Source organism: Bidens hawaiensis, unplaced genomic scaffold (genome assembly GCF_021521415.1).
Source record: "Bidens hawaiensis isolate Kalapana, Puna unplaced genomic scaffold, B.hawaiensis_p1.1 tig00007410_1, whole genome shotgun sequence".
NCBI classification, from domain to species: domain Eukaryota; kingdom Viridiplantae; phylum Streptophyta; class Magnoliopsida; order Asterales; family Asteraceae; genus Bidens; species Bidens hawaiensis.
Window position 1 is genome coordinate 87,318 of NW_027491514.1, and position 72,089 is coordinate 159,406.

The window sequence follows — 72,089 nt, forward strand, 5'->3', positions numbered from 1 at the left end:
TGATTTTCTCATCAAAAATGTAGATTCCAGATGCGAGACGCTTGTTTGAGTCCATAAATGGACTTATTCACAGGGCGGGCCCAAGTGCATTGTTGGGCCAAGCAAGGGCTTGAGGCCCTATAAATATAAAGGCCTCCAATTTTTCAAAAAAAAATAAATAAATTAATATATGTGGTTTTTGAAATCAGCCGGGCAATTTTGAAAGGGCAGGAGCGAACATTTTTGAACTTAATTCAATAACTAAATTTAAATACATTGACTTTTGAGGTTGGTAATTACTTCTATCCCTATATAATATGTTATTTGTCAATTTTAACACCAAAATTTGCCATAGTTAGTAATTACTACCCAATTTATAATCTTTGAGCTTGTATTTGTTTCTTAGAAACTTAATTAAACATTACACATTAGAACCATTAGTTGAATACTTAATTAATATTACTAACAACTTAATGCAAATTTGAAAGCAATAAAAATGTGTAAACATTGTTCACACACACAAGATATGTATTTGTTAGAACTATAGCTTTTTTGAGACTTTTGATCATGTGTGTGTGTGGGGGGGGGGGGTGTTGAGTTTTCTTTTCTAATCTCAATAGGGGTTATCGACATTAGTAGCCGGTAATAGCCCCAAGAGGAATTGCCACCGTCTAGCCAACCTCACCCAATTAATCACCACTAATAATGTCGATAACCCCTCTTGTGATTATAATGAAAACTAAACACCCCCTCCCCCACATGTGATCAAAAGTCTCAAAAAAAGCCCTAGTTTTATAAAAAAAAATGTTAACTCGCTTGGCGGTCTCTATGCGACTGACCCCCTTGTAGGGACTACTCGGAGTACTCGGGGAGTACTCGGACATGATAAATATAACATAAATTAATTATTAGATATCATATATATGTTAAGATAAGCAAAATTCACGTCAAAATAAGCATAATTTATATGAAAAAAAAAGTAATTCAAAAAATTCATGTTTTGTTGTTATTTTTTATTTTTTATTAAAAATAAATAAAAAAATTAAAAAATTGTAGCCGAGTTGACCTTGGAGGCCGAGTAATCCCAAGTACTCCAACTTTTGACCAGTTGGACCTTGGCGAGTAATAGTGTCCGAGTTGGGAAAAGGCGGCAAGGTTGATGTTCGGGGACCTTGGAATCGCCGATTCCAAGGCCTTGGAATCCGACTTTTTTTAAAAAACACCACGCATACCTTTAAAGAAAAGTAACGCTAACAACTATAAACGTGTTAGTTTATAGTTGTCATTCTTTTACCAAGCTAAATGAGGAGATTTTATACATTAAATACATTTTTGAAAAAGCCTCTAACTTGATAGTTAGCTTGAGGCCTCCTAAAACCTTGGGCCGCCACTGCTTATTCAGTTTGCACACCCTATTAATTGACAAAACCTTCAGGCTGAACCATATAGACATATTCTGAAAGGTGCCAATTAAGAAAAGCTGTTTTGACATCCATTTGCCATATCGCGTAGTCATAATACGCGGCTTTGGCAAGTATTATCCTTATTGACTTAGTAATAGAAACGGGCGAGAAAGTTTCATCATAGTCAACTCCTTAAGTTTAAGTAAAACCTTTTGCTACTAGCCGTGATTTATAGGTCTGTACATTTCCATGCATGTTGGTTTTCTTTTGAAAATCCACTTGCTCCCTACTGCCCGACCATCAGGGGAATGATATAGTGCTCCCACTAGCCTTTCTGTAAACACAAGACTCATCTTCATTTTTGATAAAACCAAACTCTTTGATTTTCTCATCAAAAATGTAGATTCCAGCTGAGAGACGCTTGCTTGAGTCCATAAATGGACTTATTCACAGGGCGGGCCCAAGTGCATTGTTGGGCCAAGCAAGGGCTTGAGGCCCTATAAATATAAAGGCCTCCAATTTTTCAAAAAAAAATAAATAAATTAATATATGTGGTTTTTGAAATCAGCCGGGCAATTTTGAAAGGGCAGGGGCGAACATTTTTGAACTGAATTCAATAACTAAATTTAAATAAATTGACTTTTGAGGTTGGTAATTACTTCTATCCCTATTTAATATGTTATTTGTCAATTTTAACACCAAAATTTGCCATAGTTAGTAATTACTACCCAATTTATAATCTTTGAGCTTGTATTTGTTTCTTAGAAACTTAGTTAAACATTACACATTAGAACCATTAGTTGAATACTTAAATATTATTACTAACAACTTAATGCCAATTTGAAAGCAATAAAAATGTGTAAACATTGTTCACACACACAAGATATGTATTTGTTAGAACTATAGCTTTTTTGAGACTTTTGATCATGTGTGTGGGGGGGGGGGGGTGTTGAGTTTTCTTTTCTAATCTCAATAGGGGTTATCGACATTAGTAGCCGGTAATAGCCCCAAGAGGAATTGCCACCGTCTAGCCAACCTCACCCACTTAATCACCACTACTAATGTCGATAACCCCTCTTGTGATTATAATGAAAACTAAACACCCCCTCCCCCACATGTGATCAAAAGTCTCAAAAAAAGCCCAAGTTTAATAAAAAAAAATGTTAACTCGCTTGGCGGTCTCTATGCGACCGACCCCCTTGTAGGGAGTACTCGGAGTACTCGGGGAGTACTCGGACATGATAAATATAACATAAATTAATTATTAGATATCATATATATGTTAAGATAAGCAAAATTCACGTCAAAATAAGCATAATTTATATGAAAAAAAAGTAATTCAAAAAATTCATGTTTTGTTGTTATTTTTTATTTTTTATTAAAAATAAATAAAAAAATTAAAAAATTGTAGCCGAGTTGACCTTGGAGGCCGAGTAATCCCAAGTACTCCAACTTTTGACCGAGTTGGACCTTGGCGAGTAATAGTGTCCGAGTTGGGAAAAGGCGGCAAGGTTGATGTTCGGGGACCTTGGAATCGCCGATTCCAAGGCCTTGGAATCCGACTTTTTTTAAAAAACACCACGCATACCTTTAAAGAAAAGTAACGCTAACAACTATAAACGTGTTAGTTTATAGCTGTCATTCTTTTACCAAGCTAAATGAGGACATTTTATACATTAAATACATTTTTGAAAAAGCCTCTAACTTGATAGTTAGCTTGAGGCCTCCTAAAACCTTGGGCCGCCACTGCTTATTCAGTTTGCACACCCTATTAGGATATTTGAGATTGACAAAACCTTCAGGCTGAACCATATAGACTTATTCTGAAAGGTGCCAATTAAGAAAAGCTGTTTTGACATCCATTTGCCATATCGCGTAGTCATAATACGCGGCTTTGGCAAGTATTATCCTTATTGACTTAGTAATAGAAACGGGCGAGAAAGTTTCATCATAGTCAACTCCTTGAGTTTAAGTAAAACCTTTTGCTACTAGCCGTGATTTATAGGTCTGTACATTTCCATGCATGTTGGTTTTCTTTTGAAAATCCACTTGCTCCCTACTGCCCGACCATCAGGGGAATGATATAGTACTCCCATTAGCCTATCTGTAAACACAAGGCTCATCTTCATTTTTGATAAAACCAAACTCTTTGATTTTCTCATCAAAAATGTAGATTCCAGCTGCGAGACGCTTGCTTGAGTCCATAAATGGACTTATTCACAGGGCCGGCCCAAGTGCATTGTTGGGCCAAGCAAGGGCTTGAGGCCCTATAAATATAAAGGCCTCCAATTTTTCAAAAAAAAATAAATAAATTAATATATGTGGTTTTTGAAATCAGCCGGGCAATTTTGAAAGGGCAGGGGCGAACATTTTTGAACTGAATTCAATAACTAAATTTAAATAAATTGACTTTTTAGGTTGGTAATTACTTCTATCCCTATTTAATATGTTATTTGTCAATTTTAACACCAAAATTTGCCATAGTTAGTAATTACTACCCAATTTATAATCTTTGAGCTTGTATTTGTTTCTTAGAAACTTAGTTAAACATTACACATTAGAACCATTAGTTGAATACTTAAATATTATTACTAACAACTTAATGCCAATTTGAAAGCAATAAAAATGTGTAAACATTGTTCGCACACACAAGATATGTATTTGTTAGAACTATAGCTTTTTTGAGACTTTTGATCATGTGTGTGTGGGGGGGGTGTTGAGTTTTCTTTTCTAATCTCAATAGGGGTTATCGACATTAGTAGCCGGTAATAGCCCCAAGAGGAATTGCCACCGTCTAGCCAACCTCACCCACTTAATCACCACTACTAATGTCGATAACCCCTCTTGTGATTATAATGAAAACTAAACACCCCCTCCCCCACATGTGATCAAAAGTCTCAAAAAAAGCCCTAGTTTTATAAAAAAAATGTTAACTCGCTTGGCGGTCTCTATGCGACCGACCCCTTGTAGGGAGTACTCGGAGTACTCGGGGAGTACTCGGACACGATAAATATAACATAAATTAATTATTAGATATCATATATATGTTAAGATAAGCAAAATTCACGTCAAAATAAGCATAATTTATATGAAAAAAAAAGTAATTCAAAAAATTCATGTTTTGTTGTTATTTTTTATTTTTTATTAAAAATAAATAAAAAATTTAAAAATTGTAGCCGAGTTGACCTTGGAGGCCGAGTAATCCCAAGTACTCCGACTTTTGACCGAGTTGGACCTTGGCGAGTAATAGTGTCCGAGTTGGGAAAAGGCGGCAAGGTTGATGTTCGAGGACCTTGGAATCGCCTTGGAATCCGACTTTTTTTAAAAAACACCACGCATACCTTTAAAGAAAAGTAACGCTAACAACTATAAACGTGTTAGTTTATAGTTGTCATTCTTTTACCAAGCTAAATGAGGAGATTTTATACATTAAATACATTTTTGAAAAAGCCTCTAACTTGATAGTTAGCTTGAGGCCTCCTAAAACCTTGGGCCGCCACTGCTTATTCAGTTTGCACACCCTATTAGGATATTTGAGATTGACAAAACCTTCAGGCTGAACCATATAGACTTATTCTGAAATGTGCCAATTAAGAAAAGTTGTTTTGACATCCATTTGCCATATCGCGTAGTCATAATACGCGGCTTTGGCAAGTATTATCCTTATTGACTTAGTAATAGAAACGGGCGAGAAAGTTTCATCATAGTCAACTCCTTGAGTTTAAGTAAAACCTTTTGCTACTAGCCGTGATTTATAGGTCTGTACATTTCCATGCATGTTGGTTTTCTTTTGAAAATCCACTTGCTCCCTACTGCCCGACCATCAGGGGAATGATATAGTACTCCCATTAGCCTATCTGTAAACACAAGGCTCATCTTCATTTTTGATAAAACCAAACTCTTTGATTTTCTCATCAAAAATGTAGATTCCAGCTGCGAGACGCTTGCTTGAGTCCATAAATGGACTTATTCACAGGGCCGGCCCAAGTGCATTGTTGGGCCAAGCAAGGGCTTGAGGCCCTATAAATATAAAGGCCTCCAATTTTTCAAAAAAAAATAAATAAATTAATATATGTGGTTTTTGAAATCAGCCGGGCAATTTTGAAAGGGCAGGGGCGAACATTTTTGAACTGAATTCAATAACTAAATTTAAATAAATTGACTTTTTAGGTTGGTAATTACTTCTATCCCTATTTAATATGTTATTTGTCAATTTTAACACCAAAATTTGCCATAGTTAGTAATTACTACCCAATTTATAATCTTTGAGCTTGTATTTGTTTCTTAGAAACTTAGTTAAACATTACACATTAGAACCATTAGTTGAATACTTAAATATTATTACTAACAACTTAATGCCAATTTGAAAGCAATAAAAATGTGTAAACATTGTTCGCACACACAAGATATGTATTTGTTAGAACTATAGCTTTTTTGAGACTTTTGATCATGTGTGTGTGGGGGGGGTGTTGAGTTTTCTTTTCTAATCTCAATAGGGGTTATCGACATTAGTAGCCGGTAATAGCCCCAAGAGGAATTGCCACCGTCTAGCCAACCTCACCCACTTAATCACCACTACTAATGTCGATAACCCCTCTTGTGATTATAATGAAAACTAAACACCCCCTCCCCCACATGTGATCAAAAGTCTCAAAAAAAGCCCTAGTTTTATAAAAAAAATGTTAACTCGCTTGGCGGTCTCTATGCGACCGACCCCTTGTAGGGAGTACTCGGAGTACTCGGGGAGTACTCGGACACGATAAATATAACATAAATTAATTATTAGATATCATATATATGTTAAGATAAGCAAAATTCACGTCAAAATAAGCATAATTTATATGAAAAAAAAAGTAATTCAAAAAATTCATGTTTTGTTGTTATTTTTTATTTTTTATTAAAAATAAATAAAAAATTTAAAAATTGTAGCCGAGTTGACCTTGGAGGCCGAGTAATCCCAAGTACTCCGACTTTTGACCGAGTTGGACCTTGGCGAGTAATAGTGTCCGAGTTGGGAAAAGGCGGCAAGGTTGATGTTCGAGGACCTTGGAATCGCCTTGGAATCCGACTTTTTTTAAAAAACACCACGCATACCTTTAAAGAAAAGTAACGCTAACAACTATAAACGTGTTAGTTTATAGTTGTCATTCTTTTACCAAGCTAAATGAGGAGATTTTATACATTAAATACATTTTTGAAAAAGCCTCTAACTTGATAGTTAGCTTGAGGCCTCCTAAAACCTTGGGCCGCCACTGCTTATTCATTTGCACACCCTATTAGGATATTTGGGATTGACAAAACCTTCAGGCTGAACCATATAGACATATTCTGAAAGGTGCCAATTAAGAAAAGCTGTTTTGACATCCATTTGCCATATCGCGTAGTCATAATACGCGGCTTTGCCAAGTATTATCCTTATTGACTTAGTAATAAAAACGGGCGAGAAAGTTTCATCATAGTCAACTCCTTGAGTTTAAGTAAAACCTTTCGCTACTAGCCGTGCTTAATAGGTCTGTACATTTCCATGCATGTTGGTTTTCTTTTGAAAATCCACTTGCTCCATACTGCCCGACCATCAGGGGAATGATATAGTGCTCCCACTAGCCTTTCTGTAAACACAAGGCTCATCTTCATTTTTGATAAAACCAAACTCTTTGATTTTCTCATCAAAAATGTAGATTCCAGCTGCGAGACGCTTGTTTGAGTCCATAAATGGACTTATTCACAGGGCCGGCCCAATTGCATTGTTGGGCCAAGCAAGGGCTTGAGGCCCTATAAATATAAAGGCCTCCAATTTTTCAAAAAAAAATAAATAAATTAATATATGTGGTTTTTGAAATCAGCCGGGCAATTTTGAAAGGGCAGGGGCGAACATTTTTGAACTGAATTCAATAACTAAATTTAAATAAATTGACTTTTGAGGTTGGTAATTACTTCTATCCCTATTTAATATGTTATTTGTCAATTTTAACACCAAAATTTGCCATAGTTAGTAATTACTACCCAATTTATAATCTTTGAGCTTGTATTTGTTTCTTAGAAACTTAGTTAAACATTACACATTAGAACCATTAGTTGAATACTTAAATATTATTACTAACAACTTAATGCCAATTTGAAAGCAATAAAAATGTGTAAACATTGTTCACACACACAAGATATGTATTTGTTAGAACTATAGCTTTTTTGAGACTTTTGATCATGTGTGTGGGGGGGGGGGGTGTTGAGTTTTCTTTTCTAATCTCAATAGGGGTTATCGACATTAGTAGCCGGTAATAGCCCCAAGAGGAATTGCCACCGTCTAGCCAACCTCACCCACTTAATCACCACTACTAATGTCGATAACCCCTCTTGTGATTATAATGAAAACTAAACACCCCCTCCCCCACATGTGATCAAAAGTCTCAAAAAAAGCCCTAGTTTTATAAAAAAAAATGTTAACTCGCTTGGCGGTCTCTATGCGACCGACCCCCTTGTAGGGAGTACTCGGAGTACTCGGGGAGTACTCGGACATGATAAATATAACATAAATTAATTATTAGATATCATATATTTGTTAAGATAAGCAAAATTCACGTCAAAATAAGCATAATTTATATGAAAAAAAAGTAATTCAAAAATTTCATGTTTTGTTGTTATTTTTTATTTTTTATTAAAAATAAATAAAAAAATTAAAAAATTGTAGCCGAGTTGACCTTGGAGGCCGAGTAATCCCAAGTACTCCAACTTTTGACCGAGTTGGACCTTGGCGAGTAATAGTGTCCGAGTTGGGAAAAGGCGGCAAGGTTGATGTTCGGGGACCTTGGAATCGCCGATTCCAAGGCCTTGGAATCCGACTTTTTTTAAAAAACACCACGCATACCTTTAAAGAAAAGTAACGCTAACAACTATAAACGTGTTAGTTTATAGTTGTCATTCTTTTACCAAGCTAAATGAGGAGATTTTATACATTAAATACATTTTTGAAAAAGCCTCTAACTTGATAGTTAGCTTGAGGCCTCCTAAAACCTTGGGCCGCCACTGCTTATTCATTTGCACACCCTATTAGGATATTTGGGATTGACAAAACCTTCAGGCTGAACCATATAGACATATTCTGAAAGGTGCCAATTAAGAAAAGCTGTTTTGACATCCATTTGCCATATCGCGTAGTCATAATACGCGGCTTTGCCAAGTATTATCCTTATTGACTTAGTAATAAAAACGGGCGAGAAAGTTTCATCATAGTCAACTCCTTGAGTTTAAGTAAAACCTTTCGCTACTAGCCGTGCTTAATAGGCCTGTACATTTCCATGCATGTTGGTTTTCTTTTGAAAATCCACTTGCTCCATACTGCCCGACCATCAGGGGAATGATATAGTGCTCCCACTAGCCTTTCTGTAAACACAAGGCTCATCTTCATTTTTGATAAAACCAAACTCTTTGATTTTCTCATCAAAAATGTAGATTCCAGCTGCGAGACGCTTGTTTGAGTCCATAAATGGACTTATTCACAGGGCCGGCCCAATTGCATTGTTGGGCCAAGCAAGGGCTTGAGGCCCTATAAATATAAAGGCCTCCAATTTTTCAAAAAAAAATAAATAAATTAATATATGTGGTTTTTGAAATCAGCCGGGCAATTTTGAAAGGGCAGGGGCGAACATTTTTGAACTGAATTCAATAACTAAATTTAAATAAATTGACTTTTGAGGTTGGTAATTACTTCTATCCCTATTTAATATGTTATTTGTCAATTTTAACACCAAAATTTGCCATAGTTAGTAATTACTACCCAATTTATAATCTTTGAGCTTGTATTTGTTTCTTAGAAACTTAGTTAAACATTACACATTAGAACCATTAGTTGAATACTTAAATATTATTACTAACAACTTAATGCCAATTTGAAAGCAATAAAAATGTGTAAACATTGTTCACACACACAAGATATGTATTTGTTAGAACTATAGCTTTTTTGAGACTTTTGATCATGTGTGTGTGGGGGGGGGGGGTGTTGAGTTTTCTTTTCTAATCTCGATAGGGGTTATCGACATTAGTAGCCGGTAATAGCCCCAAGAGGAATTGCCACCGTCTAGCCAACCTCACCCACTTAATCACCACTACTAATGTCGATAACCCCTCTTGTGATTATAATGAAAACTAAACACCCCCTCCCCCACATGTGATCAAAAGTCTCAAAAAAAGCCCTAGTTTTATAAAAAAAAATGTTAACTCGCTTGGCGGTCTCTATGCGACCGACCCCCTTGTAGGGAGTACTCGGAGTACTCGGGGAGTACTCGGACATGATAAATATAACATAAATTAATTATTAGATATCATATATTTGTTAAGATAAGCAAAATTCACGTCAAAATAAGCATAATTTATATGAAAAAAAAGTAATTCAAAAAATTCATGTTTTGTTGTTATTTTTTATTTTTTATTAAAAATAAATAAAAAAATTAAAAAATTGTAACCGAGTTGACCTTGGAGGCCGAGTAATCCCAAGTACTCCAACTTTTGACCGAGTTGGACCTTGGCGAGTAATAGTGTCCGAGTTGGGAAAAGGCGGCAAGGTTGATGTTCGGGGACCTTGGAATCGCCGATTCCAAGGCCTTGGAATCCGACTTTTTTTAAAAAACACCACGCATACCTTTAAAGAAAAGTAACGCTAACAACTATAAACGTGTTAGTTTATAGTTGTCATTCTTTTACCAAGCTAAATGAGGAGATTTTATACATTAAATACATTTTTGAAAAAGCCACTAACTTGATAGTTAGCTTGAGGCCTCCTAAAACCTTGGGCCGCCACTGCTTATTCAGTTTGCACACCCTATTAGGATATTTGAGATTGACAAAACCTTCAGGCTGAACCATATAGACATATTCTGAAAGGTGCCAATTAAGAAAAGTTGTTTTGACATCCATTTGCCATATCGCGTAGTCATAATACGCGGCTTTGGCAAGTATTATCCTTATTGACTTAGTAATAGAAACGGGCGAGAAAGTTTCATCATAGTCAACTCCTTGAGTTTAAGTAAAACCTTTTGCTACTAGCCGTGATTTATAGTTCTGTACATTTCCATGCATGTTGGTTTTCTTTTGAAAATCCACTTGCTCCCTACTGCCCGACCATCAGGGGAATGATATAGTGCTCCCATTAGCCTATCTGTAAACACAAGGCTCATCTTCATTTTTGATAAAACCAAACTCTTTGATTTTCTCATCAAAAATGTAGATTCCAGCTGCGAGACGCTTGCTTGAGTCCATAAATGGACTTATTCACAGGGCCGGCCCAAGTGCATTGTTGGGCCAAGCAAGGGCTTGAGGCCCTATAAATATAAAGGCCTCCAATTTTTCAAAAAAAAATAAATAAATTAATATATGTGGTTTTTGAAATCAGCCGGGCAATTTTGAAAGGGCAGGGGCGAACATTTTTGAACTGAATTCAATAACTAAATTTAAATAAATTGGCTTTTTAGGTTGGTAATTACTTCTATCCCTATTTAATATGTTATTTGTCAATTTTAACACCAAAATTTGCCATAGTTAGTAATTACTACCCAATTTATAATCTTTGAGCTTGTACTTGTTTCTTAGAAACTTAGTTAAACATTACACATTAGAACCATTAGTTGAATACTTAAATATTATTACTAACAACTTAATGCCAATTTGAAAGCAATAAAAATGTGTAAACATTGTTCACACACACAAGATATGTATTTGTTAGAACTATAGCTTTTTTGAGACTTTTGATCATGTGTGTGTGGGGGGGGTGTTGAGTTTTCTTTTCTAATCTCAATAGGGGTTATCGACATTAGTAGCCGGTAATAGCCCCAAGAGGAATTGCCACCGTCTAGCCAACCTCACCCACTTAATCACCACTACTAATGTCGATAACCCCTCTTGTGATTATAATGAAAACTAAACACCCCCTCCCCCACATGTGATCAAAAGTCTCAAAAAAAGCCCTAGTTTTATAAAAAAAATGTTAACTCGCTTGGCGGTCTCTATGCGACCGACCCCTTGTAGGGAGTACTCGGAGTACTCGGGGAGTACTCGGACACGATAAATATAACATAAATTAATTATTAGATATCATATATATGTTAAGATAAGCAAAATTCACGTCAAAATAAGCATAATTTATATGAAAAAAAAAGTAATTCAAAAAATTCATGTTTTGTTGTTATTTTTTATTTTTTATTAAAAATAAATAAAAAATTTAAAAATTGTAGCCGAGTTGACCTTGGAGGCCGAGTAATCCCAAGTACTCCGACTTTTGACCGAGTTGGACCTTGGCGAGTAATAGTGTCCGAGTTGGGAAAAGGCGGCAAGGTTGATGTTCGAGGACCTTGGAATCGCCTTGGAATCCGACTTTTTTTAAAAAACACCACGCATACCTTTAAAGAAAAGTAACGCTAACAACTATAAACGTGTTAGTTTATAGTTGTCATTCTTTTACCAAGCTAAATGAGGAGATTTTATACATTAAATACATTTTTGAAAAAGCCTCTAACTTGATAGTTAGCTTGAGGCCTCCTAAAACCTTGGGCCGCCACTGCTTATTCAGTTTGCACACCCTATTAGGATATTTGGGATTGACAAAACCTTCAGGCTGAACCATATAGACATATTCTGAAAGGTGCCAATTAAGAAAAGCTGTTTTGACATCCATTTGCCATATCGCGTAGTCATAATACGCGGCTTTGCCAAGTATTATCCTTATTGACTTAGTAATAAAAACGGGCGAGAAAGTTTCATCATAGTCAACTCCTTGAGTTTAAGTAAAACCTTTCGCTACTAGCCGTGCTTAATAGGTCTGTACATTTCCATGCATGTTGGTTTTCTTTTGAAAATCCACTTGCTCCCTACTGCCCGACCATCAGGGGAATGATATAGTGCTCCCACTAGCCTTTCTGTAAACACAAAGCTCATCTTCATTTTTGATAAAACCAAACTCTTTGATTTTCTCATCAAAAATGTAGATTCCAGCTGCGAGACGCTTGTTTGAGTCCATAAATGGACTTATTCACAGGGCCGGCCCAATTGCATTGTTGGGCCAAGCAAGGGCTTGAGGCCCTATAAATATAAAGGCCTCCAATTTTTCAAAAAAACATAAATAAATTAATATATGTGGTTTTTGAAATCAGCCGGGCAATTTTGAAAGGGCAGGGGCGAACATTTTTGAACTGAATTCAATAACTAAATTTAAATAAATTGACTTTTGAGGTTGGTAATTACTTCTATCCCTATTTAATATGTTATTTGTCAATTTTAACACCAAAATTTGTCATAGTTAGTAATTACTACCCAATTTATAATCTTTGAGCTTGTATTTGTTTCTTAGAAACTTAGTTAAACATTACACATTAGAACCATTAGTTGAATACTTAAATATTATTACTAACAACTTAATGCCAATTTGAAAGCAATAAAAATGTGTAAACATTGTTCACACACACAAGATATGTATTTGTTAGAACTATAGCTTTTTTGAGACTTTTGATCATGTGTGTGTGGGGGGGGGGGGTGTTGAGTTTTCTTTTCTAATCTCAATAGGGGTTATCGACATTAGTAGCCGGTAATAGCCCCAAGAGGAATTGCCACCGTCTAGCCAACCTCACCCACTTAATCACCACTACTAATGTCGATAACCCCTCTTGTGATTATAATGAAAACTAAACACCCCCTCCCCCACATGTGATCAAAAGTCTCAAAAAAAGCCCTAGTTTTATAAAAAAAAATGTTAACTCGCTTGGCGGTCTCTATGCGACCGACCCCCTTGTAGGGAGTACTCGGAGTACTCGGGGAGTACTCGGACATGATAAATATAACATAAATTAATTATTAGATATCATATATTTGTTAAGATAAGCAAAATTCACGTCAAAATAAGCATAATTTATATGAAAAAAAAGTAATTCAAAAAATTCATGTTTTGTTGTTATTTTTTATTTTTTATTAAAAATAAATAAAAAAATTAAAAAATTGTAGCCGAGTTGACCTTGGAGGCCGAGTAATCCCAAGTACTCCAACTTTTGACCGAGTTGGACCTTGGCGAGTAATAGTGTCCGAGTTGGGAAAAGGCGGCAAGGTTGATGTTCGGGGACCTTGGAATCGCCGATTCCAAGGCCTTGGAATCCGACTTTTTTTAAAAAACACCACGCATACCTTTAAAGAAAAGTAACGCTAACAACTATAAACGTGTTAGTTTATAGTTGTCATTCTTTTACCAAGCTAAATGAGGAGATTTTATACATTAAATACATTTTTGAAAAAGCCTCTAACTTGATAGTTAGCTTGAGGCCTCCTAAAACCTTGGGCCGCCACTGCTTATTCAGTTTGCACACCCTATTAGGATATTTGAGATTGACAAAACCTTCAGGCTGAACCATATAGACTTATTCTGAAATGTGCCAATTAAGAAAAGTTGTTTTGACATCCATTTGCCATATCGCGTAGTCATAATACGCGGCTTTGGCAAGTATTATCCTTATTGACTTAGTAATAGAAACGGGCGAGAAAGTTTCATCATAGTCAACTCCTTGAGTTTAAGTAAAACCTTTTGCTACTAGCCGTGATTTATAGGTCTGTACATTTCCATGCATGTTGGTTTTCTTTTGAAAATCCACTTGCTCCCTACTGCCCGACCATCAGGGGAATGATATAGTGCTCCCATTAGCCTATCTGTAAACACAAGGCTCATCTTCATTTTTGATAAAACCAAACTCTTTGATTTTCTCATCAAAAATGTAGATTCCAGCTGCGAGACGCTTGCTTGAGTCCATAAATGGACTTATTCACAGGGCCGGCCCAAGTGCATTGTTGGGCCAAGCAAGGGCTTGAGGCCCTATAAATATAAAGGCCTCCAATTTTTCAAAAAAAAATAAATAAATTAATATATGTGGTTTTTGAAATCAGCCGGGCAATTTTGAAAGGGCAGGGGCGAACATTTTTGAACTGAATTCAATAACTAAATTTAAATAAATTGACTTTTTAGGTTGGTAATTACTTCTATCCCTATTTAATATGTTATTTGTCAATTTTAACACCAAAATTTGCCATAGTTAGTAATTACTACCCAATTTATAATCTTTGAGCTTGTATTTGTTTCTTAGAAACTTAGTTAAACATTACACATTAGAACCATTAGTTGAATACTTAAATATTATTACTAACAACTTAATGCCAATTTGAAAGCAATAAAAATGTGTAAACATTGTTCACACACACAAGATATGTATTTGTTAGAACTATAGCTTTTTTGAGACTTTTGATCATGTGTGTGTGGGGGGGGGGGGTGTTGAGTTTTCATTTCTAATCTCAATAGGGGTTATCGACATTAGTAGCCGGTAATAGCCCCAAGAGGAATTGCCACCGTCTAGCCAACCTCACCCACTTAATCACCACTACTAATGTCGATAACCCCTCTTGTGATTATAATGAAAACTAAACACCCCCTCCCCCACATGTGATCAAAAGTCTCAAAAAAAGCCCTAGTTTTATAAAAAAAATGTTAACTCGCTTGGCGGTCTCTATGCGACCGACCCCCTTGTAGGGAGTACTCGGAGTACTCGGGGAGTACTCGGACACGATAAATATAACATAAATTAATTATTAGATATCATATATATGTTAAGATAAGCAAAATTCACGTCAAAATAAGCATAATTTATATGAAAAAGAAAGTAATTCAAAAAATTCATGTTTTGTTGTTATTTTTTATTTTTTATTAAAAATAAATAAAAAATTTTAAAATTGTAGCCGAGTTGACCTTGGAGGCCGAGTAATCCCAGGTACTCCGACTTTTGACCGAGTTGGACCTTGGCGAGTAATAGTGTCCGAGTTGGGAAAAGGCGGCAAGGTTGATGTTCGAGGACCTTGGAATCGCCTTGGAATCCGACTTTTTTTAAAAAACACCACGCATACCTTTAAAGAAAAGTAACGCTAACAACTATAAACGTGTTAGTTTATAGTTGTCATTCTTTTACCAAGCTAAATGAGGAGATTTTATACATTAAATACATTTTTGAAAAAGCCTCTAACTTGATAGTTAGCTTGAGGCCTCCTAAAACCTTGGGCCGCCACTGCTTATTCAGTTTGCACACCCTATTAGGATATTTGGGATTGACAAAACCTTCAGGCTGAACCATATAGACATATTCTGAAAGGTGCCAATTAAGAAAAGCTGTTTTGACATCCATTTGCCATATCGCGTAGTCATAATACGCGGCTTTGCCAAGTATTATCCTTATTGACTTAGTAATAAAAACGGGCGAGAAAGTTTCATCATAGTCAACTCCTTGAGTTTAAGTAAAACCTTTCGCTACTAGCCGTGCTTAATAGGTCTGTACATTTCCATGCATGTTGGTTTTCTTTTGAAAATCCACTTGCTCCCTACTGCCCGACCATCAGGGGAATGATATAGTGCTCCCACTAGCCTTTCTGTAAACACAAGGCTCATCTTCATTTTTGATAAAACCAAACTCTTTGATTTTCTCATCAAAAATGTAGATTCCAGCTGCGAGACGCTTGTTTGAGTCCATAAATGGACTTATTCACAGGGCCGGCCCAATTGCATTGTTGGGCCAAGCAAGGGCTTGAGGCCCTATAAATATAAAGGCCTCCAATTTTTCAAAAAAAAATAAATAAATTAATATATGTGGTTTTTGAAATCAGCCGGGCAATTTTGAAAGGGCAGGGGCGAACATTTTTGAACTGAATTCAATAACTAAATTTAAATAAATTGACTTTTGAGGTTGGTAATTACTTCTATCCCTATTTAATATGTTATTTGTCAATTTTAACACCAAAATTTGCCATAGTTAGTAATTACTACCCAATTTATAATCTTTGAGCTTGTATTTGTTTCTTAGAAACTTAGTTAAACATTACACATTAGAACCATTAGTTGAATACTTAAATATTATTACTAACAACTTAATGCCAATTTGAAAGCAATAAAAATGTGTAAACATTGTTCACACACACAAGATATGTATTTGTTAGAACTATAGCTTTTTTGAGACTTTTGATCATGTGTGTGTGGGGGGGGGGGGGTGTTGAGTTTTCTTTTCTAATCTCAATAGGGGTTATCGACATTAGTAGCCGGTAATAGCCCCAAGAGGAATTGCCACCGTCTAGCCAACCTCACCCAATTAATCACCACTACTAATGTCGATAACCCCTCTTGTGATTATAAGGAAAACTAAACACCCCCTCCCCCACATGTGATCAAAAGTCTCAAAAAAAGCCCTAGTTTTATAAAAAAAAATGTTAACTCGCTTGGCGGTCTCTATGCGACCGACCCCCTTGTAGGGAGTACTCGGAGTACTCGGGGAGTACTCGGACACGATAAATATAACATAAATTAATTATTAGATATCATATATATGTTAAGATAAGCAAAATTCACGTCAAAATAAGCATAATTTATATGAAAAAAAAAGTAATTCAAAAAATTCATGTTTTATTGTTATTTTTTATTTTTTATTAAAAATAAATAAAAAATTTAAAAATTGTAGCCGAGTTGACCTTGGAGGCCGAGTAATCCCAAGTACTCCAACTTTTGACCGAGTTGGACCTTGGCGAGTAATAGTGTCCGAGTTGTGAAAAGGCGGCAAGGTTGATGTTCGAGGACCTTGGAATCGCCTTGGAATCCGACTTTTTTTAAAAAACACCACGCATACCTTTAAAGAAAAGTAACGCTAACAACTATAAACGTGTTAGTTTATAGTTGTCATTCTTTTACCAAGCTAAATGAGGAGATTTTATAAATTAAATACATTTTTGAAAAAGCCTCTAACTTGATAGTTAGCTTGAGGTCTCCTAAAACCTTGGGCCGCCACTGCTTATTCAGTTTGCACACCCTATTAGGATATTTGGGATTGACAAAACCTTAAGGCTGAACCATATAGACATATTCTGAAAGGTGCCAATTAAGAAAAGCTGTTTTGACATCCATTTGCCATATCGCGTAGTCATAATACGCGGCTTTGCCAAGTATTATACTTATTGACTTAGTAATAGAAACGAGCGAGAAAGTTTCATCATAGTCAACTCCTTGAGTTGAAGTAAAACCTTTCGCTACTAGCCGTGCTTAATAGGTCTGTACATTTCCATGCATGTTGGTTTTCTTTTGAAAATCCACTTGCTCCCTACTGCCCGACCATCAAGGGAATGATATAGTGCTCCCACTAGCCTTTCTGTAAACACAAGGCTCATCTTCATTTTTGATAAAACCAAACTCTTTGATTTTCTCATCAAAAATGTAGATTCCAGCTGCGAGACGCTTGTTTGAGTCCATAAATGGACTTATTCACAGGGCCGGCCCGTTTGCATTGTTGGGCCAAGCAAGGGCTTGAGGCCCTATAAATATAAAGGCCTCCAATTTTTCAAAAAAAAATAAATAAATTAATATATGTGGTTTTTGAAATCAGCCGGGCAATTTTGAAAGGGCAGGAGCGAACATTTTTGAACTGAATTCAATAACTAAATTTAAATACATTGACTTTTGAGGTTGGTAATTACTTCTATCCCTATTTAATATGATATTTGTCAATTTTAACACCAAAATTTGCCATAGTTAGTAATTACTACCCAATTTATAATCTTTGAGCTTGTATTTGTTTCTTAGAAACTTAGTTAAACATTACACATTAGAACCATTAGTTGAATACTTAAATATTATTACTAACAACTTAATGCCAATTTGAAAGCAATAAAAATGTGTAAACATTGTTCACACACACAAGATATGTATTTGTTAGAACTATAGCTTTTTTGAGACTTTTGATTATGTGTGGGGGGGGGGGGGGGGTGTTGAGTTTTCTTTTCTAATTTCAATAGGGGTTATCGACATTAGTAGCCGGTAATAGCCCCAAGAGGAATTGCCACCGTCTAGCCTACCTCACCCACTTAATCACCACTACTAATGTCGATAACCCCTCTTGTGATTATAATGAAAACTAAACACCATCTCCCCCACATGTGATCAAAAGTCTCAAAAAAAGCCCTAGTTTTATAAAAAAAATGTTAACTCGCTTGGCGGTCTCTATGCGACCGACCCCCTTGTAGGGAGTACTCGGAGTACTCGGGGAGTACTCGGACATGATAAATATAACATAAATTAATTATTAGATATCATATATATGTTAAGATAAGCAAAATTCACGTCAAAATAAGCATAATTTATATGAAAAAAAAAGTAATTCAAAAAATTCATGTTTTGTTGTTATTTTTTATTTTTTATTAAAAATAAATTAAAAAATTAAAAAAAATTGAAAAAAAAAATTAAAAAATTGTAGCCGAGTTGACCTTGGAGGCCGAGTAATCCCAAGTACTCCAACTTTTGACCGAGTTGGACCTTGGCGAGTAATAGTGTCCGAGTTGGGAAAAAGGCGGCAAGGTTGATGTCCGAAGACCTTGGAATCGCCGATTCCAAGGCCTTGGAATCCGACTTTTTTTTAAAAAACACCACGCATACCTTTAAAGAAAAGTAACGCTAACAACTATAAACGTGTTAGTTTATAGTTGTCATTCTTTTACCAAGCTAAAGGAGGAGAATTTATACATAAATTTTTTTTTGAAAAAGCCTCTAACTTGATAGTTAGCTTGAGGCCTCCTAAAACCTTGGGCCGCCACTGCTTATTCAGTTTGCACACTCTATTAGGATATTTGGGATTGACAAAACCTTCAGGCTGAACCATATAGACATATTCTGAAAGGTGTCCATTAAGAAATGCGGTTTTGACATCCATTTGCCATATCGCGTAGTCATAATACGCAGCTATGGCAAGTATTATCCTTATTGACTTAGTAATAGCAACGGGCGAGAAGGTTTCATCATAGTCAACTCCTTGAGTTTAAGTAAAACCTTTCGCTACTAGCCGTGCTTTATAGGTCTATACATTTCCATGCATGTTGGTTTTTCTTTTGAATATCCACTTGCTCCCTACTGCCCGACCATCGGGGGTAGGTCAACCAAGTTCCAGACTTGATTGTCATACATAGATTGCATCTCGGCGTTCATGGCTTCTTGTCATTTCTCAGATTCCGGATCTAAGATAGCAGATGTGTAGTTAGCAGGTTCGTCATTTGACTCGGCTACTAATAGGACTTCAGGACCATCCAGATGCCATATGTATCTAGGATTTGGTATGGGAGTCCTACTACTTCTGTGAATGCTCGTGTTTATGTCTGATGTATCAGCAACAACACCTTGTTGATCAGACACTCCAACTTCCTCAGCGGTTGTTTGTGGTTCTCTAATTTCTTCAAGATCGACAATATCATTCCCAGTTCCTCGATCGAGAATTTCTTTCTCGAGGAAGTGGCCCTTCCTTTGATAGAAATCAAATTTGTATCAGGGTGGAAGAAATAATATCCGCTTTGGTTGTAGTATCCGACGAAAACAACTTTTACGTCACGGGGATCGAGTTTGTCATTGGAATCACTAGTGACATATGCATCGCATCCCCATACTCTAAGGAAAGACAAATTGGGTTTACGCCCATGCCATATCTCATATGGGGTTTTGTTTACCTTTTTAGTTTGAGCCAGATTAACAATGCGGGTGGTGGTCATAAGGGAAAAGCTCCAAAAGGAGTAAGGCAAGTTAGTTCTACACATCATCGATCGAACCATGTTTAGAAAAGTTCGATTTCTCCTCTCGCTCATGCCATTATGTTGGGGTGTGTCGGGTGGAATGAGCTGTGAAACAATTCCACGCGCTTTTAGCTGAGATACTCTCCTCCTCGATCTAATCGAAGAATTTTAATAGTTTTTCCAAGTTGGTTTTCCACTTCGTTTTGAAATTCTTTGAACTTTTCAAAAGTTTCATGCTTGTGTTTCATAAGATACACGTAAGCATATCGAGTATAATCGTCAATAAAAGAAACGAAGTATCTTTCATGGTTTCTGGACATAGTTCTGAAAGGGTCGCATACATCAGTATGTATTAGTCCTAACAGATCCCTTGCCCGTTCACTTTTATGAGTGAATGATTCCTTGGCGAGTTTGCCAGCTAAACAAGACTCACAGTCGTCAAAAGAGTCTAGTCCTGTGGATTCAAGAATCCCTTCGGATTGGAGTCTTTTAACTCGTGCCTTGATTATGTGGCCACGTCGGCAATGCCATAGAAACGTATCATTGATGCCAGATCTGATACGTTTAGAAAGATTAAATACATTATTGTTAATTTGAACATCAATCTCATAAATACCAATTCGAGGTTTAGCCTCAAAATAAAAGATATTATTCAAGTAAGCAGATATAGCAATACCATTAAAAGCGTACTTAAATCCTTGTTCAAAAAGTAAAGAAACAGAAATAATGTTCCTTGTAAAACCAAGTGCAAACAAACAGTTATTCAAAGTAACTACAAGGCCAGACGGACAAGCAAAATGATATGTGCCAGTTGCAAGAACATGGACTCTCTTCCCGTCACCAACGATGAGTTCCATGCTGCCTTGTTTCAGTTTCTTCCAGTTCTCAAGCTCCTGCAAAACATTAACGATGTGGTAACCACATCCAGTATCAAATACCCATGTGTTGCCAGAAACAGTGAAAAGTTCAATAACGTATATGGAAATACCTTTAGAGGAGCCTTCACTATTGGCCTTACTCTTTGCTAGCTCAGCTAGATACTCGGGGCGGTTACACATCCGATGCCCCATCTTGTTGCACTTGTAGCACTGGTGCTCTTCAGGAGGCGACGATGGTGCCTTTGCAACATTCCTGTTGGTGGCATGCTTGGCAGCAACAATAACCTTTTTCTTGCCTTTACCGTTATAACCCCGGATCTTGGGTTTAGGCTTTTTGACACCAGAAGATCGAATCATCAGAACTTGATTAGTTTTAGCAAGATTTTTCATCTCAGCCGTTTTGAGCATACCATGAAGCTCCGGCACTTTCTTCACCCAGGCATTCATGTTAAAACTTATTACGAACTAGTCGTAAGAGCTGGGGAGAGAGTTAGAGATGAAGTCCGCTGTCATTTCATCTGACAGGGGATAATCAAATTTCTTCAGTTGGTCAATGTACCCTTTCATCTTGACGACATGCGCACTAACAAGGGATCCTTGTTCCATTTTGCAGCTAATAAGCTGTTTCATGGTGTCATAGCGTTCTTGAAGGGCTTGTATCTGGAACATGCCCTTGAGTTGCTCAAGCATCTCATAGGCACCAAAATCTTCCAAGCCTTTAGCAAGCTCGTAAGACATGGTGGCTAGCATAATGCAAGCGACTTCAGCAGAGTCGTCATTATGCTTCTCAAGAACCTTTCTAGCAGCAGCTGTATTGTTTTCAGGCTCTAATGGAACCGGTCCATCGAGAACATAGAGCTTCTTTGCCATCTTGAGAACAATTCTCAAGTTGCGGTGCCATTCAAGAAAATTAGTGCCATTGAGTTTTTCTTTCTCAAGAATAGTCTTGAGGGTGAATGAGGAATTTTATTAGTTGACATCTGTTTAAATAAGCAAAAGTAATTTAATTAGTATTTTCGATGTAATAATTATATTATTAATGACCCAATTAACATTAATAAAATAGGAACTTGAGAATCTGGCTTCCAATTAGTAATGGTGGCTGTAGCACACAACATTAGTAAGTGGTTAGGCAGACTAACAACGATTACCAATTGTGAATAAAGCACAACTCTCGTTTATGAGGCCTATTAAGACAACAGTTGCCTAGGTAGATACGTTTAGCCTTGTCTATGCCCACTTTAGTCTTCAGACAGTTGTAGCACGTAACATAAGTGTAAAATAATAGTTGCCCTAGTACAGACACGTGTGAAATGGTCGGATGTGTCAACGAAACCCTTTCACCTTAAAGGAATAGGCTAGAAAACAAGTGCAGTGCTGTAGCTCCAAACACTTGAAATTTCGCAGTATGCCTCAAGTGTGGCTTATAGGAGAATGGCATAAACTATTGATTTTAAAATTGGGATTAATTTTAGAACTTACCGAATAGAGTAAAAGTCTAGTTTTACTGTATTAATCAGGACAACATGATGAACCCTTTCATCTCTCATGACACTTAGTTTTAAATAACCTATTAAAACTAAGTTTGTCGCGATATGACTAACCAATTTTAAGTTAATAGTTAAACTATTAAGTTATAGGGTTTTGGAAAATCAAATTTAATTTAATTTTGCAAAAACTTATTTGGTTGATTAAAATTTATTTTAATTTATTTGATATTAGGTTGGTGGTATTATAACCTATTATAATCAAGCAAGCAACCACAATAGCAAACAAGAATATGTAAATCTTAAATGGCCAAAAGGTGATTGGTCTTGCTAGAGCCTATTAGCAAGACCAATCGGGTCAAGGGGTCACAACACAAAAACAACCACATGGATGGACTCTTGGTGCATCCCGTCATCTTTGCTAACTCCCACTGACTTCAAGAACTCCGTGAGGTCGTCCTCGGTTTTTCTTCGGGTCTTCTTCATTACAATATTACAAAATACATATAATGAAAAACCAAACCCTATCTATTACAATTTTGAACCATCAAAGCGGCCAAAAACCATAAAATAAAACCGAAATATAAATACAACTTTGAACCATCCATATGGCCAAAATCAAAACCACACAACCAATCACACAAGGTCGGGCCAAATTTACATATTCAATAAAAATAAAATTGAGCAATATTTTGGTCAAATAAACTAAACAAAAATTGACCAAACCAAGATTGCTAAAAAAACATATCTAGATCAAAAACTTCAACTAGCTTGAAGTTTATGATGTAGATTCGGTGAAAAGACCGGATTCGACTCGTATGTTGTAACCAAGGCTTTGATACCACTGTTGGGTTCCAGTGGTGATCAGTTAACGGTTTAACAATTAAACCCGGTTTTAATTGAATTTGTTTCATAATTATTAATCACATTAATAACAGAATACGCAGCGGAATACAAAAATGAGTAACCACCAATTTTAGGAACCATACAGGATCCGGTTACAAACCATACGAGTACGAGTCAGAGTAAATAATAATATACAAGACATTATTTAATTTTACCTCGGTTAATGAATAACCGGTTGAGACACCGAGGGCTAACTGACGACGCTAGGTGACCAAACGAGATTAATAACTGACGGTGGCGGTGCACGAATGGACCGACAACGAGGGTGACGCAAGCAGCGGGCGGCGGCGTGCAGCTGGGCTGGGCTGCGGTTGCGGATGGCTGCGGCGTGGTGTGGCTGTCGGTAGTGGCTGGCCGGTGGCAGCAGTGAACCGAGAGAGAGAGAGAGAGAGAGAGAGAGAGAGAGAGAGAGAGAGAGAGAGAGAGGGTAGAGGTGGTGGCTAGGGTTTTTTAATCTCTTAATCAATCCACCCAATAACATATTAACTAGTTTAAATAACTAGTTAATCATGTCGGGCCACCAAGCCCATATCAAGCACAATCTCAATAAATGTCCACATCTCGTTTATTAGTCGTTACCGGTTAAATCGTGTAAGCGGTCTATGTCCGTTACCCACGGTGTAACTCTTACGGGTCATATCCCGGTCGGCCGCGTTGACTTAAGCGGACCGGTCTATATATCCAACACTTATAACTTTCAAAAGATTAGTAATTACCGACTGCCATTTAGTCTTGAATGCCTTTTAGTATTCGAAACGTTCAACGACTAATTTTCAGTCTCCAACCTTATTTGTTACTGATGTTTAGTCTATGATCTGTTTAGCAGACGGAAGACCTTGGGACTCATATATAGTCTCCAATAACCTGTATATGTTAAACCATTTTAAGAGAGAATATATTGTAATCTAAACAATTCAGGAGACAAACGATATAGAGGACTGAGATTAAATAATGGTTTTCAATCTCTCTTATGTCGTCATTTCAACCATTATAAGCGAATAATAAGAGGCTGAAAATTAGTCTCTAAAAGTTAGAATACTCAAAATCCAAAGAGAATAAACTAGCTAATACACACTATTTATGAAACCTACTGTGTGCTAGTAATTTTCGAAACAAGGAATATCAATTAACACCTCTCAAGTTAAATAAATAGAGAAAAAAAAAGGTATATACATTAAAAGTTCAACATAAAACAAAACAAAACATGTCCAGCTCAAGTCCTACAAAATTGCACAAAATATGTTCAAAGAAAACAAAAACAACTTACGTTAGCATCCAAATCAACTTGCAGCAGCATCAAATCAACAATCTTTGTATGCCAAGTAAGACAAGTCTCTAGAATAAGTTCCTTTGAAATTCAGCCTTATTACAAATATGAAAACACATTATTAGTTAAATCGTTAAGACATAATTGCTTAAAAAATAATAAGAATTTGCAACTTTCGAGCTTTAAACTAGTAATATTCCAACAATTTCATTTTTTCGGCTTAAATAGGCCGGCCCACTTATATTTTTAGATAACCTATTAACCTGGGCTATAGATTTGTTGACGGTGAGATCTGTGATTTTAATTTTATATAAACCACCATAACACAATTAAAGAAATAAAAGTTGAAAAAGTTACAAAAGGGCCCCAAGAGCAGTTAATACAATTCTCAAATCTAAGTAGTTTACAGTTTTCTTTTTTTTGACTTTGAAAAGTCAGTTAAAGTCCTCACATAAGCATCAAATTGCTTTTTCTTTTCAAACTATGACATAAAGACACAAAATTTGACAAATTCAACTTAGATACAAAGTCAGACCAGACCACTTGGTTTTTTCTTATCCACTTTCAGATGTTCACACCTTTTAAACACTATAAATTCACATCCACAACTCAACAAACAAAATCAAACAAACCGCGATGAAAACATTCCGAATCCTCATAGTTGCCGGAGTACTTTTGGCCGGGATCCTCAACTCTGCTGCCCAGAACTGCGGCTGTAGTCCGGACTTGTGTTGTAGCCGGTTCGGTTTTTGTGGCAGCGGTGAAGATTACTGTGGAACCGGCTGCCAGGGTGGGCCGTGTTTTTCGGCTCCTCCATCTAATAATGTTGATGTTGGTAGCATCGTGACGGATGCATTCTTCAATGGGATCGTCGATCAATCAGACGCCAATTGTGAAGGGAGAGGATTCTATACACGTGCTGCCTTTCTTGAAGCCTTTGGAAACTATCCTCAATTCGGTAGGGTTGGTTCGGAAGAGGATTCGAGGAGGGAGATTGCAGCCTTTTTCGCGCATGTTACTCATGAAACTGGACGTAAGACCATTCATCTATCTTATATTGTATTAATTATACGTATAAAAACGAGTCATGTTTATGTGGTTGAAAGATAGAACAAGACATGCACTAGTTAATTTGACACCACATAAGTACATAACCTAAAAACATACTTTAGTACGCAGGGGCGAAGGCTATGAAGGACCCGGGTTGTCCCTGCTGGTCACTCCATTTTTCGCTTAGTAGTGTAAATTTTTGCGATTTTATTCGAAAATTTTATAGGTATTGAGTCCGGACATCCCTAAATATTTTTCCGCGATTACGTCAACCCTTTTGATTAAAGGCCAAGCTTCGAGTACTAACATAGTACGTAGCTACTATGAATTTCACGTGTGCATTAAATTCATATACAAATACTGTAAACAACATATATTTAATTAAATATTTCATAACTTTAACTTTAAACTTTTTTATTACGTGTGACAGATTTTTGCTATATTGAAGAAATAAATGGTCCTTCAGGGGATTACTGCGATGAAAATAATACTCAATATCCATGTACCCCGGGCAAGGGTTATTATGGCAGAGGTCCAATACAATTGTCATGGAATTTCAACTATGGTCCAGCGGGAAACAGCATCGGGTTCGATGGGCTCAACAATCCTGAGATTGTAGCTACAGATCCAGTCATCTCTTTTCGGACCGCCTTGTGGTATTGGATGAATAATGTCCGCCCGGTCATTGGTCAAGGGTTTGGAGCTACTATTCGAGCTATCAATGGACCTTTGGAATGTGATGGTGGCAATCCATCTACCGTAGACTCTCGTGTCCGGTACTACACTCAGTATTGTAACCAGCTTGGAGTTGCAACCGGCGATAACCTTCGGTGTTAGATACTAAAAAGCGAACTGTGTACGGTGTTATTCAAATTTCAGTCATTCAAATTTGTATTTTCTATGTTTATGTATTGTTATGCCATTCATTTTAATAAAAGTAAATGAAATTTTATTAGGAAGCATAAAATGACCACCATATCCTTGCAGTAACCGAACGTCTCTCTCTTATTTCTGCATCCGAAAACGTTGCTAATACAATGCAACATCAAACGCAAATCTGCAGAGATAATAAAATATGCATGAGTATTATGCGATTATTTTGTATCTAAAATTAGCACATATATGAATATAAATGTTAAAGAAACACACCAGCACAAAGTTGATAGGATCGAGTTGGTTGATGCTGATCATTTTTGGCTAATCAAATCAAATAAAACATTGTTTGTGTTCATTTTATTCATTTGCGTCTATTAGTTTGTGTTCATGCATGAACCGTTCACGAATACCTTCATTTCCATAATGAACGAACAGTAATTAACAACAAACTATGTTCGATTAAATGTTCTCAAACCGTTCGCTAGTCCGATAAAAACTTAGCGGATTACTAGACACAATGTAATCGCCAATGACGGATCCAGAAAATTTTGGAGGAGACAAAAAATCGGGTCAGGTCAAAACAACATGCTCCTTTGAAAATTTATTGATTTAACACATTCGTTATAATAACATATATTTAAATTGATTTTAAATGTAGGTTTGAATCTCTGATGCTAAAAGAGAAAGCTATAGAAAGAGCCAACAATTCTATCTAATCTTGATTCAGAATACCTTAGACAGAAAGTGACAAGAGTCTCTATTGAGGGTAGCCCAATGTATTACGAGGAAATCTCTTACTCGACTGGAGTGGATCCCGAGACTTCACTCGTGCCTGTAAACTGTTGTGCACTTTTACTTGTTCGCTTGAATCATAGAAACAAAAAATTATTTTACCTGTTCATTTGAATCATTGCAACTAGAACTCGCTTAAATTTTGTCAGAAACTTTCAATTACAATAAATTAACTAAAGACATAATTCATAACTTAATGATGGGTCGTATAAAATATTTGTGATTAAATTGGGTTTTAAACATTGAGTTGGGGCCATGCATTAAGTGAGTTTAATAAATGGAGTGGAACAGTTTATACTAACTGAATTTGAATGAGTGGGGGCGTAGGCACCCTCTGACTTCAAGATGTATCCGCCACTCACATACGAATATGAAATATGAACGTTAGAACCCACATATCAACCACCGCTTTCATCTTCCACCATTGAAGATCTACCATCGCTGAAGCCACATATAAATAAAGCTCCGACACACCAAGAAACAGTCACCGTGAAGCACCATGGCAGCACCTGCAATTTCAGATCCGGCCACCACCGTCAACCACCATGGCAGCACCTGCAACTTCAGCTCCGGCCACCGCCACCAATAACTCTAATTTATATCTTTTGTAATTTTATGTACAAATTATGTATAGTGTTTGTTTAGCTAGGCTCCGGTCACTTGTACATCTCGTGTTAGTTGAAAATTTGTATAATGTTTACCGATGTAATGAGAAATTAGTCGTGATTTTGTTTCATTATGAAGTTAAAACTCTCGTTCTAAGTTAATCGTGGTTTGTTTGCTTAAAGAACATGGAAATCCGTCAGCGATATGTTTTCCGGCCAAATCTCCAGTGTAGGCATCAACAACGACGATTTTAGAATCAGCGGCACAACATTAGTGGCGACTTTTGGGGTCTATAGCGGCGACAAATGTCGCCGCTAAACCGCAAATTTCTTGTAGTGATACACAAAAAAATGATAACCAGGATGTCTTACACATGCTTATATGTAAACACATGTATTAAAGTGGGAGATTATGGCTATACTTATGAACACCAAGTATGTTTTAAGAAAAATGGTTATTATTAAACATGCTTATATGTAAGACATGTATTAAAGTGGGAGATTATGGTTATACATATGAACACCAAGTATGTTTTAGAAAAAAATGATTATTAGTTAAAGATGGATTTTATGAAGAAAGGATAATTATAAAAGCTTGATGTGTGTATGTATATATATGGGTTATAAAATAAAATTATGATTTATGTTCTTACGAGCATGAACATGTTTTATATTAAGAAAGATAAATTTTATGTAGAAAAATGGATTTTTGTAAAGGAATATACGTATATAGTTGGTAAAAGTAGAAAAATAAGTGTAGGTCTTTAAAATGGATCTAACAACTAGTTCTTGAATCAATCTATATTGTAGGTTAGCGAAAATCACCAACAAAAATAAAGATCTTGGATCATGAAGTAATTTTTTATTTACTATATATGAAAAGAAAGAGTTGGTGAGAAGATAAGGTTAGAGAGAGAAAGTGAAGTTTAAATATATGCAAAATATGTCATGTTTGTACTATTTATAGTACATGCATGGGCCACATGTTTTCTATTAGTCATAGCCCAATGGACTTTGTTTACAAATGACCTTGGGTCCAAACATACAAAATACTAAACTAAAGCATGTAAAATACAAACGATAAAAAAGCTAACAAATAAAATAGACTTATACATATAAAATAGGCTCTACAATCTCCCTCTAGTCTTTAATATTTGTAGTTGCTTCCGCCTCTAGTCAATCTTGTACTTGAAAGGTTCGGGGACATCGATTAGTGATTGTCAAAAGATAGCAAACAGACTTGTTGAACTTCTCAACTATACGATCAGTGTTTGCTCGAGTTGGGTCTTCAAGAGTGTGCAAAAGAGACTTATACATTTTCACGATGTCTGCCTCGCTGAAACACATGAGTTCATGCTCGTCAAATAAACGAAAGTACCACATCTGCTTACAGTTTACGACTGCTTCACCAATTTCCCCATCAAAATACCACGACAAAAGTCTGAAAGAGTATCGGGCTCAAAAGGTTCTCCATGATAGATAGATCCCCCGTCTTTCGGCATCTTGTACTTCCACATCTTCCGTTGTTTTCTCGTTGCAGGATCAATCTCAATCGGATGCCTGTATGCCTTCCCCATGTTGAGCATGAAGTTGGTGAAGTCATATTTTTCCTGCTTGGGTCATTTGAACCACCCTTAAAGCCCATTCTTACCATTACCATCACCCGTTGGTGAAGTCTTTTAACTCGTGCCTTGATTATGTGGCCACGTCGGCAATGCCATAGAAACGTATCATTGATGCCAGATCTGATACGTTTAGAAAGATTAAATACATTATTGTTAATTTGAACATCAATCTCATAAATACCAATTCGAGGTTTAGCCTCAAAATAAAAGATATTATTCAAGTAAGCAGATATAGCAATACCATTAAAAGCGTACTTAAATCCTTGTTCAAAAAGTAAAGAAACAGAAATAATGTTCCTTGTAAAACCAAGTGCAAACAAACAGTTATTCAAAGTAACTACAAGGCCAGACGGACAAGCAAAATGATATGTGCCAGTTGCAAGAACATGGACTCTCTTCCCGTCACCAACGATGAGTTCCATGCTGCCTTGTTTCAGTTTCTTCCAGTTCTCAAGCTCCTGCAAAACATTAACGATGTGGTAACCACATCCAGTATCAAATACCCATGTGTTGCCAGAAACAGTGAAAAGTTCAATAACGTATATGGAAATACCTTTAGAGGAGCCTTCACTATTGGCCTTACTCTTTGCTAGCTCAGCTAGATACTCGGGGCGGTTACACATCCGATGCCCCATCTTGTTGCACTTGTAGCACTGGCGCTCTTCAGGAGGCGGCGATGGTGCTTTTGCAACATTCCTGTTGGTGGCATGCTTGGCAGCAACAATAACCTTTTTCTTGCCTTTACCGTTATAACCCCGGATCTTGGGTTTAGGCTTTTTGACACCAGAATATCGAATCATCAGAACTTGATTAGTTTTAGCAGGATTTTTCATCTCAGCCGTTTTGAGCATACCATGAAGCTCCGACACTTTCTTCACCCAGGCATTCATGTTAAAACTTATTACGAACTAGTCGTAAGAGCTGGGGAGAGAGTTAGAGATGAAGTCCGCTGTCATTTCATCTGACAGGGGATAATCAAATTTCTTCAGTTGGTCAATGTACCCTTTCATCTTGACGACATGCGCACTAACAAGGGATCCCTGTTCCATTTTGCAGCTAATAAGCTGTTTCATGGTGTCATAGCGTTCTTGAAGGGCTTGTATCTGGAACATGCCCTTGAGTTGCTCAAGCATCTCATAGGCACCAAAATCTTCCAAGCCTTTAGCAAGCTCGTAAGACATGGTGGCTAGCATAATGCAAGCGACTTCAGCAGAGTCGTCATTATGCTTCTCAAGAACCTTTCTGGCAGCAGCTATATTGTTTTCAGGCTCTAATGGAACCGGTCCATCGAGAACATAGAGCTTCTTTGCCATCTTGAGAACAATTCTCAAGTTGCGGTGCCATTCAAGTAAATTAGTGCCATTGAGTTTTTCTTTCTCAAGAATAGTCTTGAGGGTGAATGAGGAATTTTATTAGTTGACATCTGTTTAAATAAGCAAAAGTAATTTAATTAGTATTTTCGATGTAATAATTATATTATTAATGACCCAATTAACATTAATAAAATAGGAACTTGAGAATCTGGCTTCCAATTAGTAATGGTGGCTGTAGCACACAACATTAGTAAGTGGTTAGGCAGACTGACAACGATTACCAATTGTGAATAAAGCACAACTCTCGTTTATGAGGCCTATTAAGACAACAGTTGCCTAGGTAGATACGTTTAGCCTCATCTATGCCCACTTTAGTCTTCAGACAGTTGTAGCACGTAACATAAGTGTAAAGTAATAGTTGCCCTAGTACAGACACGTGTGAAATGGTCGGATGTGTCAACGAAACCCTTTCACCTTAAAGGGATAGGCTAGAAAACAAGTGCAGTGCTGTAGCTCCAAACACTTGAAATTTCGCAATATGCCTCAAGTGTGGCTTATAGGAGAATGGCATAAACTATTGATTTTAAAATTGGGATTAATTTTAGAACTTACCGAATAGAGTAAAAGTCTAGTTTTACTGTATTAATCAGGACAACATGATGAACCCTTTCATCTCTCATGACACTTAGTTTTAAATAACCTATTAAAACTAAGTTTGTCGCGATATGACTAACCAATTTTAAGTTAATAGTTAAACTATTAAGTTATAGGGTTTTGGAAAATCAAATTTAATTTAATTTTGCAAAAACTTATTTGGTTGATTAAAATTTATTTTAATTTATTTGATATTAGGTTGGTGGTATTTTAACCTATTATAATCAAGCAAGCAACCACAATAGCAAACAAGAATATGTAAATCTTAAATGGCCAAAAGGTGATTGGTCTTGCTAGAGCCTATTAGCAAGACCAATCGGGTCAAGGGGTCACAACACAAAAACAACCACATGGATGAACTCTTGGTGCATCTCGTCATCTTTGCTAACTCCCACTGACTTCAAGAACTCCGTGAGGTCGTCCTCGGTTTTTCTTCGGGTCTTCTTCATTACAATATTACAAAATACATATAATGAAAAACCAAACCCTATCTATTACAATTTTGAACCATCAAAGCGGCCAAAAACCATAAAATAAAACCGAAATATAAATACAACTTTGAACCATCCATATGGCCAAAATCAAAACCACACAACCAATCACACAAGGTCGGGCCAAATTTACATATTCAATAAAAATAAAATTGAGCAATATTTTGGTCAAATAAACTAAACAAAAATTGACCAAACCAAGATTGCTAAAAAAACATATCTAGATCAAAAACTTCAACTAGCTTGAAGTTTATGATGTAGATTCGGTGAAAAGACCGGATTCGACTCGTATGTTGTAACCAAGGCTTTGATACCACTGTTGGGTTCCAGTGGTGATCAGTCAACGGTTTAACAATTAAACCCGGTTTTAATTGAATTTGTTTCATAATTATTAATCACATTAATAACAGAATACGCAGCGGAATACAAAAATGAGTAACCACCAATTTTAGGAACCATACAGGATCCGGTTACAAACAATACGAGTACGAGTCAGAGTAAATAATCATATACAAGTGTGACACCCGGTAAAATCCCAATCCCTTAAACCAAGTAAATCAACCTAAATATTAGGTAATTATGTTATATGCGCCTTGCGCGAGCGCGCCATGTGAGTCAGCGCGTGCATTTGTTATGTGCGCCCTGCGCGAGCGCGCCATGTTAGTCAGCGCGTGCATTTGTTATGTGCGCCCTGCGCGAGCGCGCCATGTTAGTCAGCGCGTGCATTTGTTATGTGCGCCCTGCGCGAGCGCGCCATGTGAGTCAGCGCGTGCATTTGTTATGTGCGCCCTGCGCGAGCGCACCATGATAAGAACCAGCGTGGGCATATGTTATATGTGCCATGCGCGAATGTTTTGGCTTTATGTTTTCATGTACCTTAACGTTATGATGTCTAATGGGTTGACCGTCACGCATGATGCTAAGGCGGGTGCACCCTAAATCGTTTATGCGCGTGCGGAAGGGAACTAACCTCCCCGCATGGCGGGAACATTGAGAGCTAGTTTGTCTGAAGCTCCAGGATGGAATTGACTTCAACATAACTGATCACTATGTTGAAATACCAAGACCACCTGGAGAATCTACAAATGAAACTCAATGTCCCTGACTGCGAGAAGGTTACGTACCTACCCGCAGCAAAGAAACATTCTACACGCAGAATCCTACACGCATAAGGCTGTACGCGCAAGGTTACACGCACAAAACACAGTATTCTTCAGAATAAAGGGGATTATTCCCGCCCAAAAGAAAACAGTAACGTGTTTCAGAAAATCTCTACTTTTTACTGTGCACTGGCAAAAGCACACTGTGGCATGAACAGTCAACTATCAGCCACCCTACTCTCACCAACCACAGACCTGCATGTCCTGCGAAAATCAGAATCTTTTACCCACTCCTCCACTTTTGAATAAATAATAATACTTTCCATACTTTATCATCATCACACCTAGATATGAAAAGATTACAATCCCCTAAATCAAGGGATTGTGTTCCATTGAGTTTGCCTATAAATATGTAACCTAAAATTATCACTCAACACACTTCAAACTTCTCTCTTAAAACTGCAAATCTGCTCTGAATCATCTCCCAAGCATCTATTTGATTTTCAATTCCGTTCCTGTTACTAGGTAAGCCGAGATTATAACCTTGAGATCTACTTTCCAACCCTTATATCTTGATCTTAATATAGATTTCTTGTTATTTAATCGTATTCTAGACCTTCGATTCCGAGGCCAACACCAAGAAAACCCGAATCTCGATTAATCCCTTAACAAGAACCTCAGGTGAGTCTCACAGCCCCTATTCTCACTGTTTTCACTGTTTTTAAACTGTTTTCGGGGCGAGGGACACGTACTTAAATAACGTTTTATCATGGTATACTTACAAACTATGCAAGCGATTATGTGTTTAAATTATATTTCGTGATGAGCAATGCGAACGGTTATCTAAGGTTTTCGATGTATGTGCGCTAGAACTCGAGTAAGTGATCACTTTACCATTGGAACTCTAAGGGTAGGGACTGCTGGTTTGATCCACCCACTCGTAGGGGTCGCACCTCTTTGCATGGACGAGTGCCTAGTATGGTCATGGGGCAGTACTATGGGTTTGAGCCCGCTCGTAGGGGTCGCGCCTCTTTGCATGGACGAGCGCCTTGTTTTCCGGCACAACGTCCGCGCGTAACCCGCGGGACGGTAATACGTTATTTTAGCTCGTAGTGGCAGCGCCACTTTGCATAGACGAGCACAGTTTTTCTGAAATGTCCACGCGTAAACCGCGGGACGATAATACATTATTTTAGCTCGTAGTGGCAGCGCCACTTTGCATGGACGAGCACATGTTCCTGAAACGTCCGCGCGTAAACCGCGGGACGGTATTACTTATTTTAGCTCGTAGTGGCAGCGCCACTTTGCATGGACGAGCACAGTTCCCAGAAATGTTCGCGCGTAACCCGCGGAACGATTTTATCAGAATGTGTTGATAGAACTATGTTTTTACCAAGCATGTGTTTAATAATGCTATCAGAATTATGTTTCAGAATGATTTGTATCAAGATTATGATGCAATACGATTTAACAAGTTACTAAAACTTGTGAACTCACTCAGTTTATACTGATTCAAATGTTTTTACGTGTCTTTCAGGAGATAATTAGGTAGCGCATGGAGTCACACTTAGAGCACCTCACGCTGAACATCTAAAACTAGCTTTTTGGAAGATTTTAGTTCTATCCCTTCGATGCGCGTGGTTGTACCCGCCGCGCAAGGGGATATGGCGTGGAAATCTTCAACAGTTTTATACTTGGATGTTTTTATGTAATTTTTAAACAATGTAATGTATTGTATTAAACATTTCACGCGCAATGAAAATCTTTGAATGTTTGCAATGGCCCGTGCTTAATTATCAATCCCCACTCGCGCGCGCCCGGCTGTTTCCGCCGCTCAGGGCCGGGTGTGACAGATTGGTATCAGAGCACTGGTTATAGCGAACTAGGAAAAGAAGTTTTAACCTAGACTATAACCGTTGGGGAATCACATGAAATACTTTTCAAAGAAAATATTTTCAAAAGAAACTATACACACACTTAGGAACACGGGTCACAGTGTCTAGAGATAAGAACATTATGTGCTCTGAGTACATGCGCTAAGTTTGATATATTTCCATTCTCTTTTAAAGCGAGAATGCCTCCAACTAAAGCCAAAGGAATTACCATGACACCCGAGGAACTCGCGGAAATAATCGCGCAGGCGATTGCGACACATGAGGCCAGCAAGGCCGAATCTAGTCAGGGTCGTCAGAATGAGACCCCAGAACCCGAATCAGGAGCCTTGGACAAAGGATGCTCCTACAAGACATTCATGGCCTGTAAGCCTTGGCCATTCAAGGGAACTGAAGGAGCCATTGGGCTCTACAACTGGATTGACAAGATGGAGACAGTTCTCTCCATTAGCAGATGTAGTGAGAACCAGAAGGTCCTTTATGCGACCTGCATGTTCCAAGAGGCAGCTTCGTCTTGGTGGAAGCTTCAAACGAAAACTTTGGGGCGAGAAGTTGCTCTCCACAAGACCTGGGAGGAACTGAAGGAAATGTTGATGAGAAAGTTCTGCTCACGCGTAGAGATTCAGAGTCTGCAACAAGAATTCTGGAACCACACTATGGTAGGAACGGATATCGACGCCTACAACAACCGGTTCAACGAGCTTTGTCAGTTGGTGCCAGATATGGCAAACACAGAGGAAAAGAAGGTCGAGAGGTATATCTTTGGGTTGCCTCCTGTTGTTAGGGTTCCGCTCAACGCCGCAGCGCCTCCAACCTTTGACGAGGCGGTTGCGCGAGCCATCACCCTTACAAGGGATACGGTTCGTGCGGGTATGTTGACCGCTCGCTTGAACGAGCAGCGAACCTCTGACTCCAAGAGGAAATGGAACTCCCACCGAGGGTCAGACTTCAAGCAGCCACCGCCCAAGAAGCAGGAAAGTACAAGGGTTTACGCGATTCAAGCCGCGGAACCATCAAGGAAAGGATACAGCGGGCCTCGCCCATGGTGCAGCAAATGCAAGCATCACCACGAGGGTGAATGCGCAAAAATCGAATGTGCCAAATGTGGCAGACCAGGACACAAGGCGATGAATTGTCGCATCAGAGAAGCTGGATCGAGCGACAGCTGCTACGCATGCGGGAAGCCTGGACACTTCAGTCGGGATTGCCCACAGAAAGGAAACCAAGCTCGCGGGAGAGCTTTTGTGATCGGCGCGGGTGAAGCAAAAGAAGAGCCGAATGTGGTAACCGGTACGTTTTTGCTTAACGGTCATTATGCATCTGTCTTATTTGATACTGGCGCTGACCTAAGTTTTATATCCCATGAGTTTAAAAACTCCCTGGGCTTAGCGACCAGTAGGCTAGACAAACCTTATACTATAGAACTAGCCAATGGTAGGCAGTTATGCGCGAATGAAAGGACTGAGCAATGTGTATTAGTCATGGGAGGTCATGAGTTCAATATAAACTTGTTGCCAATAGATTTGGGAAGTTTCGATATTGTGGTAGGTATGGATTGGTTGGTCGAGAATCTCGCGGAGATTGTTTGTCATGAGAAGCAGGTTCGGATTCCACTGTTGAACGGAGAAACTTTGATGATTCAAGGGGAAAGAAAGGGAGTTGCGACGAAACTGATTTCGTGCCTAAAGGCGCGCAAGTGCCTAAGGAAAGGGTACTACGCCTTCCTGGCGCATGTAATAGAGAAGGGAGATGAGCGAAGAATTGAAGACTTACCTGTAGTGCGCGAATTTCCAGAAGTTTTTCCTAAAGATCTGCCCGGATTGCCGCCACCGCGACAAATCGAGTTTCGAATTGATTTGGTCCCAGGAGCTGCGCCAGTAGCCCGAGCGCCTTATCGATTAGCTCCATCTGAGATGCAAGAGCTATCCAATCAGTTACAGGAACTTTTGGATAAGGGTTTCATACGCCCAAGCTTTTCACCTTGGGGAGCTCCAGTACTGTTTGTTAAGAAGAAGGATGGTTCGTTCCGGATGTGTATTGACTACAGGGAGCTGAATAAGCTGACAGTCAAAAATCGGTACCCCTTACCGAGGATTGACGACTTATTTGACCAGTTGCAGGGATCCAGTTATTATTCGAAGATAGATCTACGGTCAGGATACCACCAACTTAGGGTCCATGAGGAAGACGCGCCAAAGACAGCCTTCCGAACCAGATATGGCCATTATGAGTTCTTAGTGATGCCTTTCGGGCTAACTAATGCGCCGGCTATATTCATGGATCTGATGAACCGTGTGTGCAAACCATACTTGGACAAGTTTGTGATTGTGTTTATAGATGATATTCTAATTTACTCTCGAACCAAGGCCGAGCATGAGCAACACTTGAGGTTGATTTTGGAATTGTTAAGGAAAGAAAGGTTGTATGCAAAGTTTTCTAAATGTGAGTTTTGGCTTAGAGAGGTTCACTTTCTCGGTCACGTTGTAAACGAGAAAGGAATACACGTCGATCCTTCTAAGGTTAAAGCCATCGAAAACTGGGAAGCGCCAAAAACCCCAACTGAGGTGAGGCAATTCCTTGGACTAGCTGGCTACTATCGACGCTTCATTGAGAACTTCTCCAAGTTAGCTCTACCTCTGACCGCGCTAACTCAGAAAGACAAGGCGTTTATTTGGGGCGAGAATCAGGAAGCGGCATTTCAAATGTTGAAACAGAAGTTATGTAGTGCGCCAATTTTATCTTTACCAGAGGGGACGGATGACATCGTCGTTTACTGCGACGCTTCACACCAGGGACTCGGATGTGTCCTTATGCAGCGAGACAAAGTTATAGCGTATGCCTCGCGCCAACTCAAGACCAATGAAAAGAACTACACAACGCATGATTTAGAACTTGGAGCGGTTGTCTTCGCGCTAAAGATTTGGCGCCATTACCTCTACGGTACGAAATGTGTAATCTTTACGGATCATAAGAGCCTCCAACATATATTCAATCAGAAGGATTTAAACATGAGGCAACGAAGATGGGTTGAATTGTTGAACGATTATGATTGTGAAATAAAGTACCACCCTGGAAAGGCGAATGTGGTAGCAGACGCGCTAAGTAGGAAGGAGCGAATAAAAACGCTACGAGTCAAGGCTCTAAGGTTGACCATTCACGCAGATCTCTCTACCCGCATCCGAGACGCTCAGCAAGAAGCCTTGAAACCAGAGTTTGTTAAAAACGAATGCCTTGGGGGTATGGTTAAGAATTTGGAACTTAAAGAGAACGGCAATCTATATTTCGCTAACCGCATATGGGTCCCTCTCAAGGGAGGATTGCGCGAACAGATCTTGAACGAAGCTCACAAGACGCGGTATTCCGTACATCCTGGCGCAGACAAGATGTACCAAGACGTTAAAATGTTGTATTGGTGGCCCAATCTTAAAGGCGCCATCGCGACGTATGTCAGTAAGTGCCTAACGTGTTCGAAGGTGAAGGCTGAATACCAGAAGCCGTCGGGGTTACTTCAACAGCCAGAAATTCCCATGTGGAAGTGGGAACAAATCTCCATGGATTTCATCACCAAACTACCAAGGACACCTGGGGGTTACGACACGATATGGGTTATTGTAGATCGGCTAACTAAGTCAGCGCACTTCCTGCCGATTAAAGAAACTAATAAAATGGAAAAGTTAGCCCGACTATATATTCGAGAAGTAGTTTCAAAACATGGAGTCCCAGTGTCCATCATTTCTGATAGAGATAGTCGGTTCACCTCAAGGTTTTGGAGATCATTACAAGAGGGGTTAGGTACTCGACTGGACATGAGTACGGCTTATCACCCCCAAACGGATGGACAAAGCGAACGAACGATCCAGACATTGGAAGATATGCTGCGCGCGTGCGCGATCGATTTTGGAGGTAGTTGGGATACCCACCTTCCGTTGGTTGAATTTTCTTACAATAACAGTTATCACACAAGCCTCAAGGCAGCGCCGTTTGAAGCGTTATATGGGCGCAAGTGTAGATCCCCACTGTGTTGGGCTGAAGTGGGCGACAAGCAAATGACTGGTCCAGAAGTGAGCCAAGAAACAACAGACAAGATTTTTCAGATAAGGGATCGCCTTAAGGCAGCACGCGACAGACAGAAAAGTTATGCTGATATGAGAAGGAAACCGTTGGAGTTTCAAGTAGGGGATAAAGTACTTTTGAAAGTCTCTCCATGGAAGGGAGTCCCCCGTTTCGGTAAGCGAGGAAAGCTAAATCCGCGCTACATTGGACCATTTGAGATCCTGGAGAGGATCGGTCCAGTTGCTTATAAACTCCGTCTACCCGCCGAACTCAGTGGAGTTCATGATACGTTTCATGTATCCAACCTCAAGAAGTGTTTATCTGACGAAACGTTGATTTTACCGTTGGAAGAAATTCATATTGACAAACAGCTGCACTTCGTAGAAGAACCCATAGCAGTAACCGATTGGAAAGAACAAAAGTTACGCAGAAGCAAAATCAAGTTAGTAAAGGTTCAATGGAACTCGAGGCGTGGGCCTGAATTCACTTGGGAAAGGGAAGACCAGATGCGCACAAAATACCCACACCTCTTTCAGAACATGGCTTCTGCCAGCAACGTCTCCTAAATTTCGGGACGAAATTCGTTTAACGAGGGGAGAATGTGACACCCGGTAAAATCCCAATCCCTTAAACCAAGTAAATCAACCTAAATATTAGGTAATTATGTTATATGCGCCTTGCGCGAGCGCGCCATGTGAGTCAGCGCGTGCATTTGTTATGTGCGCCCTGCGCGAGCGCGCCATGTTAGTCAGCGCGTGCATTTGTTATGTGCGCCCTGCGCGAGCGCGCCATGTTAGTCAGCGCGTGCATTTGTTATGTGCGCCCTGCGCGAGCGCGCCATGTGAGTCAGCGCGTGCATTTGTTATGTGCGCCCTGCGCGAGCGCACCATGATAAGAACCAGCGTGGGCATATGTTATATGCGCCATGCGCGAATGTTTTGGCTTTATGTTTTCATGTACCTTAACGTTATGATGTCTAATGGGTTGACCGTCACGCATGATGCTAAGGCGGGTGCACCCTAAATCGTTTATGCGCGTGCGGAAGGGAACTAACCTCCCCGCATGGCGGGAACATTGAGAGCTAGTTTGTCTGAAGCTCCAGGATGGAATTGACTTCAACATAACTGATCACTATGTTGAAATACCAAGACCACCTGGAGAATCTACAAATGAAACTCAATGTCCCTGACTGCGAGAAGGTTACGTACCTACCCGCAGCAAAGAAACATTCTACACGCAGAATCCTACACGCATAAGGCTGTACGCGCAAGGTTACACGCACAAAACACAGTATTCTTCAGAATAAAGGGGATTATTCCCGCCCAAAAGAAAACAGTAACGTGTTTCAGAAAATCTCTACTTTTTACTGTGCACTGGCAAAAGCACACTGTGGCATGAACAGTCAACTATCAGCCACCCTACTCTCACCAACCACAGACCTGCATGTCCTGCGAAAATCAGAATCTTTTACCCACTCCTCCACTTTTGAATAAATAATAATACTTTCCATACTTTATCATCATCACACCTAGATATGAAAAGATTACAATCCCCTAAATCAAGGGATTGTGTTCCATTGAGTTTGCCTATAAATATGTAACCTAAAATTATCACTCAACACACTTCAAACTTCTCTCTTAAAACTGCAAATCTGCTCTGAATCATCTCCCAAGCATCTATTTGATTTTCAATTCCGTTCCTGTTACTAGGTAAGCCGAGATTATAACCTTGAGATCTACTTTCCAACCCTTATATCTTGATCTTAATATAGATTTCTTGTTATTTAATCGTATTCTAGACCTTCGATTCCGAGGCCAACACCAAGAAAACCCGAATCTCGATTAATCCCTTAACAAGAACCTCAGGTGAGTCTCACAGCCCCTATTCTCACTGTTTTCACTGTTTTTAAACTGTTTTCGGGGCGAGGGACACGTACTTAAATAACGTTTTATCATGGTATACTTACAAACTATGCAAGCGATTATGTGTTTAAATTATATTTCGTGATGAGCAATGCGAACGGTTATCTAAGGTTTTCGATGTATGTGCGCTAGAACTCGAGTAAGTGATCACTTTACCATTGGAACTCTAAGGGTAGGGACTGCTGGTTTGATCCACCCACTCGTAGGGGTCGCACCTCTTTGCATGGACGAGTGCCTAGTATGGTCATGGGGCAGTACTATGGGTTTGAGCCCGCTCGTAGGGGTCGCGCCTCTTTGCATGGACGAGCGCCTTGTTTTCCGGCACAACGTCCGCGCGTAACCCGCGGGACGGTAATACGTTATTTTAGCTCGTAGTGGCAGCGCCACTTTGCATAGACGAGCACAGTTTTTCTGAAATGTCCACGCGTAAACCGCGGGACGATAATACATTATTTTAGCTCGTAGTGGCAGCGCCACTTTGCATGGACGAGCACATGTTCCTGAAACGTCCGCGCGTAAACCGCGGGACGGTATTACTTATTTTAGCTCGTAGTGGCAGCGCCACTTTGCATGGACGAGCACAGTTCCCAGAAATGTTCGCGCGTAACCCGCGGAACGATTTTATCAGAATGTGTTGATAGAACTATGTTTTTACCAAGCATGTGTTTAATAATGCTATCAGAATTATGTTTCAGAATGATTTGTATCAAGATTATGATGCAATACGATTTAACAAGTTACTAAAACTTGTGAACTCACTCAGTTTATACTGATTCAAATGTTTTTACGTGTCTTTCAGGAGATAATTAGGTAGCGCATGGAGTCACACTTAGAGCACCTCACGCTGAACATCTAAAACTAGCTTTTTGGAAGATTTTAGTTCTATCCCTTCGATGCGCGTGGTTGTACCCGCCGCGCAAGGGGATATGGCGTGGAAATCTTCAACAGTTTTATACTTGGATGTTTTTATGTAATTTTTAAACAATGTAATGTATTGTATTAAACATTTCACGCGCAATGAAAATCTTTGAATGTTTGCAATGGCCCGTGCTTAATTATCAATCCCCACTCGCGCGCGCCCGGCTGTTTCCGCCGCTCAGGGCCGGGTGTGACAACAAGACATTATTTAATTTTACCTCGGTTAATGAATAACCGGTTGAGACATCGACGGCTAACTGACGACGCTAGGTGACCAAACGAGATTAATAACTGACGGTGGCGGTGCACGAATGGACCGACAACGAGGGTGACGCAAGCAGCGGGCGGCGGCGTGCAGCTGGGCTGGGCTGCGGTTGCGGATGGCTGCGGCGTGGTGTTGCTGTCAGTAGTGGCTGGCCGGTGGCAGCAGTGAACCGAGAGAGAGAGAGAGAGAGAGAGAGAGAGAGAGAGAGAGAGAGAGAGGGTAGAGGTGGTGGCTAGGGTTTTTTAATCTCTTGATCAATCCACCTAATAACATATTAACTAGTTTAAATAACTAGTTAATCATGTCGGGCCACCAAGCCCATATCAAGCACAATCTCAATAAATGTCCACATCTCGTTTATTAGTCGTTACCGGTTAAATCGTGTAAGCGGTCTATGTCCGTTACCCACGGTGTAACTCTTACGGGTCATATCCCGGTCGGCCGCGTTGACTTAAGCGGACCGGTCTATATATCCAACACTTATAACTTTCAAAAGATTAGTAATTACCGACTGCCATTTAGTCTTGAATGCCTTTTAGTATTCGAAACGTTCAACGACTAATTTTCAGTCTCCAACCTTATTTGTTACTGATGTTTAGTCTATGATCTGTTTAGCAGACGGAAGACCTTGGGACTCATATATAGTCTCCAATAACCTGTATATGTTAAACCATTTTAAGAGAGAATATATTGTAATCTAAACAATTCAGGAGACAAACGATATAGAGGACTGAGATTAAATAATGGTTTTCAATCTCTCTTATGTCGTCATTTCAACCATTATAAGCGAATAATAAGAGGCTGAAAATTAGTCTCTAAAAGTTAGAATACTCAAAATCCAAAGAGAATAAACTAGCTAATACACACTATTTATGAAACCTACTGTGTGCTAGTAATTTTCGAAACAAGGAATATCAATTAACACCTCTCAAGTTAAATAAATAGAGAAAAAAAAAGGTATATACATTAAAAGTTCAACATAAAACAAAACAAAACATGTCCAGCTCAAGTCCTACAAAATTGCACAAAATATGTTCAAAGAAAACAAAAACAACTTACGTTAGCATCCAAATCAACTTGCAGCAGCATCAAATCAACAATCTTTGTATGCCAAGTAAGACAAGTCTCTAGAATAAGTTCCTTTGAAATTCAGCCTTATTACAAATATGAAAACACATTATTAGTTAAATCGTTAAGACATAATTGCTTAAAAAATAATAAGAATTTGCAACTTTCGAGCTTTAAACTAGTAATATTCCAACAATTTCATTTTTTCGGCTTAAATAGGCCGGCCCACTTATATTTTTAGATAACCTATTAACCTGGGCTATAGATTTGTTGACGGTGAGATCTGTGATTTTAATTTTATATAAACCACCATAACACAATTAAAGAAATAAAAGTTGAAAAAGTTACAAAAGGGCCCCAAGAGCAGTTAATACAATTCTCAAATCTAAGTAGTTTACAGTTTTCTTTTTTTTGACTTTGAAAAGTCAGTTAAAGTCCTCACATAAGCATCAAATTGCTTTTTCTTTTCAAACTATGACATAAAGACACAAAATTTGACAAATTCAACTTAGATACAAAGTCAGACCAGACCACTTGGTTTTTTCTTATCCACTTTCAGATGTTCACACCTTTTAAACACTATAAATTCACATCCACAACTCAACAAACAAAATCAAACAAACCGCGATGAAAACATTCCGAATCCTCATAGTTGCCGGAGTACTTTTGGCCGGGATCCTCAACTCTGCTGCCCAGAACTGCGGCTGTAGTCCGGACTTGTGTTGTAGCCGGTTCGGTTTTTGTGGCAGCGGTGAAGATTACTGTGGAACCGGCTGCCAGGGTGGGCCGTGTTTTTCGGCTCCTCCATCTAATAATGTTGATGTTGGTAGCATCGTGACGGATGCATTCTTCAATGGGATCGTCGATCAATCAGACGCCAATTGTGAAGGGAGAGGATTCTATACACGTGCTGCCTTTCTTGAAGCCTTTGGAAACTATCCTCAATTCGGTAGGGTTGGTTCGGAAGAGGATTCGAGGAGGGAGATTGCAGCCTTTTTCGCGCATGTTACTCATGAAACTGGACGTAAGACCATTCATCTATCTTATATTGTATTAATTATACGTATAAAAACGAGTCATGTTTATGTGGTTGAAAGATAGAACAAGACATGCACTAGTTAATTTGACACCACATAAGGACATAACCTAAAAACATACTTTAGTACGCAGGGGCGAAGGCTATGAAGGACCCGGGTTGTCCCTGCTGGTCACTCCATTTTTCGCTTAGTAGTGTAAATTTTTGCGATTTTATTCGAAAATTTTATAGGTATTGAGTCCGGACATCCCTAAATATTTTTCCGCGATTACGTCAACCCTTTTGATTAAAGGCCAAGCTTCGAGTACTAACATAGTACGTAGCTACTATGAATTTCACGTGTGCATTAAATTCATATACAAATACTGTAAACAACATATATTTAATTAAATATTTCATAACTTTAACTTTAAACTTTTTTATTACGTGTGACAGATTTTTGCTATATTGAAGAAATAAATGGTCCTTCAGGGGATTACTGCGATGAAAATAATACTCAATATCCATGTACCCCGGGCAAGGGTTATTATGGCAGAGGTCCAATACAATTGTCATGGAATTTCAACTATGGTCCAGCGGGAAACAGCATCGGGTTCGATGGGCTCAACAATCCTGAGATTGTAGCTACAGATCCAGTCATCTCTTTTCGGACCGCCTTGTGGTATTGGATGAATAATGTCCGCCCGGTCATTGGTCAAGGGTTTGGAGCTACTATTCGAGCTATCAATGGACCTTTGGAATGTGATGGTGGCAATCCATCTACCGTAGACTCTCGTGTCCGGTACTACACTCAGTATTGTAACCAGCTTGGAGTTGCAACCGGCGATAACCTTCGGTGTTAGATACTAAAAAGCGAACTGTGTACGGTGTTATTCAAATTTCAGTCATTCAAATTTGTATTTTCTATGTTTATGTATTGTTATGCCATTCATTTTAATAAAAGTAAATGAAATTTTATTAGGAAGCATAAAATGACCACCATATCCTTGCAGTAACCGAACATCTCTCTCTTATTTCTGCATCCGAAAACGTTGCTAATACAATGCAACATCAAACGCAAATCTGCAGAGATAATAAAATATGCATGAGTATTATGCGATTATTTTGTATCTAAAATTAGCACATATATGAATATAAATGTTAAAGAAACACACCAGCACAAAGTTGATAGGATCGAGTTGGTTGATGCTGATCATTTTTGGCTAATCAAATCAAATAAAACATTGTTTGTGTTCATTTTATTCATTTGCGTCTATTAGTTTGTGTTCATGCATGAACCGTTCACGAATACCTTCATTTCCATAATGAACGAACAGTAATTAACAACAAACTATGTTCGATTAAATGTTCTCAAACCGTTAGCTAGTCCGATAAAAACTTAGCGGATTACTAGACACAATGTAATCGCCAATGACGGATCCAGAAAATTTTGGAGGAGACAAAAAATCGGGTCAGGTCAAAACAACATGCTCCTTTGAAAATTTATTGATTTAACACATTCGTTATAATAACATATATTTAAATTGATTTTAAATGTAGGTTTGAATCTCTGATGCTAAAAGAGAAAGCTATTGAAAGAGCCAACAATTCTATCTAATCTTGATTCAGAATACCTTAGACAGAAAGTGACAAGAGTCTCTATTGAGGGTAGCCCAATGTATTACGAGGAAATCTCTTACTCGACTGGAGTGGATCCCGAGACTTCACTCGTGCCTGTAAACTGTTGTGCACTTTTACTTGTTCGCTTGAATCATAGAAACAAAAAATTATTTTACCTGTTCATTTGAATCATTGCAACTAGAACTCGCTTAAATTTTGTCAGAAACTTTCAATTACAATAAATTAACTAAAGACATAATTCATAACTTAATGATGGGTCGTATAAAATATTTGTGATTAAATTGGGTTTTAAACATTGAGTTGGGGCCATGCATTAAGTGAGTTTAATAAATGGAGTGGAACAGTTTATACTAACTGAATTTGAATGAGTGGGGGCGTAGGCACCCTCTGACTTCAAGATGTATCCGCCACTCACATACGAATATGAAATATGAACGTTAGAACCCACATATCAACCACCGCTTTCATCTTCCACCATTGAAGATCTACCATCGCTGAAGCCACATATAAATAAAGCTCCGACACACCAAGAAACAGTCACCGTGAAGCACCATGGCAGCACCTGCAATTTCAGATCCGGCCACCACCGTCAACCACCATGGCAGCACCTGCAACTTCAGCTCCGGCCACCGCCACCAATAACTCTAATTTATATCTTTTGTAATTTTATGTACAAATTATGTATAGTGTTTGTTTAGCTAGGCTCCGGTCACTTGTACATCTCGTGTTAGTTGAAAATTTGTATAATGTTTACCGATGTAATGAGAAATTAGTCGTGATTTTGTTTCATTATGAAGTTAAAACTCTCGTTCTAAGTTAATCGTGGTTTGTTTGCTTAAAGAACATGGAAATCCGTCAGCGATATGTTTTCCGGCCAAATCTCCAGTGTAGGCATCAACAACGACGATTTTAGAATCAGCGGCGCAACATTAGTGGCGACTTTTTGGGTCTATAGCGGCGACAAATGTCGCCGCTAAACCGCAAATTTCTTGTAGTGATACACAAAAAAATGATAACCAGGATGTCTTACACATGCTTATATGTAAACACATGTATTAAAGTGGGAGATTATGGCTATACTTATGAACACCAAGTATGTTTTAAGAAAAATGGTTATTATTAAACATGCTTATATGTAAGACATGTATTAAAGTGGGAGATTATGGTTATACATATGAACACCAAGTATGTTTTAGAAAAAAATGATTATTAGTTAAAGATGGATTTTATGAAGAAAGGATAATTATAAAAGCTTGATGTGTGTATGTATATATATGGGTTATAAAATAAAATTATGATTTATGTTCTTACGAGCATGAACATGTTTTATATTAAGAAAGATAAATTTTATGTAGAAAAATGGATTTTGTAAAGGAATATACGTATATAGTTGGTAAAAGTAGAAAAATAAGTGTAGGTCTTTAAAATGGATCTAATAACTAGTTCTTGAATCAATCTATATTGTAGGTTAGCGAAAATCACCAACAAAAATAAAGATCTTGGTTCATGAAGTAATTTTTTATTTACTATATATGAAAAGAAAGAGTTGGTGAGAAGATAAGGTTAGAGAGAGAAAGTGAAGTTTAAATATATGCAAAATATGTCATGTTTGTACTATTTATAGTACATGCATGGGCCACATGTTTTCTATTAGTCATAGCCCAATGGGCTTTGTTTACAAATGACATTGGGTCCAAACATACAAAAAACTAAACTAAAGCATGTAAAATACAATAAAATAAAAAAGCTAACAAATAAAATAGACTTATACATATAAAATAGGCTCTACAATCTCCCTCTAGTCTTTAATATTTGTAGTTGCTTTCGCCTCTAGTCAATCTTGTACTTGAAAGGTTCGGGGACATCGATTAGTTGATTGTCAAAAGATAGCGAACAGACTTGTTGAACTTCTCAACTATACGATCAGTGTTTGCTCGAGTTGGGTCTTCAAGAGTGTGCAAAAGAGACTTATACATTTTCACGATGTCTGCCTCGCTGAAACACATGAGTTCATGCTCGTCAAATAAACGAAAGTACCACATCTGCTTACAGTTTACGACTGCTTCACCAATTTCCCCATCAAAATACCACGACAAAAGTCTGAAAGAGTATCGGGCTCAAAAGGTTCTCCATGATAGATAGATCCCCCGTCTTTCGGCATCTTGTACTTCCACATCTTCCGTTGTTTTCTCGTTGCAGGATCAATCTCAATCGGATGCCTGTATGCCTTCCCCATGTTGAGCATGAAGTTGGTGAAGTCATATTTTTCCTGCTTGGGTCATTTGAACCACCCTTAAAGCCCATTCTTACCAATACCATGACCCGTTGCTTTCACAAATAAATTCATGTCAAGATGAGCCAGCGTATGCATTTCAGTGTAATGCATATATGTGAGATCTCCACTATAGCATCGAATATCCTAACTCGCACTGTTGGCGTGCCACTTGCAATACATGATGAGAGAATCGTCATGATAAGCCATTTTCCTACATCTAATACTATGACACTTTTATTGCAGTGTCACCTTCTCTTTAAAGGCTTGTGGCTTTTGGCAACTTCAGCGTTTTGCACTGCTGGTTCAATAGCAACTGGAGTATTAATAGCAGAGGAAACCAGATCATCAGCAGTTGTAGCAACAATACTAGCTTCCAGATCTGGTGTATCAAAGAGGTAGTCATCCTCGTAGTCAGATTCCAACTCATTTTCTTTGACTTGCGATCCAGTATCTGCTGTTAATTTGGAGCCAAAAATAGCATTAAAGTCACTCTCCAACTTGGAATCCATGTCCCTTGCTTCCTTGGAAGCATCACCCGTATACAGATAATCTCGAGCAGCATCATCATGTGAAGCAGATTAATTATCTTCCCCATCACCACCACCAACACCAACACCATCACCATCATTATCACCATCATTAGAGTCATCATAAGATGATTCGTCATCATCGTTAGAATCCTCGTCATCATCTTTTATTTCACATTCCTCCTCCTCATCATCACTTTCTTCATCATCTTCACCAACACCAACACTAACACCAGTTGCATCACCATAAACAACCCCATCAACCACTACCACCAATACTACTCGGACCATCCATATCAAACTGTCCTTTCTTCTTCTTTCCTTCTTCCTCATCATTAGAGTCTTCCGATCCTTTGAACAAATTCTTTACTCGTCTTTTCATATCAGTAGTTTCCTGATATAATATGGTTATGAGCTTAGAAGAAGTTTGTACTTGGCCACCAGGTCTTCATTGTTCTTGATCTGAGCTTCATTCAATCTGCTTTGTTTCTTGTTCTCAGCTTTCAACCTCTTGATCTCTAACTTGAGCCGTGTTGTCTTTTTCCTTAGATTGTATTCAATGTTGTTTGAGGACTATAGATCATACTCCAATGTCAAAACCGTGATCTCAATTCTTTTAGACATGGCAATTTGTTCATCAAGTGACAAGGGTTGATAATTTATCATGACTTGTTGATTTGCCAACTTTTGCTGGAGGGTTGCGATCAAGACTTTATGTCTTGCAATCGTTTCTTTATATTCTGCCCATTCTTTAGCACGTATTTCCATATGAAATTTATCCACCGCCCTCTCCTTCTCAAACAACTCCATCGGCTCCTTTTAACTTTTTGCCACCGCAATCATAAGTTTCTCTCTTTCTGGCCTCTTCTTGTTTGAGTCCTCCAATGCCACAATCCTTTGCGGTATTGGATTCATGAACACCGAAGACTTGCCCATTGACAAAGGGTTGAGGATAGGATTTCAGGTCGGGTGTTTGAGGGTGGAGTGTCGGATTGGGTAGGTTTTATGATGGATTGGATAAGCATGGTTAAGGCTTGGGTTTGGTAGGAAGTGGTTTGGGTTGAAGGTAAGGTTTGGGTTTAGGTTTGAATTTGGTATGATTTTGGAAGGGAAATGGTTAAGGTAGAGAAATAGGTTAGGAAGTAAAGGTAGATGTCCAAATTGAGGTGTAAGTGGTGAGGTTGAAAGGGAAGGGAACCTAATGGGTGAGGATCTAGAAGGTGTGTTTTGAGTTGAGGTTTTGGGTTGGTTGGGTGAGAAATGTGTGTGTGGTTTGTTGTTTGGGGGAGGCTTAGAGGCTAGGTGTGGGAGAGTCGTGAAGGATAAGCTTTGTAACACCCCGACCGATGGCGGATTATACATCGGGGCGCTACGAATTGTTTCATTACTCGTGACACTATTTGGGTGTCAATATTTAATAAATACATTTCATTGCACATGCGCATAACACACCATAAAGTAACATAAATCACATATCATAACTCATAATATTCAAATACATAAATTTGTCTTGTTATATTTTAAACTAGGTCCAAAGTAAAAGAAAACATCCTACGTGTCCTCGAGTTTCCAAAAGCAGCTACAGCAAACCTGAACATGTGTTAAAATAAAACGTCAACACTTGCGTGTCGGTGAGAAATCAAGTTTAATAGATATAAATAGATAATAACAAAGCACTGCGCGCAACATGTGTATAACTGGTGTTCAACATAGTGTGTAAACAGATTGTGATCAAGCCTAAATAGATCATAGCTCATAGTTCATAGCGTGCTCCAAATCGAGCAAAAACAAATAATCATTCGTGTATGTGCAAACAAACCAAGAAAAATCGTAACAATAGGTCTCCCGTGTTCATCTAATGGATCCATAAAAACTTCGGAATAGGCCGATCAAAGCGGTTAATGATCAACACATACAAATATACAACACTAGTAAACGTCCATAACACATGGGTTTTGCGCACATAATTTCATAAACAAGTTTAAGACTCAAGTTGTACGAACACATGAACATCCCAAAACGTTAAAAATAAAAGGGGATTAGGTACGAGATTACTCACTTGCAAAAGGTGCGTTGAAAGATAATGCAAGGACCAACTTTTAAACAAGCGAAAGTTAACCTATAAATAAGAGGTTATTGGTTTAACGATTGGTTTTTATGTCTTGAATATATGCAAGTCACTTAAACAAATTATTTAAAAAATTATATATTATATATTTACCGAGATTTCTGGGCAGAAAAGAAGAGAAGACGGATTGCAAAGAGGGGAGTGGAGGCGTCGTTGAGGATCTTCGACTGAGAGTAAGGGAGAAAGATTTTGGGGAGTGTTCAAGTGTTTGAGTGTAGTGTTTAATTATCCAAGAAATTAGTTTTATTTATAGGAAAACCCTAGGGAACACATCCCTTGAATTGGGGAAAAAAGATCTTATCAAATCAAAGCAAAAGATATCAAAAGCAAAAGATATGGTGGCAGCTGCAGGGGATGGGGAAGGCTGACAGGTTACTGTTCATAGCATGGGAGAGGTCAGTCAAAGTACTGTTCAAGATATGGAAAAGAAGATTTTAAAAGATTATGTCAGTTACTTTTTCTGACAACCAAGAGGGTTGGTAAGCAAGCTGCGCCGAAAGCGACTTTTCGGACAGATGTCAGATCTGGCCTACTGTGCCCATACTTTGGCAGGTATAGCACAGAAGATAAGATATTACAAAAGCATACAGGCTGGCTTAAACTGGAGAAAAGACTTAAGTGTCTAGCGCGAGAAGGCTTGAGTGCGCGAGGGCGAAGGCAGACAGAACAATCCTTAGCGCGCCGCGGGAAGAACTACAATCCTTAGCGCGCCGCGGGAAGAACTACAATCCTTAGCGCGCCGCGGGAAGAACTACAATCCTTTGCGCACCGTGGGAACAGTTCGCCTCGCGTATCGCAGGAACAGCTGGTCTTCACGCATGCTTCCTTGTAAGGAGTCTGGCGCGTGGAGCTGCGCAGACATCCTTAGGCGGGAAGAACCAAAGGACAAGCAAAGAGTTAAAAGAAAAAGGGGTTCAAGGCTTAAGGGTTAAGCAGAGGGGCGGGACGGTGACAAGAGAGAAAAAGGGGCGGGACGGCGGAAAGGAATTATTATTATTATCATTATTATTATTAGCAATATATATATATATATATATATAAAATAAATTTATAAAGATTATAATCAAATTTTAAATCTTAAAATCGGATCCGAAAACGGGTACCTGGGTCGGGTCGGATTTGGGCAGATGTCACAGTCTCCCCTACTTTAAGAAATTTCGTCCCGAAATTTATCTTGAAGTAGGATGCGCAGAGAAAAGGTGCGGGTATTTGATCTTCATTTGATCTTCCCTTTCCCAAGTGAACTCGGCTCCGCGCTTGGACTCCCAGCGAACTTTGACAATAGGGATGCGACTGCGCTTGGTTTGCTTCACCTCGCGATCCATAATCTCAACAGGCTTCTCAACGAAATGCATAGACTCATCAACTTGAACTTCATCAAGTGGTATGTGGAGGTTCTCGTCAGCTAAACATTTCTTGAGATTGGATACATGGAACGTTGGATGCACATTGCTGAGCGCGGGCGGCAGGTCCAGTTTGTAGGCAACCTTTCCCACTCTCGCAAGAATCTTGAACGGACCAACATAACGAGGTGCAAGCTTACCTTTCTTCCCAAAGCGGACAACACCCTTCCAGGGCGACACTTTGAGGAGAACAAGATCACCAACTAGAAATTCGAGAGGCTTCCGCCTGCGATCTGCGAAACTCTTCTGTCGGCTTCTGGCAGTCAGCAGATGATCACGGATCTTGGCGATTTTATCGGTTGTCTCTTGAACTAGTTCGGGTCCTGTGATTTGAACTTCACCCACTTCGTTCCAACAAATCGGTGAGCGGCACTTTCGACCGTAAAGTGCTTCAAATGGGGCCATACCGATGCTGGAATGATAGCTGTTATTATAAGAGAACTCGATCAGAGGTAGGTGTGAATCCCAATTACCTCCAAAATCAAGAACACAAGATCGAAGCATATCCTCAAGAGTTTGGATGGTTCGCTCAGACTGTCCGTCAGTCTGAGGATGATATGCAGTACTCATGTCCAAACGAGTTCCTAACGCAGATTGGAGAGATTTCCAAAAGCGAGATATAAAACGGCCATCGCGATCGGATATTATGCTCAAGGGAGTACCATGACGGCAGACAATTTCTTTGGCATATAGATGCGCAAGTTGTTCAACACGGTAGGTTTCACGAATGGGCAGAAAGTGGGCAGACTTGGTCAATCGATCCACTATTACCCAAATGCTATCATGTTTGCTTGCGGTCGAGGGTAACTTGGTGATAAAGTCCATTGCTATACTTTCCCATTTCCACGTAGGAATTTCTGGTTGTTCGAGCAAACCAGATGGGCGTTGATGTTCAGCTTTTACCTTAGAACAAGTTAGGCATTTAGCTACGAACACAGCAATATCCTTTTTCATACCGGGCCACCAATAAGTAAGGCGCAAATCTTTGTACATTTTGTCAGCGCCAGGATGAATGAAATACCGAGTTTTGTGCGCTTCACTCAGTATGACAGTGCGAAGAATCTCATCATTGGGAATCCAGATGCGATTGAGATAACAGAGAGTTCCATTCAGGTTAGGGACTAGATGCGCTTCCGCACCACACGCTAACTCGGCGCGTAGGTTGCCTTTGCTGATCGATGCGCGCTGCGCGTCGCGAATGCGCGATTCAAGATTGCTTTGGATCGGCGCGAAGTGAAGCTGCGTGCGCGGCAAAATACAGTTGAGTTGACTGGGTTTGCGGCTGAGCGCATCGGCTACCACATTAGCCTTTCCAGGGTGATATCGGATCTCACAATCGTAATCGCTGATGAGTTCGTTCCATCGGCGTTGTCTCATGTTAAGCTCCTTTTGATCAAAAATGTGCTGAAGGCTTTTATGGTCGGTGTAAATGATGCACTTAGTACCATAGAGGTAGTGTCTCCAGATTTTTAAGGCAAATACAACTGCGCCAAGTTCGAGGTCGTGAGTCGTATAATTCTTTTCATGAATTTTGAGTTGCCTTGACGCGTAAGCGATAACCTTGCCTCGTTGCATAAGTACACAACCGAGACCTTGGTTGGAGGCATCACAATAAACGACAAGGTCATCAGTACCCTCTGGTAACGTTAGAACAGGAGCTTCGCACAACTTTCGCTTGAGCGTTTGAAAGGCTTCTTCTTGCTTCAAGCCCCAAATATACGGTTTGCCTTTGTGCGTTAATGCTGTTAAAGGCAAGGCGATTTTTGAGAAGTTCGAAATGAATCGCCGGTAGTAACCAGCTAAGCCCAAAAAGGAACGGATTTCGGTAGGAGTGGTCGGTGTAATCCAGTGCTTGATTGCTTCAATTTTGGATGGGTCGACATGAATACCCATCTTGTTTACAACATGACCAAGAAACTGTACTTCGTCAGACCAAAACTCACACTTGGAGAGTTTGGCATAGAGTTGTTCGGTTCGAAGCTTTTGCAACACCAACAGAAGATGTTGTTCATGCTCGGCCTTGGTTTTGGAATATACCAGAACGTCATCGATAAACACGATCACGAATTGGTCCAAGAAAGGCCTACACACCCGGTTCATTAGATCCATGAAGACAGCGGGTGCGTTGGTTAAACCGAAGGGCATGACCAACAATTCAAAATGACCGTAGCGGGTTCGAAAGGCAGTTTTGGGAATATCTTCTTCGCGGATACGCAACTGGTGATAGCCAGAACGGAGATCGATTTTGGAGAAACAAGAGGCACCTTGGAGTTGGTCAAAGAGGTCGTCAATACGCGGTAAGGGGTACCGGTTCTTAATGGTGAGCTTGTTCATCTCGCGGTAATCGATACACATGCGAAACGAACCGTCTTTCTTTTTAACGAACAAAACCGGAGCACCCCACGGCGAAGAGCTAGGGCGAATGAATCCTTTATCGGTCAACTCTTGAAGTTGACTTGCTAATTCTTGCATTTCAGCGGGTGCAAGTCGATAAGGAGATTTGGCTACGGGGGATGCACCAGGGACAAGATCAACACGAAACTCGACTTCCCGAGCGGGAGGTAAACCAGAAAGATCTTCGGGAAAGACTTCAGGAAAGTCACGCACGATGGGGATTTCATGAAGTTTCTTCCTTCCTTCATCGGGTTTGACCACATGAGCTAAGAACGCGACACATCTCTTTCGTAAAAGTCTTCGGGCTTCAGTGCATGACATAAGTTTAAGACCGTTAGATGGTTTCTCGCCGTAGATATGAAGATCTTGACCATTTTCCCGAGGAATGCGAATCAATTTCTTGGCGCAGATTACTTCGGCGCGATTTTGCGAGAGCCAGTCCATACCAATAATAACATCAAAATTTCCAAGAGGCATGGGAATGAGGTCGATTAGAAAATCGTGTTCATTAAGGTTAAGCGTGCAATCTTTGATCACGGAGTTTATTATAATTGTTTCACCGTTAGCCATTTCAACTGTAAAGTTTCCGTTTAAGTTTATTCGCGGTCGCGCAAGTTTTTGTTCAAATGCGCGAGAAATAAAACTCCTATCGGCGCCAGTATCAAAAAGTAAAGATGCATATTGTCCGTTAAGTAAAAATGTACCATTAACCACGTCATTATTCGCTTGCGCTTGGTGCGCGGTTATATTAAAAGCTCGTCCGCGCGCCACTTGGTTTGAAATTTGATTAACCGGATTAGCTTGCGTAATTTGTACTTGCAGTCTCGGGCACGCGTTCCGGAAATGACTGGGGTCACCGCAGTTATAGCACGACCTGGGTCGTGGATTATGGTATGTTGATTGTGGGTTTTGCGGGTAGGTTGGTGGTGTTTGCGCGATTGGGTTGGCGGGAAGGACTCTACAGTACTCAGCAGTGTGACCAATACGGCCACATCGGTTGCATTGTCGACACGGGGCTTGAGTTGGGTGATGAAGTTTACAGGTTGGGCAAAAGGGTTGGTTTCCTGTGTAAGGTTTCTTAGTTGACGGGGCAGGGAGCGCGGAATTGGTTAAGGCATAGTTATGGACTACTGGGGGTGTTGGGTAGGTTGACAGTGGGTTAGGAGCGTCTACTAGAGGTTGGTAGGCGGGTTGCTGGACAATGAGCGGGTTGGTAAGCGCGTAGGCTTGATGATTGGGTTTGCGCCTGCGTTTGAGGTTGTTATGGTTTGAGGGTTCTGGCTTGGTTTCTGTTGGTTCTGGGACAGTCTTGGTGAGTTTGGTCTTCTCGGCTCCCCGCAGGAACAGGGTTCCTTCCCTGACATGGTTGTCGCTGAGCACAGCGGCCAACTCGATGGCGTCAGAGAGGGTTACTGGGTTCCTGGCCCATACAGAATCTTGAATTTCCATGGGGAGACCCCCAAGAAACTTTTCGATGGCGCGGCGGGAAGGGGTAACTAGGTGCGGGACAAGCAAACTTAGTTCGTGAAAGCGTGTAGCGTACTCGCGCGCTTCGCCACTGTACTGTTTCAAGTTCCAAAATTCCTCCTCAAGGCGCTTTACTTCGTTGGGAGGGCAGAATTCTCGAGTCAAAAGATCCTTGAATTCCTCCCAGAGCATGCTAGAAGCAGCCTCTGCGCCACGAGCGTGAGTTACTCCGTTCCACCATGTAAGCGCCCATGATTCCAGGACACTTGAGGCGTATAAGGTTCGTCGGTCTGGAGGGCAATGGGTATGGAGGAAGGTGTTTTCAATTTTCTCGAGCCATTGGAGCATTACGGTGGCTCCTTCGAGCCCTGTGAATTTCGGAGGGTTACCCGCATTAAAGGACTTAATATTGTATCCGGAGGGGTTGGTATTATTTTGATTTAAGGCTTGGGCTATTGCGGCGGCCATTTCCTGGGAACGACGCTGGATACGTCTGCGCGAGGCTTCTCTCCTCTGATGACGGCGAGCTGATAGCGGAGGCATTCTATAAAAGTTTTAGTTTTTGTTAATATCTTGGTATGGGAAATCGTTTTAGCGCAAAGTATATCATTGTAAAGCTTGTTTCGCGGAGTTAAATGCTATCAAATTTTGAAGTAAGATATGAATTTAAATGCAAACTTAATACAGGTAATGAATTCGAATTGAAAATCGACAATTCATGTATCACCATGACTTTTCAAATCTTCAATTTAAAATATACGAGTAAATGAGTATTGGAGATTGACAATTCATGTATCACCATGACTTTTCAAATCTTCAATTTTAGGACATAAAGTTAATGGGGATTGAAAATCAACTATTCATGTATCACCATGACTTTTCGGATTTTCAATGTTAAGTCCCAACAACAAACGAATATGTAAGTAAAGAAATGAATTGAAATTTAACAATAAAAATCGAAAGATCGCGGATAAAACATGAAATCATGTGCTGCGTAAGCGCAAGCATATTTTATAAATATCGAGTAATTAACAATTAGCGCGAAATCATGAGATTTTTCACATGTGCGAGAAGGGACTCTTAGGTATTCTAGGTCGTTACGTCTAACCACCTAATCCTAAAGTCACGGAGCTCTGATACCAATCTGTAACACCCCGACCGATGGCGGATTATACATCGGGGCGCTACGAATTGTTTCATTACTCGTGACACTATTTGGGTGTCAATATTTAATAAATACATTTCATTGCACATGCGCATAACACACCATAAAGTAACATAAATCACATATCATAACTCATAATATTCAAATACATAAATTTGTCTTGTTATATTTTAAACTAGGTCCAAAGTAAAAGAAAACATCCTACGTGTCCTCGAGTTTCCAAAAGCAGCTACAGCAAACCTGAACATGTGTTAAAATAAAACGTCAACACTTGTGTGTCGGTGAGAAATCAAGTTTAATAGATATAAATAGATAATAACAAAGCACTGCGCGCAACATGTGTATAACTGGTGTTCAACATAGTGTGTAAACAGATTGTGATCAAGCCTAAATAGATCATAGCTCATAGTTCATAGCGTGCTCCAAATCGAGCAAAAACAAATAATCATTCGTGTATGTGCAAACAAACCAAGAAAAATCGTAACAATAGGTCTCCCGTGTTCATCTAATGGATCCATGAAAACTTCGGAATAGGCCGATCAAAGCGGTTAATGATCAACACATACAAATATACAACACTAGTAAACGTCCATAACACATGGGTTTTGCGCACATAATTTCATAAACAAGTTTAAGACTCAAGTTGTACGAACACATGAACATCCCAAAACGTTAAAAATAAAAGGGGATTAGGTACGAGATTACTCACTTGCAAAAGGTGCGTTGAAAGATAATGCAAGGACCAACTTTTAAACAAGCGAAAGTTAACCTATAAATAAGAGGTTATTGGTTTAACGATTGGTTTTTATGTCTTGAATATATGCAAGTCACTTAAACAAATTATTTAAAAAATTATATATTATATATTTACCGAGATTTCTGGGCAGAAAAGAAGAGAAGACGGATTGCAAAGAGGGGAGTGGAGGCGTCGTTGAGGATCTTCGGCTGAGAGTAAGGGAGAAAGATTTTGGGGAGTGTTCAAGTGTTTGAGTGTAGTGTTTAATTATCCAAGAAATTAGTTTTATTTATAGGAAAACCCTAGGGAACACATCCCTTGAATTGGGGAAAAAAGATCTTATCAAATCAAAGCAAAAGATATCAAAAGCAAAAGATATGGTGGCAGCTGCAGGGGATGGGGAAGGCTGACAGGTTACTGTTCATAGCATGGGAGGGGTCAGTCAAAGTACTGTTCAAGACATGGAAAAGAAGATTTTAAAAGATTATGTCAGTTACTTTTTCTGACAACCAAGAGGGTTGGTAAGCAAGCTGCGCCGAAAGCGACTTTTCGGACAGATGTCAGATCTGGGCTACTGTGCCCATAACTTGGCAGGTATAGCACAGAAGATAAGATGTTACAAAAGCATACATGCTGGCTTAAACTGGAGAAAAGACTTAAGTGTCTAGCGCGAGAAGGCTTGAGTGCGCGAGGGCGAAGGCAGACAAAACAATCCTTAGCACGCCGCGGGAAGAACTACAATCCTTAGCGCGCCGCGGGAAGAACTACAATCCTTAGCGCGCCGCGGGAAGAACTACAATCCTTTGCGCGCCGCGGGAACAGTTCGCCTCGCGTATCGCAGGAACAGCTGGTCTTCACGCATGCTTCCTTGTAAGGAGTCTGGCGCGTGGAGCTGCGCAGACATCCTTAGGCGGGAAGAACCAAAGGACAAGCAAAGAGTTAAGAGAAAAAGGGGTTCAAGGCTTAAGGGTTAAGCAGAGGGGCGGGACGGCGACAAGAGAGAAAAAGAGGCGGGACGGCGGAAAGGAATTATTATTATTATCATTATTATTATTAGCAATATATATATATATATATATATAAAATAAATTTATAAAGATTATAATCAAATTTTAAATCTTAAAATCGGATCCGAAAACGGGTACCTGAGTCGGGTCGGATTTGGGCAGATGTCACAAGCTTGGAGGGTTTGGGTTGGGGCATGGTTCCAGGGACCTTAACTTGTTTACCTTTTATTTTTTCAACTTGGTGTTGAACGGATGTGGGTGATCCTATGTGTGGGTCATGGTGTGGTGGCTCGGTGGAGGGAGTGGATGTCTTTGTACCTGGGCCCTAGGACAAATTTATTACCAGGCTTGAAGGCTTCTTTGTTTCTCCAACCTTCCTTATTTGCTTGAGATTTCTTTCAACCTCTTCTTCTTCCTCCTGTTGGGAAGGCTCGCTAGCAAGAGGTTTGCTAGAAACCTTCCTCTTCTTCTTCTTCTAAGCTTTCAAAACCATCGTCACAGGATTTCTTACCACAACATTAGATTCAACCTCCTCCTCATCAAACTGATCACCACTCTGCTCATCATCTCCTTCTTCTTCATTAATTGGTTATGTTTTTGTAAACAACCCCAACTTGTGCCACGACACCCTTCCTAAGTACTGATACTTCTCTTGAAACCACGGCTCCACATGGAGTCAAATACTTATTCCTTCACCATATTAGCATAGTGAGGCTCAGATGGTGGTATCTTCTATCCATTATCATGATATTTTTTCTCATAAACCGACCTTGGCACTTCAGGCATCTTGTCATCCAGCAATAGTTGCACAAATCTCGAATAGAGCATCCAAGTATTTTCTATTCCATCATTGGCGTGCGTACACATAAATATGACCTTCGAGTAGTTTAACTGCACTTTTTTTATTAGGCTTTCCATGAAACCAAACATGTCTACTCTCAGATTGTCAAAACCTCACTTCAGATCGGACACATAGTGGACAATGATATGGAACATGTACTTCTAGTAGGGTGGAAGGCACTTCTTTTCAAATGTTCCCAAATCTGTATCATAACCCATCCTCTCCACAATCTCCAATATGTTCACTTTCTTAATTTTTTTGCAGAGTGATTAGATGCATCGTTGATCCTTAATACTTGTCTAATGTCATCTTCATCAATAACCAGTTTCTTATCTGCCACATTAGATGTAATGATCAGCTTCCCACTTTTGTCATTGGTTTTCTTGGCATGACCCCATAAATCTTCGATATGGCAGGTATGTATTTCTAGGTAAACAGTAGTGGCATAGGAAAGGGAAGATTCTATCAACCCTTTGATGATGGAGATAAATATCTTGTGCTTGCGGTTTGTAGGGATCTCCAAAGAGGAAAATATGTTGTGTTGCTGTAAGATAGGATCAAAGAACCACATCAGTACTGATATAATTAAAACAAAAATGAAAACAATAAGAATAAAATTAAAACAAAAAACAAAAATATAAAAAAAAATTGAAATTTTGAAAAAAATTTCTAAGTATGGGAATCACATTCGCATTGAAAGGTTATCACAATCAGTGGTCCAACATGCGCAATTTAGTTTTCATGGGTTAATGGTGCGCCCGCCGAAATTACAAAGGGAGGCAAATCATATTCTTCTCTATTTTTAATTAAAAATAATTTTTTAGGAGTTTTTAAGTTTTCTCTTGATTATTCCCATATATATATATATATATATATATATATATATAAAGTTAGGTTCAAAAGGTAACTCCAAAAAAGTGAGGAACTCCCTTCTCAACCCTTTATCAATTTCCCACATCCTTATAGTGCATTCTCAATCCCATACATCACATTATTTTTGTAAGAGAAAAAATACCTTAAAAATAAAATCAAAAAAATATTTAAAAAATTTATAGAACAAAAACATATGAGAAAATTAAAAAAGTAAAAAAAAACCAAAATGTTTATCTAGCATCCCTGGAAAAAAATCGTTCAAAAATTTAGTTAAAAAACCAAAATTATATAAAAAGTATAAAAAACAAAAAATAATATCAAGCATCCCCATTCCAAAAAAATAAACAAAAAAAAACAACCTTCAAACTGAGTTTAGCCTTCGAGTTTAGTTTAGCTTTTAGCGTTTTTAGCTTGTGGAGGAAACACTTTTCATTAACATTTTGCACGTAAAACAACAAATCGTATTAACATTGTACATGAAAAACAACAATTCATAAAGATTTTACATGTAAAATAACACTTTTAATTAACATTTTACACTTAAAACAACAAATCTCATTAAGTTTTACATGTAAAACAACAGTTCTTTAAGATTTTATATATACAAATTAATATTTTACATGGAAAATAATAATTTTCATTAACATTTTATACGTAAAATAAAAAATATTATTAACACTTCACATGTAAAACAACCGTTCTTTAATATTTTACATGTAAAAATTAATATTTTACATAAGTAATAACACTTTTCATTAACATTATACACGTAAAACAACAAATCTCATTAACATTTTACATGTAAAACAACAGTTTTTTTTAGGATTTTACATGTAAAAATTTAATATTTTACATGTAAAATAACATTTTTCATTAACATTTTACGCGTAAAAAACAAATCTTATTAAAATTTTACATTTAAACCAACATTTTCTTCAAGATTTAACATGTAAAACAACACGGTTCGTTATAATTTTAATTTATATTCAACAATTATATATATATATATATTTATATATATTAAAAACTAACTTTCGGTTATCTCATGAAATTTAGTGTTTATCAACATTTTCGTTTTTATTAATTAGTTTTTTGATTTTTTAGGCCTTTTTTTAATGGGGATGCTAGATATATAAATATATATATATATATATATATATATATTTTACTTTTTATATTTTTTTCGTTTTTTTAATTAAATTTTCGTGTTTTTTTTGCCCGGGGATGTTAGATAAACATTTTGATTTTTTTTACTTTTTTTATTTTTTCATTTTTTTCGATTCTTTTTATAATCATATTTTTGCTTTTATATATGGGTTTTTTTTCTTTTACAAAAATATTGTGATGTAGGTGACTGAGGATGCATCATAAGGATATGAGGAATTGATTAAGGGTTGGGAAGGGGGTTGCCCACTTTTTTGGAGTTTTCCAATGAACTCACCCCTATATGTGTATATACTATATATATATATTTAAAAAAAAACCTCTAAAAAATATTTAAAAAACTTATAAAACAAAAAAACAAAAAATTTAAAAAGTAAAAAAAAAAACAAAATTCTTATATTTTATTCCAGTTTCATTAAAAAAAACTTCGTATTATACACATGTGTGTAATTTCATTTAATCTCTAGTTACATAATGTACACATATGTACATTATCATTTACCTTAATTGTGCATATGTGTATAAAAAAACATTTATGTACATATGTGTAAATATTATACATATATGTATAATTTAGCTAAACCGAGCCTTTTTTTTTTGTTTTTTTATGAAACCGGGATGATAGATAAGAATTTTGGTTTTTTTTTTACTTTTTTTATTTTTGCGTTTATTTTGTTTTCTGATTTTTTTATTTTTGCGTTTTTTGTTGTAAAAAATGGTTCTTAAAGTTCTGAATTTAAAATAGTTGTGAAATAAAAACCCACTCTAGTTGTGAAAACCCTAGAAACTCTATATGGGCCCTTGATATTGATTGATGAATGGTTGAGATTGAATGAATAAAACGAATACCATTTTCATATTAAATAAAACATTAAAAATGTACAAAAGGGCAAGATAGACATTTTACATTCTCTACTTTATGTCACTTTCCAAACTTCATATAGACAATCTGAAACCATCTTCACTCTTAGTTTCAAGACTTTCAAATTCAAAAGTCTCTCACATAATCCACATCAACTATTTATCTTCTATTAGGTTTTAGATAGAGAAACTTCAAAAAACCATCAGTCCACTAATAGCTTCAAGACTTTTATATTTCAAACTTCTCTCACATTAATCTTCTGTTAGGTTATAAAGAGAGAAACTCAAAAAAAGCATCTCCCGTGAATCCTCCTCGACACTAGTTCCCGCCGCAAGGTGATGACGGCGGCGAAGGCCTTGGTGTATCGGAAAATTCCATGTAGCGGCGGTCGATCGTTTACCATTTGATCCGGTGGTTTTTCTCTACAAAAGGTTCAGATCTGGAGATTTTATATTGACAATGTTCTGAACAAGAATTTATGGATGAAAGTTGCTGGGATCTCGTCGTTTTTAGTTTTTTTTTCTTCTCTTTTTTAAGGTATTATGTCGACAGAGTTCAGATCTGGTTGTTTTAGTATTTTTGTTTTTTGAGATATTCTTTGAAATCTTGTTTGGATTTGAATCTTATTTTATATTTTTTGAAATTTGTTATTTTAGAGTAGAAAAATAGCTTCATTCTTCTGTTTATTGTTGGCCTTTAAAAAGATTCAAACTTTTTGGTTTTGTTGCAATTCTTGAAGAAATCTTGAACTTGGTAATAAATCTTTATCTTATTTTTTGCTGAAAAAATAAGACAGTGAAGTGGGGTGGTGTTTAGAGTTTGTACTGGAAATATTTATCCAGTTTTTTTAAAATATATACGTACACTTTTAAAACATATGTTACGCTTGTCTATAAACGTATGTTTTAATATGCGAAACATATGTTACGCTTTTCTATAAACATATGTTTTAATATGAAAAATGTATGTTTTTTTGTATCGAAATATTAATATTTAAGTGGACCATTTTTAATATTTGCATAACCCATATACGCGCAAGAGAGAGTGAGAGACGGGTTATACAAAGTTTATGAACATTTAATACAAAAGAGAGTGTGAGAGACAAGTATTGTATTTTTAAGAAATCAATCAAATCAAAACCATCATTTTAACTATTACTTTTTTCTATATAACCATTACTAGTAAGTGAGCCCGCGCGTTGCGACGGGAACACAACGGGTATTTAATCGGTATGAGTTTACTTTGTGGTGGAGACGCAACGAAAATTCGATGGCATTTTTACGGTTTGTGACAAGCACCTTAATCTATGTAGGTTAATGCAAGAGATGTTAATGGAGATTGAGTAAAAAAATGGTAATGAAACAAAGTGGTTGAGTTGTCTTTAAGGTCACAAGACAACTTGAAATGCGGGTACTCATTTATGTTTACTTTTCAATCATCTCACAATATATATTGTGTAGAATATAGAATTCCTGTTAGTTTTGTTATGGTTTACTATTTTTATTGTATTCTTCTTTTAAAGTTTTCTAGTTAATAGCATTAGCGTTATCTATGTATGTCATAATTCTTACATATTATAGATATATTAAAAATCATATTTCCAATCATTCAGTAAAAAAGTTTACTGTTCATAAAAAATTCAACTTACAACCACAATTTATTCTAACATTTGTTCATGAATTACAATTAATTAGTAACTAGTGAAAGAGCCCGCACGTTGCAGCGGGGATGCGACGGGAATCTACTTGAAAGCAATCTACTTGATTTAAAATATTTAAGAAAAAATTTAAAAGACAAATGACGGATTTAAAATATGAAGAACTGAATTTAGACTTTTAAAAGACAAAGCATGCTATGCAAAACATATCATCCATAATCTAAACTACTAATTGAAATATAACTTTAGGGGCATTTATGTTTTTTAGTTTAGTTTGAAGTTTGTTTCATATTACCAATACACCCTTATTATGAGTGATACATGCTTGACCTTCGTCATCATTATACAAACTGTATGCTTAGGTGGCTTTGGTAAAATCTTCAAATTGTGATCTAGTCACCATTTTTAATTGATAACAAGCTCAACTAATTGGTTCCATTTTAAATGGGGTTTGAACTTTTAAACTCAATTGAAGACACATTTGTAGATGCTTCAAAACATAAACAAAAACACTTGTGAGACAGGATGTTCATCTTAGAACACAAGAACAATAACAGGACCAAAATCTAATATCAGTATACCATCAAGAGGTAGTGTCTTTAAATTTCAAACCACACACATTTTGGATTCGTTTCAAAGAACTAAGTTGCAATGGCGTTTTGGGGGTTTTGAATGGTATCTTGTAAGTAGTATTTATCAAGAAAAAAAAGTAGAAATATATGAACGAATATGCTAAACAAAATTTGAACGCGAAAACTAAAACGAACACAAACACAGACGAGGCATGTTCAAATATTCCAGGTTTTGAATTTTGTAATAACCACAAAACTGCTTAATATTGTCTCTTATATATAATTTGAGTATATTTTGTTGTTGATACACTATATCTTTAGTTTTGCTTCATCAATTACCCTAGAGATTAAAAGTAACCCGTAAAGTTTAACTTAGCATGAACATATAATATAATAAATATTTTTTTCATGTTTGTTCATTAACAAAACAGGAGTGTTGGCATACGTGTTTTTGACATGACAAGGGCATTAATCAAGTGTAGGTTTGAATTAAAAAAAAAGGACGCGTGAGAGATTTTTAAAACTGTATTTAACATTAAATCCGTTGTTTGACTTTTTAAAGTCAGACTTTAAATATCTCAATATAGTTACTCTACTCGTACAGACACTATCACACTAATAAATACATATTCCAGAAAGCAAGAACTAATTCTCTAAAATAGAACTAAAATGAACACATTGAATTTGTAGTTTGACTTTTAAAAGTCAAACTTTAACCTACTTTTGTTTCCTAAACTACCCCTGAGATCAAAACCAAGCACGTAAAGTTTAACTGAGCACGAACACAAAATATGATATAACATACGTTTTTGTTCATGTTCGCTCATTAACAAAACGGGAATGATGATAAAATCATAAAGCAATTTTTGCATGTATGACAATGACATGTTTGATTCCATCGATCATGCAAGTCACTTACATATTAGCATTCATTCAAAATAGTGACTCGCTGTTATTAACCTGCACTTTTGTTTCCTAAATTACCATTGAGATCAAAACCAGACCAGCAAAATTTAACTGAGCACGAACACGAACATATAATATAACATATGTTTTTGTTCAAGTTCATTCGTTAACAAAACGGGAATGTTGGTGTCCGTGTTGACATGACCAGGGCATTAATCAAGAGTAGGGTTGAAATTAGAGGAAAATAATCCGTTACTAATTTCTAAAAGTGTATTTAACATTGAATCCGTTTGACTTTTTAATGTCAAACTGTACATATCTCATTAGTATGAAAAAAAAGGCTTACTACAAAAATAAAAAACAAAAAAAACAGTTGGCCATGGCATTATTCAAGCGTAGCTTTGAGATTAAAGAAAGAGATCCATAACAAATATCCAAAACTGCATTTAACATTGGATTTGCAGATTGACTTTCTGAAAGTCAAAATTTTTAAATGCGCTTTTGTTTCCTAAACTACCGTTAAGATCGAAATCAGGTCCGTAAAGTTTAACACGGCATGAACACGAACATGTTATATACTAATATAACAAAAAAAGTCATGTTCTTTTATTATCAAAACGACAAAACAGGAATGTTGGTGTTCGTGTTGTTGACATGTCGAGAGCATTAATCAAGTGCAAGTTTGAAATAGAAAAAAGTATGCTAAGAAACAAAAGTATGCTTCTGGTTCACATTAAGAAAGAAAATAAAATTCATTTTATTATTACTCCTAACAGAATTGACCCATATATTAAACTAATATAAATAATTTATCTTATATATTTAATGAGTAATATTGTTATAAAAAAGTGTTAACCTAGTAATGCTGACAATCGACACCAGCATCATGCCCAATTGACCCACGAAAACAATGGGTTAAGTTAATTAGACCAGCGAACTTGTAATTTGAATTTGTTGCAGAAGTGATAACATGATCGATTGCCTGCAAAATAAATGCTTAATGATATTTTATCTATGTGTTAACAAAAAGGTAAGGGTAAATTAGGAATTTTAAAGAGAATTAAGATTTGTAACCTGCATAGAGAAGTTGAAAGTCATAAATGCGATCACGGGCCTGAAACCACGAACTCATGCATTAAGAAACAGTAAAATGTGTAAGACTATGATGTGTGTGAGTGTGTGTGTGTGCTACTTTACATGCCTGTGAGAGCCTTGTGGGATGTTTGATATAGAATTGTTATCGATATGTCTATAAGTTACGACTGAGCGCTCAAGCCAGTTGTTTGTCCAGTTAGCAGGCACCAAAATGGCCCATGTATGGAAGAGTACGGGTATAAATATTTTTTAACCTGCACATATTAAAATAGAACATTAAATATTATGATAAAATAACAATATTAGCTTTAATTGAGCATGCAATCAGCTTAAGCATGACTTTAATCATATTCAAATAGCTAAGGAAGAATGGGCCTGGCTTTACAACACAAAACTAAGGCATTCGGCCCGTTTATATAAATTTGTTAGATTTGGGTTTGTTTTATCTCAAGTTGGTCAAAGCGTATACAACACAAGATCGTTAGTTGTGTATATGAATAGTGGTGATAAGTAATAACTTTTGAGACGTTGCCTAGTTATTATTAATATATTTGTATGTAAATTGGTTGTTAACCGTAGCACTTAGAGCTATGTTTATTGTAACTTTTTGTAATATGTATATGTATATATATATATATACATAAATTAACAGTCAATCAACAACTCAAACCACAAGAATTTATCAACTAAACACATCACAAATTACAATTCCCTTTTGACATATTCTAATTCCATCGAATTTCAACTCATTTCACACTTTCTAATTCTAATTCCCAATTTCTATAAACATTGCGAACCAAATGGTCCCTTAAAAAATAAAATTTTGAAAACATCACCACGAAGAAAATGTAAAAACTATTATTAACAAAAAAAAAATTTCGTCATGCAGAATGCAAAATGGATACCCCATCAGGCCTCTAAATCTAAAAAATTCATAAAATATATAACAATACCAAGAAAAGTTACAAACAAATAAATAAAAATGATCAAAGTAGCCTACCCAATCAAGTAAATCCTCAAATAAACCGGTCCAATACAACATGATTACTAAGCTCCGGTTTTGGCATCTTTAACGCATTCGGCATCCAATTAAGAAACCATGGATACGACCGATAATCCAATTCACACTGTTATTTTCTAACTTGCCTAAAAATGCCCAGAAGTTGCAGGGGTTGTTCTTACACCCTCAAGATACCATCAACAAGATTTATGTTTATATCAAGAAGAAGTAAGTCAAACAGATAAACAACAAACAAATCATTACTCCATTTGTGTAATGTAGACAATTGTGATCACCAACTATCGAATTAAGAATCCCATGTTTGCAAACACAACAACCTTATCAAAATTACGAAACAAAAGCACAAGTAAATTAACATAACGGGAGGCTACCTGAGTTCAATCGAGTACGATACAAAGTGAACTCACCATTGAAAATCTGTGCACGGGAGGATTTCTAGAGATCGATAGTCGAGATGGAATGCACAACCTGTAAACAAGATATACACGATTTGACAATCGAATCAACGATATAAAACTCACAAAATTTCACATTTTTAGCATCATAATTATAAGTTTTGTGGGTTAATTGAACAGAAGGCATCTAACCTTCCCTTTTAACACTTTGAACTGAATCCACCACCACCACTGCAATGGGTCGTTAATTCAAAGCTTCAAAACTCTGATTGGAAATGCAAGAAAATCTGGTTAATCTACACATTTAATTAATGAATTAATTAAATCCGAAACCTGTTGTGTATTTAATTGCAAATCGAAAACAGACATCGATCTTACAAGTTTGATTACCCAAATCGGATGATATTGAACCATTTCAATTTGAGATAGCAACATATAATCACGAGACAGAGTCGTAACTAACATCCATGTCGTACAATTATTCATCGATGTTGACAGAGGCTAGGCTGTGGGCGATGATGGCATTGATAGAGGGCAGGAGCCATGGTTATTAAAGGATGGAAGACCGTGGTTTCTTCAATGGCAGGGTAAAGCAACCGCTGATGATGTGCTTGTAACCGCCAAACCCTTCAATGCGTTGAGATGCTCCGGCGTTGTAAATCCAGCACCGGCAATCATCCATGCAATCCTGGATAGGATCGGTTGGACTAAGTAAGATGATTGAATACAACTTATTTAACGCCTCCGTTTAATTATATTGATTTCATATTAATTGCAAACTATGTCGCCGGAGGGCTGAGATGAATTGGAAGGCCGCCGTATTTGGTTTCATTAAATTTAGCGGCGTCTCCTCCGGTGGGTAACCATTACCATTTTGTCCATCCAATATGTTTTATGCGTAATATAGAAATAGATATAGATATAAAGAGAAAAGATCAAATAAGAAGTTTGATTATCCTAAGGTTAAGAAGTAGGGTATTTTTGTCTAATACCATAATATTGAAAACTCACTTAATTTAATTTCAAAAACCCACTTAATTAAAACCCATTTAAATTTTCACTTATCTCCTACAACCACCACCGCCCACCGCCACCCACCGCTACTACCTTGCCGGAAAAGTCTTCGGAAATTTCGCCGGAAAATAAAACACTAAGAAAAACACAATGAAAAAGACACAATGTAAAAAACACAATAGAAAAAACACTATGAAAATAAAAACACAATTAAATTACACAATGTAAAAAACACAATGCAAAAAACACTATGAAAAAAATAAAACACACTTGTATAACACAATTTTGTAAAACACAATTTTGATAAAACACACTTTGTAAAAAACCCACGAATTTTTTTTTTTATTTTTATATAGCAATATGGTACTTATATAAAAGATAAAAAAACACTCGTTATTATGGTGAAATTGTTTTGAAAAAAAAATGCCGTATAAAAAAGTTATGAGCGTTTTAAAATGATGGGGTATTTGACATGTGTTATGCATGTGGAGAAAGAAAGTCAACAAATGTGTTATCCCTATTATGCCATTACCCTTGTTTTACACTTTATGATCTATTTAATCTAATCTCAACTATTCAATTTTAAAATGAATGGACAAAATTATTTCCTATTCTTCTTAGGAAAGCTAATCTTCTTATTATTACTCAACCCTAGATATAGATATAGATATAGATAATGGAAATTATATCAAATGTTATTAATAATACAGTGACTATTAACAACACTTTTAACAACATTCACTTAACTACGTTTTAATCACTAATAAATATTATAATAACTTTTTATCACTAATAAATATAAATTATAAACTAATTATAATGAAAGGACCAATAGAAAATCTAAATATAGAGTTAAAAAAGAAAATAAGTTTTCAAATATATGTAAAATGGTTTTGTACTGTTTTTGGACATTCACATCAAAAGAAAACTTAATTGTCAAATGTGTTGGTTTCAGGTCAGCTTGCGAATGGATGGTTCCTTTTAATACATCAGTATAAAATGAACATAACAATAAGATAATTTATATAAGTCTATAACATCTTATTTATGTTCATATTTAGTGAACATTAACCATGAATCAAAATGTAAAAACTATTATAACATCTTAGCTTTAAAGAATCTTTACATTACCTATTTTGAGGATCTTCTAGCTCATTTTCACCTTTTCTAGCTCATAACCCAACCCGTATTCAACCGACCTGTTCCACCTAAATAACACATACTTAAATAGCTGAGTCTTTAGGTTAGATTCCATTATGGCCCACCCGAACCGAGCAGCCACTTGCTCTCAGTTGCAAACAATTATCAATACTTGAATGAAAGAATAAGAAAAATTAAATGTATCTAATAAGTTATTATTTTACTTTGAGCAGCTTCATCTCTTCTTTGTAGACAAGATTTGAATATTCCATGCGTCGTTAGCATATAAAATGCTCAAATTACTTCCAATCTTTAAAAGGCCGCCAAAATTTCAAACATACTGACTGAAGAGGTAGGTCCCAGCAGAGCTCAGTTGGACCCGCAGGACTCACCTCAAACAGGGACGTCTGCGCAGAAACCAACTGGATCCGCAGGACCAACCATGCTCAGAGACGTGACGTCCTTACGCGCAGTACGCAAGCTGGTACCGCAGGAAATGCCTCCCAATGGTGAAGGACTCCGCCTGTCCCCGCAGCCTCGGATACAAGCCATTAGGGAAGGCCACCCGCGCAGCAAGGCTACACGCACAAGGCACTTAGCTCTCAATCGTTCAGTGTCACCTGAAGGAATGAGCGAAGCCGGGAACAATCCCGCACAAGGGCGGGAGGGGGAATACTCCCGCCCAAATAAGCCAGTCCGTACGATACGGGAAGATCTTCTGTACTGTACCTGACGAGGTATGGGAAAAAGATCTGACTAAAGATACGACAGCTTATAGACAACAGTATGGCGAGCAGCATGCTCCTACACTGTGTCACTATTAGCCGCTGCCTACTCACCAACTCCTGTCATACCACGTGCGTAGCCGGCAGTTGGTGGAAAAGGAATAGTATACAGCAGGCCTGGTCGCTATCAGCCGCTACCTACCCACCAACTACCAGCAGGGCACGTGCGTAGGCTACTGTTGGTGAACAGGAACACTGTTGCAGCCGGCCATACCTCCTTGGAAACCTACCTTCGGCTATAAATACCACAAATGGTATGACCATCTCATCTATTATTATCATATCTTATCACATTATCATCATATTATACCTGATATCTGCTCTAGCAATCTCTTAATATACTTTTATATTTAAAGAGCAATCTAGTCTGATTCTCACGCCGGAGGGTGGTCACAAGGAGGAACCCCCCCCCCCTTCTCAGTGACGAGCTCACGGTGTCTGTTTTGCAGGTTATCAGAAGAACCATCTTCAAAGGGTCTAACCCCTCGTGGGAAACATCTATCTAACCCCCAGGTTACCAGTAATCTGTCAGGAGTCCGGTTAGTGTTTCTTCATTGGCGCCATCCGTGCATAAAGCTAGAACTACATTTTTCTCCAGTTTTTTCAAACTTCTACAAAGATGGTTAGAGAAATTCCGGTAACCACGACCCCAGCTACTGGGGGGAATACCGGTAACACAGTTTTTACAAACACTACCCCGGTTACCCAAGCCGGGGCAAGTGAAGTAAATTTTACGAACACCACCCCAGTTACTCATGCTGGGGCAAGTGCAGTAAATGATCGCCTACTGGGATCCACGGATACCCAGGTGGAGAAACGAAGACTCCCCCGCCAAACTCTCGATGAAGTCAAGGCATGGGCGGAGGCACGA

The 72,089-nt window shown here is 38.0% G+C and overlaps 2 protein-coding genes across 2 annotated transcripts; both read left to right on the top strand.

The window, feature by feature from the left end:
- Positions 1 to 24,877: 24,877 nt before the first annotated feature.
- On the top strand, positions 24,878 to 26,516 carry LOC143635090 (endochitinase EP3-like). The gene is made up of 2 exons (XM_077102986.1): positions 24,878 to 25,544; positions 25,992 to 26,516. The coding sequence occupies exons 1-2, from the start codon at positions 25,148 to 25,150 to the stop codon at positions 26,396 to 26,398; spliced, it is 804 nt and encodes a 267-aa protein (XP_076959101.1). The 5' UTR covers positions 24,878 to 25,147; the 3' UTR covers positions 26,399 to 26,516.
- Positions 26,517 to 43,492: 16,976 nt separating this feature from the next.
- Positions 43,493 to 45,131, top strand: LOC143635092 (endochitinase EP3-like). Its single transcript, XM_077102988.1, has 2 exons — positions 43,493 to 44,159; positions 44,607 to 45,131. The coding sequence occupies exons 1-2, from the start codon at positions 43,763 to 43,765 to the stop codon at positions 45,011 to 45,013; spliced, it is 804 nt and encodes a 267-aa protein (XP_076959103.1). The 5' UTR covers positions 43,493 to 43,762; the 3' UTR covers positions 45,014 to 45,131.
- The last annotated feature ends 26,958 nt before the right edge of the window (positions 45,132 to 72,089 follow it).

Bases quoted from the DNA above. Each gene is read 5' to 3' on its own strand.
- LOC143635090 (XM_077102986.1), top strand. From the start codon at position 25,148: ATGAAAACATTCCGAATCCTCATAGTTGCCGGAGTACTTTTGGCCGGG. The intron at 25,545-25,991 runs GTAAGACCATTC...TACGTGTGACAG, and splicing joins TGTTACTCATGAAACTGGAC to ATTTTTGCTATATTGAAGAA.
- LOC143635092 (XM_077102988.1), top strand. From the start codon at position 43,763: ATGAAAACATTCCGAATCCTCATAGTTGCCGGAGTACTTTTGGCCGGG. The intron at 44,160-44,606 runs GTAAGACCATTC...TACGTGTGACAG, and splicing joins TGTTACTCATGAAACTGGAC to ATTTTTGCTATATTGAAGAA.